We start from the raw sequence: 59,263 nt of genomic DNA, 5'->3' as shown, positions 1-59,263 counted from the left end.
CAGTTCATTACATTAAGTGACTCATGGGTCTGTTCTCTCCACAGCCTCCCTCCTTTTTATTAATCCCTCTAGCTGTAGCACCTCGCATAATCATTATTGCACCCACCATGACCTGTCTTCTCTTTCTTTTCCCTTCTATCCCCGTTATTACTCATACAAAGAGCCTAACTAACCACAGAGAATGGAACGATGTTACTAAACAGACTGTTATACAGAACAGCCTATAAGACACTGCAAACATTTGCAAAGCTTTGCTTAATGTCCAGCTTCTGTTGCACTCTCTCCATCTTAATGAAGGCCTGTTTTCTGGGGTTGTCAGAAATTGTTTTGATGAAATGAGAAATCACAAAGTGAACCTAAATGCTCACCACATTTAGATTTTCTCTGATTTTGCATTACGACAAATTGATGACAACTTAAATACAATGGATTATTAACGTCTTTATAAAGTAGAAACTAAATAAAGTGGTGTATTTAACATCAAATTTAAGTATAGGCCTATAATTCCCCCATTTGCACATGTAATATGCGTATGCAAGGTTACACAATTATTATCCCAAACTCCTAAATTGAAGTAAACCATTTTTTGGAGGTCCAAATGTCTGCATTCTTGCTACTGTAATTATGATTTACAATAAATAAATATAGAGCCTCTTCTTTAACATTATTTTCCCTCAGAATCTCAAACCCACAAATCTGTAATGATTAATTTTTTATTAATCAATATGGCAGAAGCTGGAGTCCAGCTTTAAATATTTTCCTTCATTTTCTTTCCTTGATTCCCATATTTTAATTAGCTCACTTGTGGTTCTATCTATGGGTTTGGAGACCATTAAGTCCAGCCCTGTGCAGACAGGGGGTGAGTTTAACTGAGGTCAGGGGGTTGCTGGGAGTTCTAGAAAGGCAGAGAGATGAAGAATAATGGATAAGAGCAGGGAGAAGGAGAGATTATCACTTTATCGTGTGTGGTGCAGTGTGTCAGAGTGTGAGGCCACTCAGGTCTGGTACCTGAATCAGGATGCTCCCTTCTTCTCCTCCTACTCTCAGATCATTCATCTGAAGCGCTCACGGAGAGTGAACAGCTCACAATAACCGGCTCTACATCAGCCTCTAGCTTATCTCATCTCGGCGGATCATCTCCTCCCCTCCCCACCAGCACCAGTGCCGACCCGTACTGACTGCTCTCTGCTGTATCATCTTGAATATCACACAAAACCCCGACACCTGGAGGAAAATGCCGCACTGTTTCACTTTGTTTGCTTCCAAGGAACCCTATCTGTCACATCTTGTCCAGCGGATCTTTGTTTGCGGACGACAGGCTGCGGCTGCGTGATGCTCGGGTGAATATGAAAGCTGTTATCTTTGTGTCTAATTTTTTTGTTTGTTTGGTTTTTTTTTTCTTTATCATCTTGTTATCAGCCATCAAACAGATACTTAGATAAAATTTCATGACGATGCTCGAAGATGGAAACGAAGCGCAGGGCTGTTTTTTTTGGTCTGTACACTTTTTTCCATTCGGAAACGGGGCTCTATGTTTTATTAAGCACTTCAATTCCTGTGTTTTTGTTCTGTCAGAGGGGCGTTACTACAGACACACAAAGGCAGCTGCATGCAGCCAGGGGGATGCAGCGTTTTCACATCTAAAGTAAAAATACATTAATGCTGGTTGAGAAATAGAGATTTTTTAAGAAAGAAAGGGGAGAGAAAAAGAAATGAAAGCAAGAGATCTCAGAAGAACACAGCAAACAACAGATGCCCTTTTGTTTGCTCATATCTGCTGTCACTTTGTTATTATCATTCTGGCTCATATCAAATAAAGTATTTCATTTAGAATAAATAAAGAGGATTAAAGCCACTGTGACATTTCTAAGCCTGTTGACTCTGGGGTTACATAAAAAAGAAAAGTAAAAAAGATTTCGAACAATTTTCTGCTGCATCCAGCCATAAATGACTTCTAAGTTATCATTGCATAACCTGAGAAAATATGGAGAATGAATGCTCAGAGAGAACCAACGGCCGTCGCTAGTTGTTATGCATTATTTATAAAGTTACCCCTGTGCTGCACCTCCCACTCAGCACCACTGTCAATGCTCCATCTCTGCTCTCTCTGTTCTCACCTTACACTCTTGCAGTCTGTCACAGCCAAACTGACTGAGCCAAACACGAGTGGAAGTATTCTGAAGGTTGTAAAAAGAACAACTGTTGCCCAGTTACTGAAGGATATTGAGACTGTGGGAGAGTTCATTCTCAACCGTGCCCTCAGGCTTTCGATTGCAGAGATTTGTTTTATGGATTGATGGATTGTTTGAGCTCTTGTAGCCCAGGGGTTAGAGAACGTCAGTGCATTTGTTTTGTACCACTGCATAGCCTTTCTAGAGGCAGGAATAGGAGCAAAAGAAATGTAAGAAGTGATGAACAAATGAAAGAAAGCAAATGTTAATTTGTTCAATAAACTTTTTCTCTGCTTTGAAATGTTAACAGCAGCATAAAGTAGATATTAAAACATTGTTGTAAGGACATGATTATCCTGTCTTAGTACACAGAGTTGCTTGTGTAGATTAGGTTACTGCGCTTTTCGGGCGTTATGTAATGGCAACTCTTCTGCAGCAGATTCTGTTGCTGTGTAACTTTCATCTCCTCTGCTCTCTGTTCACTCTGTTTTCCCCTTTTTCTCCCCAGCAGCAGCAGATGTGTAGAGCTACACAGATAATAGCAAAATGTTCTCAGTGACCACAGCCTGATGCTGAAATCCCTACATTCATGAGAAGGCAACAGGAAGGAGATTACTAAGGGATTAAATGCACGTGCACAAACAAGGGATACCACGGTTTCAGGATCTGACTTCCATCTAACTGTGGATGTTATTCTGAATGAACTTGTCTGACTGACTGAGACGCACACTGTGGTATCATGGAGGAAGAGGAGGAGCCAACAGAGGCTCATTGAATTTAAACCTCATGATCCCGCCTACTTTTGCCTGCTTCACCATCAAAAAGCTTTGATTGCTCACATCACAGACTGTAACAAACAGCAGTGTGAGCAGAAAGGGAGAGGAGGGCAGAGCTAAGCCTCTTCCTGGTGCTGTCCCATGATGTGCTGAGACTTTCAGAAGAATCCTCCTCATAGAGGGTTGTTTCTATGGATACCCCTGCCCTAGGTTGTATTAATAAGCCTCACTGATATTCTGGATATCAACAGGAAGAATTTTAAGAAACAGATTAAAATTTTGCTCATGCAGCAGACTACAGCATAAAACATCATCAACTGTTAAGAAGAAGATGTTGAAAGAGATCTGTTATTTTTAAATCCATGCAGTCTTTCCAGAACATGTTTAAACATAAGAATACAAGATCACTGATAAAAACCAAACATTAGATTTCTTTCTGTTATGAGATTTAGTTTTAGGCTCATGCATTTCTTCTCTTAAGTACATCAAATTACATTTTATTATTATTATTAGTTTTTTTTACATGTAATTTTCCTTTATTAGGTCAATATAAGCAACAGCTGTTCCATTCTAAACATTATTTTGGAAGAATATCCCCAAGTAGAGATACATAAAGAGGTGATGCATAAGGGGAGTTCCTCTTAGGCCAGAAGGAAATTATTTATTTAGTGATAAGTAATGAATATAGCTATAGATTTTGCAATTTTGTTGTAATGAACCCATTTAAAATTTTGTAAGAACACTTTCTGTAAGACTTTTAATAGCTTGAGCCTTAAGAAATATAAAATAGACATCTACATGCAGCAAGTATTCATCAAATCAGGTTTCTACTCGCCAGCAAGATGTAACATGCAAAAATAAAAAGCAAAAAACAAAAACAACCAAACAAACAAAAGAAAATAAAACATGATCAAATAAGAGCACATCCATCATCTGGTACCTGCACCTGGAAGCTATCTTTGTATCTGTCTTAGCCCACAATACTTCCAGACTCAGCAGTGATGACTAGTCAGGACACCCCTCTCCTTTTCCATGGCTTTGAACTCAGTGGTCACTTTGTTGACCCCCAGCCTCTTGGCACAGGTGTCACCGGTCTGGTCCTGTCAGCTTTGGACCAGCGAACTGGACAGCGTGTAGCAATTAAAAAGCTGGTGATGCGAGACACCGTGACAGTGAAACACGCCCTACGGGAGGTAAAAATCACCCGCCGGCTGCAACATGAGAATGTAGTACGGGTCCATGAGGTGTTAGCTCCATATGGAAGACCACTGTCGCAAGACCCAATCCAGCTCAGTGCTCTCTACATTGTTCAGGAGTGCATGGAGACTGATCTGGCTCGGCTGCTGGAACAAGGACCGCTACCTACTGGTAAGGAGAGAAGGATAAGTGAGAATAAGGAAAGATGGACTGAAATTTGGATTTAAGATTATATTCTGAAAAATGAAACCAGTGCTGAAGGGCCCTAAAACAATCAACAGGACAACATGAAAACAAAGTCAGATTATAAATAATTTTATGTGTTAAACCAGATTAACCAGATTATTTTAGTTTTCCTAATAAATTCATTATTTCAGTTGCTAATTTTAAGTAATCCAGCATAGAGTAATTGTTACGTCATAGTTTTTCACAGGGTTTAATTTAGAGTCAAATTTACACTAAGCTACGTATGTTTTAGGTTGGGTCTATCTCCCAGGAAACATTGGTAAGTCGCCTCCATGTTGTAGAAAAATGGCTGTAAAATGGGCCCCATATGTGACTGTCCACATGTCCCATACCAATTGCCCACATACTTGTGATGCAGGATTACACTGGGTGCTTCCCTATGCATTTGTTAAACCCAGATGGGCCCTAATTTTTTATGCTCGTTTTGAGTCTGTGCTAGCATTTAACATTAGTGTTCCAACTTGGACTCAAAAAGGGAGCCCAGCTGGAATCATGTGAGCTGTACTATATGGATCTTAGTGGGCCCCAGACAAGATGCATTATGTTGGACTCATGCCTGCTCAGGACTCATGTACTAGAGTATGACCCATGTGTGATCTACAGCTTGGACCTGACCAGTGCTGAAGTCCTTTATGTAAAATTGGCATGTTCAAAAACTACTAAGTGGGCATTGAGGTGGGATTGTTTTGTTAAACACTCCTTCTAAGGGTAGAAATCATTTTAAAACTTCCATTTCATTTTTAATTTATCAACACTTTGCAGGTGTGACACTTCCTTTGAAGCATTTGAAACTCTTGTCAGTTGTATCTATGGGCAAAAACATTTAGTATTTAAAAAAAAAAACTATGTAAAAATTTAATTAGATTCTTAAGATATGTAATTTCAGTCAGTAATTTATGAATCTGATCTCTCATGAGCTAAATGGATTTTTTTTAACTTTACTAAAGACATTTTTGATTGAACTTTTTGGTATTGTTTGTTTTTATCTTTTTTTTCTCTCTCTCTCTCTCTACAAGTCACATGTCCAAAAATGCTATTTTGTGGATGGTGTGACTATCATAGTATTTAGTGATTTAGGACTAAGTATTATAGACTAAGTGTTATTACAAGAGTAGATTAGCGTGTTCCCTCCAGATGTCTGATTTTTGCCCTTGAACAGGTCATGCCACTCTGCTGTTCTACCAGCTGCTGAGAGGACTGAAGTTCATCCACTCAGCTAATGTCCTGCACCGAGACCTGAAGCCTGCCAACATTTTTATCAACATGGACCAACTGCTGCTCAAGATTGGAGACTTTGGGCTGGCCAGAATAGTTGATGCTCATTATTCTCATAAGGTGAGACACACAAGGGCCCATAGTTCACAAATACATACACTCTGAGGACATTCATACTCATATGTATTCATATACACTCTTAATGTTAACTATTTAGCATGGACATCTTTTTCAGAGTGGTTTCCAAAGAGACTACTTTGTCTCTCTGAGCCTTTTGATGCTTCACTAGCTACACATTAAGTAAAGTCCAAGCGAGCACAACTAAAGTAAAGAGCTCATGCAGGAGAAATATATTTGGGTGATATTAACATAAATAACACGTCAGCCAATGGATGTCTGTTGGTACATGTGTAAATTAGCTGTTTTGGAGGCATGTAGTAAATGTAGCTTAATTGCTAGTGTTTTTTGACCAGGGGCCAGTAAATGCCTGTGATTATCCTTTGCATTATTCTTTTTGGTTTGAGCTCATGTTTCAAGTTGCATATTAATCTTAAGTTTCATTTTCAATATTTTTATTTGCATTGCTTTTGTCATGCTTTTTGAACACTGTCCTACAAAAATGAATACTATAAATATTCAACTCACCAGATATATTCAACTCACTCTCTTTTCTGCTTTGAAGCACTACATGCTGTTCTGCAGCTGTTGGATGAATCTAGGGAGAATAGTGTAATAGTTGTGAATTTTATCTCTACTTCATACAGGCAGAACTGTTATCAGGAGATAGACAGCAGCTTTTCAAGCCATGGCCACTGTGTGATTATTTGACAGCAGTGCATGAACCCTTGTCTTTGCATAGCAATAGATAACATACTGTTACAACACAACACTCCTATAGAAAATCAGTGGGGTGCACACTTCACGTTATAGAAGAATAAATAATCTCAGGTCTTCAGTTGCTTCTAAATTTGCTTCTATAAGGCACACAGAGTGTTTAAACAAAAAGAGTTTCAAAATCTCTCTCTAGAAGATCTGGTAGGAGAACAAAGTTACATTATTATTATTATTAATGGCTTCTCTAATTACATATCCCCATGTCTGATGTTGCTGACCTGAACCTTTTACAATGGGATTTCTCTCCAGCCCAAGCCCTGCAATTAACATCTTCCTGGTGTCAAGTTTTTGTGCTAATCAAACACTGTGATGAGGCTGTCCACTGTAGATGAAGGCCCCTGAGAGATTAACATGGCAATTTACTTTTCCACTCTTCTGCTTTATTATGCACAAAGATCCCACAGCAGTATTGTAACACTAGTAGGACTCGATGTGTGTGCATGTTTGTCTCTTTGTGTGCTTTTTTGGGTTTGTGCACGTGAAGAGGAGCTCTTGTGAAAGGCGATCTTTGTCAGGCCAGAGCACGAGACCGGAGATCAGTTGGGTGCAGACACAGGGGGTGCTTTTGGGAAGGGTGAGGAGGATATGGGTAGAGGAATATAGGAAGAGTAGGATATAAGGGAGGAGACAAGGAAAAGAAGAAATACTGTAAAAACAAAAAGGATTCAATAAGTTTGTGCGTTGCAGGAGAACAAAAACTAGGTTTAACTCTGTCACTCTGTATATATATATATATATATATATATATATATATATATATATATATATATATCCTTTGTTAGCTTATGAATTTGCCATTTGGAGTCTGTCCTGGGTGATGAGTCTGTTCACCAGCAGAGTATCAGTTTGTCATTGTTCATTTGCATAAAACTATTTTATCAGAGTCCTTTGTGTTTGCTTCCCTGTATGATGATATGTGTCTGAGATTATTGTGAACTATTTGTAAAGCAGTTTTGACAGCACAGCAGATGTCTGTAGTGAATTTGAGTACATCCTCTCTCTAACTCAGGAGTGACTTTCTCAGGATTCAGTGTCTCTTTTATGCTGGTTTCAAATAAGGCTTTTACTACACAGTTCAACTTAATAGCATTTTAATCAGGTTCAAGCTTGACAGCAGGATTGGCTAGTTAATATTTTGAGTTTTTACTGATGAATAATTATCCTAATTTTAAATAAAAAAAAAAAAAAAACTTCCCTTTTCCCTTTTCTTTATCTTTTGATGGTGCCTTTAATTGGGACATTTTTGATTCTGCAGTGCTGTGAAGGTTGTGAGACTGCAGTCACAAACATTACTCAGGTGAAGAGTGATAGCAGGACAAATCAGGGAAACAGTGTTAGGGAGAATGGGAGTTGTTTGTGTTGCTGTTTACAATCTACACCAGGAGGAACTTAGTGTTTCTCTGAGTGTGCATGTGTGATCGTCACTTGCTGAGACAGCAGTGAAGATGCCTGGAAATTATTCATGACCTGGATGAAGGACGAAGCAAAAAGACAGGTGAATAGAGGCAGAGTGTTTAAAGGGGCAAGAAAAGGAGGAGGGAAGAAACTAGTGAAAAGGCAAGTTTGGGAAGCATGTTGTAAAAAAAATAGACAATGTGAAATGTGGAAAAAAAGAGGAAAAGTAGGGGAAACAGTCACAGCTAACAAATACAGAGGGAAATGGAAGACAGAAAAAATGCAAAGATCTTTTTAACTCAGGGATTAGCTGTGACACAGAGTCTGAAAATTGTGTTAAGATAGTTTGAGAATACATCAACTGCTTTTGTAAAAAAAAAAAAAAAAAAAATCTTTAAAACATGAAACCACATCCTGAAAATTTACTAAGAACCATATACCAAGAATCAGAAAGAAAACTCCAAGCCTGATCAGCATAGAAAAGAGAGAAAGAAAGGTGGGTATGTGTTTGTCAGACTGTCACTGAGCACTCAGCATTAGTTTCTGCTCTGTTATCTGCTTGCAGACAGATGAGAACAGACAGTGAGCAGGGGGGGCATGGAGGGGAAAGAGAGGGTGTAAGTAAAGTGCAGTGAGGGCAGAATAAGCATGTAGAGATGGAATGATAAAAGGTGTAGATATGGGACCAGTTATGTAAGGGTACAGGAGAAAAGACCATAAGAAAAGAACAAAGGTGGGATAAGAGAGGAAGGTGTAACTTGAAAAAAAGTGAGAGTAGAAAGCTGAAAGAGCTGCTAAAATAACTTTAGAGCTTTTTTTATTCACAGCTACTCAGTAGTGCTGCACGACTATGGCAGTCATTTATCTAAGTGTTCTCTGAGACATGCAACTTCTACTAAAACAGCCCTGAGAAAACCCACAAAAGTACAAAAAAACAAGTTCTATATATTGGCACACTGCTAAGACCAATGTATGAGGGTTAGAAAGGAAACACTGGTGTGAGCACCCCACAATAAATTAATTTACAGAGTCATACCAATAGCCTGTTGATGAAGAAGCGGCGCTACCTTTTATTTTAAATAAACCTAAAAGACAGAGGAGGCAAAGACATTTCAGCTAATATGTAATATTTAAATCTACTTTGGGGCAGACTCTTGAGAGGAGCTATGCCCTTCTTAGTGTAATGTTAAGCTGGTGTTACAGGTGGCTTATGTAGGATAATTTAACGGGTGTGAAAAAGCTTACAGAGCAGTTTCTTACATCCATTTTGAGAGAGATAACTCATCATTATCAGTATAAATACAATGCTGTGTGTATGATGAGCTTTAAACAAGTAGTTTAGAAAAATGATAAAGGGTTGGCGAACGATGAAAAAGGAAATAGCTGGTTTTAGGGAAGGCAGGCAAAATCATTCAAATCAGAATGAGAGTGAATAGGAGTAGATTATTCACTTTTGTAACCAGAAAATGATTCAAATATTGGAATAGGTAAAATTAACAAGAATGGAATGACAACGAGAAATACGCCTGTCATCATGGAACAGTTTAAAGATAAATGGTAACAAACATGCTCTTAGTTGTCAAGAAATATAAACGTGTGAGATTCATGAGCATATTTTGTCTAACAGACTACACTCCTCTATTACCAGGACTGTAAATAGCCTGAGGTAGTAAATCTGGCTCAGGGGAGATATATGGCAAGGAACAGAAATATTGAATAGTAAATGTAGGTATTTTGAGATTTTTTTTAAGTTTGGAGAGTAAGAAGTGAAAATAATGTGGTGTGTGTTGATGGAGGCAATTGACAAAACACATTATCACCTACATGAATGCATTTGCTTGTGGCTGAGCTCTATGTGTAACATCATTGTCATTCACAAAGTAAATATGTGGAAAAGTAAGAAACAGAAGGTGCTGTGTGAGAGCAGCAGTACTCAGAAGATCCTAAAGTGTGTAATGTAGATACCACAGTAATTCTGTGTAGTTTAAATGTGCTACTGCTTTTCATAAATGGGCAGTTTTGGATGACCTGGAAATGAAAACAGGTTGTATCAGCACACAATTCAAATACTAGCATCTGTGTTGGTATTAGAGTTCATATGTCCATTACTGCATGTGGCAAGGGTGACTTGTACTTCCATAAAGTATTAAATAATTTAGAGTTGTTCATTTAAGACTGCTATCTAAATGGAATATTTTTATTTTATTTTTTTTTTAATGTAAATCAGCAACAATCAGCTACATTATGCTCATATTACAGGCCAACCTACAATAAGTGTTAAGAGGTTTGGCTGAAAGGTTCCTTTGCTGAGGAAGCTTTGTAGCTGCGTAAAATGACCTGGAAGTATCTGAGTAACAGCAATGATGAGAGCACATTTAAGTTCTCTAAATGCTTAGAAAAGGCGCTTCAACACCGAAGCATCCTTTATGAAAGAAAAGAGATAAGACTGGAGCTTCTAAAACAATACTCCAGAGCTCAGTGGCTAAATATGAAGAAAAGAGGGTGAGTGTGAGCAGCCTGTCACAACAATATCATTCACTTTTACCATTTTTCCTTTATCTCATGACATTTGCCATTAGGTTCAAAGAAATTATAAGAGGTTTTTTATGTGACTATTTGAGTTTAACCCAGGTCGTAAACTCAATTTGCCCCCACAACATTTAGTGCATTATTAAACGATTAAAATACACAGGAGGTCCTGGACTGTTGAGCACATAAGTAAGAATGACAAAACATCTTTATTTCAATAAAGCAGCTGGCCTCCTGAATTCCAAAACAATTAGAAACTGTCATTAAAATGAGCACTACTCCATATCTGTCTATTAACTTTCTGTATTTACTCCCTTCTGCTATTTTTCTCCATCTCACGTTCTTCTCCAGGGCTATCTGTCAGAGGGTTTGGTAACTAAGTGGTATTGTTCCCCCCGTCTGCTCCTGTCCCCCAACAATTACACCAAGGCCATAGATATGTGGGCTGCTGGCTGCATACTGGCTGAGATGCTTACTGGATCCACATTATTTGCAGGTACCTTTCAGTCTCTATACAAATACTGTCATAACTGTGTCCTCTTGAAATAATTTATCTCTGTTGTCTGATTATATTCCTTTATTGCTATGTAAAAGTGAAACATGAATAGATATACATCCTGCATAGTTGTGCAGCCAAGTTAACAGTGTTTTCAAACACATTCATGCGTATTTTGTGAAATTATGAATATTTTCTTGCTAGCAGAAATTCATAAAAGAAGCTTAAAGATTGCTTAAAGATTTCATCCACTAAGAGCAGAGGAGAGTTTTTCTTTCCTTCATGTGTCCTCCACCAAGACACTTTACTCTCTTACTGCAGGCTACTTCTTTGCCTGACCAGAATAACAATGATTATAAAGAAATCTTCTCTGTTTGAAGCAAATGTAGTTTCAACGGACAGACTGATTTTGACCTCCATCAGCCAACTACACCACAGGCAGGGCTCACATCAGAAACACGAAAGCGTCATCTGCTCCTCGGTGTTCCTGCAGACTTTCACACCTTAAGTGTCAGAGAACTGTTTGGTTTGCCCACAGAGGATAGTGGACATAGCATAGTCTTTGTTTACCAGAGAGGAGACAATGCCGTCTCAGCCATTATTGCTTGATTATTTAGTGGGCACTGTGTTGATATAGCACCACCTGCTGTTGTCCTGGACATATTTAAAGGGCAAACTCGCAATGTGTCACACAGGCAATAAAAAAAATTCTGTCAGTTGGAAACTTACACCTTTTAAATTAATTGGCCTAGAAATTCTAGTTCTAAAAAAAGCCTTTTGTTGATATAAAAAAATGTATTAATTCTTGTTTCTTTTCCCCCTTTTTCACCAGAGATGACCTTGATAGCATCGGATTTCTTTCCAGGTTTAGATTTTTTAGACCTCTAACAGTTACACTGGGTCTGGTCCAGGGGAGAATGTTTGTAGTTCTAAACGGGATGTAATTGTTGTAAGGATTACTCTCAAGTGGATCAAAGAGGCATTTTTATGATAATATAAAATGGCTGTTATGATATGTGGGTCCAACAGTGCAGTTTTAATTGAAAACTGTTTTAACAGTTTTATGGCACAGTATTTCAGCCTGTCTGGATCAACTAAACAGAATTTTCTAACCATGCTATTTCTTTCACCTGACGACTCGCATGCCCCAGTTATTTTTGTTTGACTTTTTCATTTTTTCTTTTTGGCTTATGTAACTGATCCGCTGTCTCCTCTCTGCTTGTCTCTGATTGGTTGGCTTTCTCTCCCAGGAGCTCATGAGCTGGAGCAGATGCAGCTGATTCTCAACACAGTGCCCGTGCTGAGAGATGAGGACAGGCAGGATCTGCTACAGGTGATGCCTCAGACAGTGCTGCCAGTCATATATAACTCCAATAACAATTTCAAGCATAGGCATTCCCCAGTCCCTCCATTGACCTCTGCTCTATGCTGTATGCCCAACTGGAATCTGTAGTAGTTTTTAATTTATAGAGGTATTTCAAGATGAACCAAAGTGCAATCTGACACAACACTGCCAAGTCTAAATAAAGATGAAAAATATCTTTGATCCAGATCGTGAATAATTACTTCTAAATTGGGAAATGTTCCACCTCTGAAAATCTGTCCATATTTTCTGTTGATTAATTCAGCTAGCAAAATAATAATAATAATTAAATAAAAATAAAAGACCAACCATATAACTGCCATGGTAGGACTAAAAATCTTATCTCATTTCTTTTACCCTGCTTTTACCAGGTGATGCCTTCATACGTCAGTCATGGATGGAGAGTCAAGAAACCCTTCTCTGAATTGCTTCCTGCTGTGGATGCTCAGGGTGAGCAGAGGGAATAATGTGCTAGGAAGATGTGGGAGGTCAAGCAGTCTAAAATAGAATATGAGGAGAAAGAAAGTGTGAGGAGGAAAATCACAGCTCATCTGAAGTGTGGCAGACAAAGAGATGATGAGATGAAAGAGATGATCCTGAAAACAGGAGGAGGAACAGGAACTTATTTTCATCTTATTGACATCTTCATATTGTTTCTTCTGCCAAAACCCTCTTTTCTTCTCTTCACAGCCGTAGATTTTCTTGAGCGTATCTTGACATTTAACCCCATGGATCGCCTCACGGCTGAAGCAGCACTGTCCCACGTTTTTCTCCAGCAGTACTCTTGTCCCGAGGATGAGCCCATCTCATCACATCCCTTCCGCATCGAGGATGAGCTGGACAGTCTCTTCAGTCAGAGCTTCAGTGACAGCGACAGTCAGGCCTCCAGTTTCCACTGGGACAGGTGTAGACTTAGTACTTTTTTAGTTTCTCTTGTATGTAAAAGTAAAGCTTTTTATTTCTATTGGCAAACACTCATCTATACCTTTAATCATTTTCAATTTACAAACTACATGCATTGACTTCAACACCAAGTTTTTAACTCTGATTTTAGGCTTATACTCAAATCTTTATACTATTATTTATTTATTTACTTTATATCTATTATACCTTTGTCAGGTATTATAATGGATAATTCTGTGACTGTAGTAATCCTAAACTTATAGTTATCAGATAAAACATAAGTACTAACCTTTCTAATCTCTAAACATTAGACAGGTAATAAATGCATGAGGGAACTGGGAAAATAAATCTAAATTCTGCTCTTCTGTAGGTATGAAAACAGTGTATCAACAGATATGTGCTGGCAACAGTCAGACGGGAGATGTCGCTGCATGCCCCCTGGCCATATTCAGTCTGACCTAGGAGACACCACAGAGGATGAGGAGGTGCAGAAGGACCCTCGTGCCAGTTCCAGCTCACTGACAGAGGAGGTTCAGGTTGGTTATGCTGACTTTTCTTCATTTTGATTGATTTGCACCCAGGTATAAACTTATTTCAGAGATATTGTAAACAGGGTGAGTGGGGGTAGGGGGGGTTGGTGGAGGTAACTTGGTTAAAAGGTGTATTAAAGCTGCTCATAGCTGAGGCCTGAGTGGGGCCTCTGTTAAACTGCAGCTTGTTAAAAACTTATGCATGAGCATAATAATGAGCTTTTTCGTCAATCTAATTTGTCACCTTCTCCCCCTTTTCTGTTTCATTCAGGTTGACCCCCGTAAGTATTCCCATAGCAGCTCAGCTGAACGCTTCCTGGAGAACTCTCACTCTTCTCTGGACAGAGTCTGTGGTTTGGGGCATGGGGACCTTGACTGTGGGCGCTCCTGTGATTACAAAGTGGGCTCTCCTTCGTATCTGGATAAAATTGCTTGGAGGGAGGGAAAACCTCAACATTACTCAGAGCCCAAGCTGATTCTGGATCTGTCTCACTGGAAACGTAACACAAGCAGCCTCCCCATGCCAACTGACCCCATTAGTGGACGCATGAAAGACCTGGAGGAGATGAAGAAGGAGGAAGATAAAGAGGAGGAAGAGGAAACAGGTGATTTATTCCAGGAAATCTCACGTTGGGTGGAGAGCACTCAGTCTCGTCTGCACTCACCAAGTCCCAGTCCTTCATTTGAGCAGTGCTCACCTTCCTGCTACACCTCCTCTCCCCCGCTTCCTCTCTCCCCTACTGACCTCCCAACACCAGTCTTCCACTACACAGAAGTCTCGCATCAGTCATGTGCTGAATATGATGGGGGCAGACTGAGCCCCTTTCTATCTATCACGTCTTCCTCCAACGCCCTTCCCTTTCTTTTTCCATCATCTCCCACTGCTCTTTTTCCTCCCCAGTCACCTCAAACAGTATCACCCCCCTCTGTGCCTGTTGTGTATCCACCAGAATGTCAACCCCTTTCCTCTACCTCCACCGTATCTCAGCCACTGAATGCTGACTCCTTGGAGTCTCTGCCTATCAAGCAAAAAGAGCGTTTGTTTGATCTGGACGTGTTTATTTCTCGAGCATTGAAACTGTGCCGACAAAATAAGGAGAAAGAAAATGGGACGAAAGGAAAAGATGGGGGGTGGGCGGAAGAAAGCAAGCCAAACATTAAACGACAGATACCTAGGCTTCCAGAACACAGGATTCCACCATCACAGACTCCAAATTCTTGAGGCTGAATTTCATCTGCAGGTTCAGCACAGCATAGCAATTATCATGGGTAGCACTTCCAAATGTTCATTGTGCAGTGAGAGGTATTTAATATGGCATTTGACTGTAGCAGCTTTTGTCTTTTTGCCACTATTGCAAAACCATCACTTAAACATCCACGAAGCGTTGTCGTGAGACGTTCTCAGGCAATAAGAGGTCATAAAGAAATTGGGTTAAGTATTAGAAAATATGTTTAATAACATTACAAATATTTTGTTTTGTGTTTATTTTGTTCAACGTAACCATATTTTTAAATAATAACTATTAATTTGGGTATTTATCTTTAGCTACAATTTGTCAAGTTAAAGATTGATCATAACATCCAGGCCATTGAAAAGAGCCACTTTATAGAGCTCACATGTCTGTTTGGATTTCCTTTGTTTTCTTTATGAGATCTTTTTTTTAATCTTCAAAATATCCAACAGTCTTCCAATGGTTATATTCACCAAATAATAAGAAATGACACAGGAAATGTTTTTTCCAGGCAACTCTGAATGTATTACCTAAAAAAAATAATGAGTCAAATTGTGACATGGTGGACCACAAGGAGTTTGTTTGCTGCTGCTGTAGCATCCCCACAATGACTTACTGCCTTTTCTCTTTGTGAACATGTAAACCTTTAGTAACATTAATTCTCAAGCATATATCACAAGATTATAATGAGGTTAAAATATTCTTGCATACATTTCTAAATACTAGGATATGTCATTGTTTATGAATTTAGCGTGACTTGTATTTAGTTTGAATGTGTAATTCTATTATAGTAATTCTTGGCTTTAGTCGAAGTGGTTTGTTGTCTGTCTGACACGTCAAACAACATCATCATCTGTTCTTTATTGAAACACACTGTTGACTCTGGTCTAGGCAACCACACCTCTGTTAGCATTTTGCTTAGCTATCGGTAGTTAAGTGTTAGCTACAGAGCACTAATACCAACAGCAGTAGCTTATATTTTGGGGAGTATAGATCGCTGGAAACTTAGACCCAAAACCTTTTAGTTCTGCCCTGTAACCACATTAATATTAAGGGATATAAATGTATTAAATCTCATTTCTGAATGCTTTTCAGTCCAGCATGCTAGATAATAGATGCGTACAGTGTGATATATAATATTTTGCCATCTGTTGTCTCTCAACAAAGTTTGCCAGACTGGGTAAAATAATTTATACAGTGTGAGTTGCAGGAAGTTAATAACAGATGAAAGCTGTTGGCTTTTTCCATGTATCCTGTCGAACAAGATAATCTGACATTCACTTTAGTTGTGGAGTGAAGAGGCTAGTGAGCATATTGAAATGGCTGAAATGGTGCCCATATGGGCTGTTTGCTGGACAGACACAGGATTCCACCAACAGGGAGTGCCAGAGGCACAGTTTTGAGATATATCACAACACACTGCCAGCAACACTGCAAAATAAGAATGCTTTACTGTCTTTCAGTTCATCACCTTATATGTTTTCATACCAGACCAACTTGTCTCGTATGAAACCATGCCAGACCAACAGTTTGCAAAAAGTCTCTTGTTCCTACTTTACATGATCCACACTTTCTGCACAGTCATTAAAGTTCTCTTTTAAATGTTTTGCAGCCATTGACTGTTAATGCACATGTAAAGTTACTTTAAAATGGTTGAATTCATCATAGCAACCTATTCCTACTCTGCACACTGGCCAGTGAGCACCACTTAAAGTTACTTCCAAAGGATACTTATGTGAGAAGCTCTAACAGTCTGAGTCAGCAAAGCCAGGTATTTGTTTATAATCCTAGTAAAGCACATGTAGTATCACAAGCACATTCACGAATACAGGATTTCCTTTTTGACACCTGGAATATTACAATCCTCCACAATAATTTTAGTCTCCCTGACATTATAGGCCAACTATACCTTTGCTGCTGAATTAGCACTCAGTGGAAGTAAAGTGCTTTGTATTTGAGCCAGAGCAACTGGTCTATTAACAGAAATAGACTAAAGGTGTAATGCAGTCTAGCTAATTAAAAAGATTTTTCTTTGACACAAGCTTAATGATCACATTTGCAGTACAGTTTCTTCTGCAGGTAACCTATAGCAATAACAACATTACCAAGTAATACAAACACACTGTAATACATGTGATTACTGAGCCGTAGTTAATTATCTTCATTCTGTGAAGCAATGTTGAAAATGTGCCTCAGTACACCTCAATGCTTCCAGCTTGCCCTCTTTTCGCATTGCCCTCTTTTTGCATGACTTTCCAGATATCACTTTTTTTCTGTGGCTTCTTGTTTCATTTGTAATCTACATGTGCTTCAAGAGGAGTTGGTCAACTTTTTAATTTTAAAAACTTTTGTGATGTTTTAATGCTGACTTGATAAGTCATAATATCTCCTTTTGGAAATGTCTGCTTTTGTTGGAAAAAAAACAAAACAAAAAAACACCGATAATAAAAACTTAACCTGTTTAAGTGTAATCTGATACCAGATTGAGATCTATCTATCTGTCTGTCTGTATGTCTGTTTGTCTACCTAGCTAGCTATCACTAAGTTTAGCTAGCTAGCTAAAAGTACAAAAGGTCAAGAAAATTTGCATTGGCTGGTTATTTCTTTGGTGTAAATGCTTTTTGGCAGTAAGCCAAATACTGCTTGAAATTTTGTTTGCATTAAATTATGTCACATTTTGTGGAAAAAAGGATGAGCAGCAGAGTTGAATATGAGCACAGTATCATGAAAAACTTGCCAAATCTGCCTTGCCAATGCTAATTCTGAAATTGACTCTTGTTTTGAGCTTCTGGTTCCTCAGGTGCTGGCAATCATGTGCCTAATTAATGCCTGATTAGCAGCACCTGTAACCACGGACCATGCTTCATATGGCAATGTTATCGAGCAATTTCAAGCTACAATTTCACAAAACCTAGTTGCAGCATTATTTCGAGTGAGCTCTACCATCTCCAAAGTGAAGACCGAATACCTTATATCGAGGGATGTCAAAGATGTCACGGGCCATGATTACCCTTCACCATCAGGTCCATCTGCACTAGTGTCAGCAACGTGCACTGGAACGTGGATGTGTGGAGGAATGTAATGTTCCTTGATAAGTCAAAATATAAGGAGTGTGGAGTAGACATGGAGATACAATGCTGACTGCAACACCAATACAGTACATTGACAGAGGAATTATGATGGTGTGGGGGTGGCACCTCATTCACTGGAAAAAAGTAAGGATTATCATCATTGGAGGCAATCTCAATGCATCAGGATGAGATTCCGCAATCAGTGGCAACTCCATTTCTCCACACTCATTTTCTCTATACTCATATTTCTCCACACTCAGGACTGCAGCTCTGACTTCAACCCCATTGAACATTTGAGGGAGCAACTGAGGAGTGATGCTCATGCCAGAGTGACCAACACAACCACATTTGCTGACTTGTGACAATTGCTGGTGGAAGAATAGAATGCCATCCCACACCAGCATGACCAAGCTGGTAATCAGAATAATGAGGCAACAGGCAGCTGTGGCTGTGTATGGTTCTTCGACATACTACTGTGGCCCCTGTTTAAGTGGATAAATTGTTAAATTACCATCTTGTTTCTTCAGACTCCAATCAACTAATCCAATCAACAACACTATTTAAGAGTCAATAGCCGAATAAGCTTTGGTATTGGCAGAGTACATTAGTCAAGACGGTCTCGGGTGAAATCCACATAATTAGTGGTACTCCTAATCCACAAATGCCTTCCAACTTTACAAAGGTTAAGCATAGTTTAAAAAAACAAAAAACAAAAGTAAAACATAATTGACCAAACTCACATTTCCTTAAATTTTGTGCTCAGTTTATCTAAAATAGCTAGCTAACTAAAGTTAGTTTTTTCTTTTTCTTCTTCTTTATCGCTATTGTCAAATATAATTGTAAAAGAAAGTACAGTAAGCTTCCGTTCGTAATTTGTTTACCGTAATAACGGGTAACGAGCCTCTCTCTAATATTCCTGCGCATGTTGCAATCTTTACGGTAACCAAGAGAACATCCCGGCATGTGATTGGATGAGCAGCTAACTCCTTCTAAAGGGTTGCCTCGTCTCGTCGTCTCGCCACTGTCAGTCCATCGGCTGCGTTTGTTTCTGTATTCAGAAGACAGACCAAAAGAGTCGTACCGTAGCAGTTAAACGGTGGACATCAAAAGACGTATCCTGGATAATCAGTAAACTGTCAAGAGGAAGGAAAAGCTGTAATACTACTCTCAAGAGCAGGTAATTCCAGCCGCTATTCTCGAAAGAATAGAAAGTCCGTGTAACGGGAGAACTTCCCGTTACTGGGCCAAGAATAGCAGTGGGTCTGAATGAAAGACAACAGGAAGCACGAAGCTAAAGCAGCAAAAGTATTTACTCTAAGATGCTGCGTGAGTTTAACAGGTGCAAAAACTTAGCTTTTCTGTTGCTGACATGAAACCTGGAACGGATGGTGTTAGAATAACGTTAGCTTTGCCAGTTGTTAGCTTATAGCACTTAGCTATATATGATAGTGATTTTTATTTGAGATTGTCAGTCTTATTAATTTACCACTGAATTTAACTAGTATTTTTATTTCCTTACTACAGATTCTTAGGCGTAAACTTACTTGTGTGTCAGTTAATAAGTTAACTGGTCAATAACATTCTTTCCCTTCAGTTCCTTCCAATAACAGGGTGATTGTGCAAACAGTAGCTTAAGATATCAGTTTTATTTATAGCACACAGTAAAAATAAATCTGTTAGGGAAAATAAATGGATGAATGAATGAAATAAAGTTTTATTGTCTGCTGCTTATTGCTGTAAAACCACGATTTATTTGTTCATACTAATAACTGACTCCAATAGATAGGTCTTATATGAATACATCTGTCAAGTGAAAGAAGAAAATACACCTCATTCAAACCACACCCAGCTCTGCAAAAACACAAAGGTTACACATTAAAGCATGTATATGGGTGTGACTTACTAAGGTGCACAATGTGAGTATGGATGTACTGCTTTTGGTTAGTAATTTCCGGCATGAAGTTTTATTACTACACTGTGACTGTTTAAATCAGTAAAGTAATAATTTGTTTTGTCACAGCAGTTTAGAGAGCAGCACACCGTATGGTGTATAGTGTGTCCTCTGAATATGTTCAGCTTTGGGGCTGAATGAAGGAACGTGATTGTTGCTGCCACACTGAAAGACTGGATTTTGTTCTTTTTCCACCTGGGCTCAGCTGCATGTTTATGTAGATCATATGATTCATATACCGTAAAGATATAAAGTTAGAATTTTTTTTTCTTTGGCAATGACGGTTGGCTGTAATTTGTTGTTATGAATCCGTCTTTTATGTCGAAACACTATTTGTTCTATTAATTATGCATGCTTTGGTCAATATATTCTGATAAACTAAGCATAAACGGCTTTGCTATATCGTTTATATGTTGCGTACAGGTTCAGCTGCATTTCACCTTGGTTTTTGCATACATTTTTTTTACTTAATTCAGTGGTATTTAATCCATCTGACCTTATTGGTACTGATTCAGGATTTACAACACAACATTTTATTTATATGTAATTTGGTTATGCAAGTGGGTTATAAAGCTGGATTTACACTGCCATTAAAATGGTGATTTTAATTGTCTTTGACTGACAAAGAGTGTTAGAGTTCCTTTAGCTGGCCTCTTTCTGCACACAACACAACCTAATGCAATTTTGGCCACTAATCACAAGTCACATGCATGACATAGTCCTTGGATGACGACACTATTCCAGGTCACCAAACTGCAGCTGAATGTATGAAGGGTCCTCTTGTAAACTATGTGCACATGGTTGCAATGGTTGTTTTGGCGCTATTTTATCTCCTGAACTCTCCAAATAGGATAAATGCTTTACACAATCATCTTAGCCCTACAGATGCTTGGAAAGATTTCTATTTGTTATTGGTATAATTCTTGTTTCCAGCATGTGATGCGTGTTATTCTGCTGTCTTATACATCTATTGTGTGTTGGTCGATGCCCCTGGGATTAATCTTTTTTTAGGTCTTCTGTGGTGCTCATAAAAAAAAGGATTATGGCAATCTTTAAAAGCTTTGATTCTTAGATCTCTGAATTGCTTTTGGCCACACGCAGATTAACAACTGCCACTGCTGTCAGCATTTGTAATCCTCAAGCGAAGGACTGTTTATGCACGCTGCAAGCATTCTTCAGTGTTCATGTCAACAGAATGGCAGTCTTTATTGCTAATAGCTATTAAAATGCAAGAAAGATCAATATGGTCATATAATCCTAAGCTTTGGTAGCTATGTACTTCAGGCTTGTTTAACTACCTGCTAACACCCATTAAGACAAAATAAAATAGAATTGGCCTTGCTCATGCTAGTAATCTTTTTTATTTGTTTATCTTTTTTAAGATACAGTATATGCATAAAAATATACAAAACCTTTAAGAAATTAAGCACTTCTCTGTTAATGTTAGATACTGCTCTCTACACGAATACACAACCAGAAAATGCAAATAACCACACATTTAAAACAGTTGGTGTATTGATATACATTATCTTCTTTACCACAGCAGATTACCACCAGTGGATCATCCAGACCAGTGACTGTCTACCATGTTGTCCAGGTTAAGGACAACCTGTTCCCTAAGGCCCTGCATCTCTGTTTACAGATGGGCTCACACCAAAGAAAAGGGCAAGCCCCTCATGCTCAACCCTCGCACCAATAAGGTAGGCAGATTGCAGACATTGTCTTCACGTGTCAGCATTTATTAAGAAATGGTGAAGTTGTAGCTTATAAACACCCTTAAATTTGTCACCCTGTTTGGTGAAGATCCATGTAGAATGTGTCAGTGTCTGAAGTTAACCCAACTGAGAAAAAACTCAGATATTGGCTTCATGTAGTCTAGCAAGTGGATAGCTTCTTTCTGTGTAAGGTTTGTGCTTAACAAGAGTTATGAAGTATCCCTTGTCGACCTTTAAATGTTGAGGAGCCCCATATAAATTTGAGAATAGCAGGGAATTCTTGTTTGCTGGACTGGAATTCAGGTTGGTCAGGACAGGTCAGTGCTCCGCAAGATAAATCAAATGAACTGCATTTTTAAAATGCCTTGCAAATGTAAAGATTATAAGCACATTAAGGAAAAAAACCAGCAAGTGTACTTCTTAATTCTTGTTTGGGGGAGTAAGTACAATGTTAGTTAAATACATGATATCAGAAAAAAGAAAAGAAAAAAATATATTGTATTTCTCTGATTTAAACCAGACTCAAAGATGTTGGCCAACTGAAAGGGAACTTTAGTGGATTTATCAAAGTTCAGTAACACACCCAGACAATGTAGTCAGAGGTGGGATGTTTCTGCATAAACATGTTAAGTTGGATTTAATGATTACATGTACATGTTATCACTCACTCCACAATTGTGTTATTAAAGTAGCATTGTAGGTTGTTTGGGACCTACAAGAACACCTTAGAACTCTATACTGTTGGAAAACACTGTTTTTGCTATTTCTGTGTATTAAACACATAGAAATTAAATTTCTATGTGTATTAAATTGTTTGATGTTTCATAAAAAAAATTGTTTTCATAAATATTATTTAAAATAGTTGAATAGTGCTTTGAAGCTTGGATTGTAATGGTTTCCTGCAAGGATCTCCAGTGACTTAAACCTATAGTTGACATTTGTAATGGGAAACTTTAGCTGCTTAAGGTGACATGATATCTCATTCTGTAAGCTGTGCATATTTTGCCCAGATTAGACGTGTGTTAAAAATAGACATGCCAGCGTACCTATACACTAGTCACAGGCCAGCTGCCAACTAATCCCATCGTTTGGTTGAACGAAGTGAGTTTTGATGTTACCTGTTGGTTTATAGTGAAGCTGTTTTGCAGGCTTAAGACTGATAAGTTGTTATGCTTACCAGTTAGCCAAACTGCAATCCAGTGAAGTATAGGCTAAAAAAAACACACAATAAAGTTCTTAAAGGTTCTTAAACCAGATATTTGAACAAATCAGTAAAAAAAACTTGGAGCCTTAGTTCTGCTTGCCATTCTTCTAATACTTACTTTCTCCCCTAATAACCAGTAATACAACCAGTCATACTGAAATGCTTAATAGCAAACCAGAATGAACTTATTCCTTCTCCTTTAATTAAGTCTTTAATTAAAATAAAGGACAAAAGGAACAAGTACAAATTTGCACAGGGAAAGAAGAGAAACCCTGAGTGATTATAGAAGGTTTTATAGCATTCAGGACACTAAAAGGAACTAAAACTGTGTGAAAGAGTGAAAGCAGAAGAGTTTATGTGGATATTGGAACTCCAAATACATTTTTATTTAGTTCTGTTTTTGTTTTTTGTTTTTTTGCTAAGTAATTTGAAAAAACACTTTTTAAACACTCAGGAATGTGGTGATCTTTATAACGTTTCAGGGCATTTAAAGTCACTGTGATGATCTAAAAACACTTGAAACCCAAGCTTGATATCACATGTGTACAGTACTTTTGCATGACGTTGGAAGGAAATGGGTGGCAGAGCGGGGAGAAGTAAAATGCTCCATCAGCGTGACTCAGCTTTTTGTCAGGGTGCCCCCAGCATTCATCATGCTCACAAAATAATCAGTCCTTTTTCCAGTGATAGCTTCCATATGTTGCACCCATACTTCATTCAAACATGTTCTGTAACTCAACATGCGCACACAAGCCCTCCTACCTTACAGAAACATGAAAACATTTCTCTCCTCCTACATTTTTCTTTTCAAATGAGGTTTTCCAGCACACAGTGTTCCTCATCGTCTCCTTTAAAGCTACTCCCACTTTTACTCCGCTGCAGAATTACTTTCATCTGGTTTCTTTCATGCCACTCAGCAGTCATTGCCTGCTGTAAGGAGTCAATGTGTCAAACCTAACTAAAATGTGGTGCGCCCCCTAGTGACAAAACCACACATTACTCTGCGTGAAAAGTGTCTGCAGCAGGGATGAAGGAAATTACTTGAGTGATTTTTCTTTCTTGAAGACATATAATCCTTTTTTGTTTTTATGTTAAATTTATTTAAAATGTCTGTGCTAAAATGTAAAAAAAGACATAGGGGGGCAGTACTGTTTTCATTTTAAATTTACAAAGTCTCCTAGCTTTTATGCAAATGAGGCTGCAAGCTGGTTTAGATCAGTGTTTGCTCAGTTAATTTGATTCAGCTTGAATTCTGTTTTGTTTTTTTTCTTTTTTATTTCTTTTCTTTGTTTCTAATTCTGACATATTGGTTGGTATAAACATTCTTATCATCCTACTATTCATTATAATCTTTCTTTTTCTATTTCATTGTTTCTTGACAGGGTATGGCCTTCACACTACAAGAGCGACAGATTTTAGGGATACATGGTCTCCTGCCTCCCAAAGTGGAAAGTCAGGATATTCAGGCAATGCGCTTTCAGAAAAATCTAAAGAAGATGACTGATCCCCTGGAGAAGTAAGATGTTTAAATTAAACCATTAGAAATATTCATGTGTTTATATTCCTTTACTTTTTACTTATCCCCCCCTCCCCTTTCTGCACAGATACATTTACCTGATGGGCATCCAGGAAAGGAATGAGAGGCTTTTTTATAGAGTGCTGATGGAAGACATTGAAGAATTGATGCCAATTGTCTACACTCCTACTGTAGGCCTGGCCTGTACACAGTATGGACACATATTTAGGAGACCAAAGTAAGTAACAATTAAAGCTACTAAGAATCCACTACAGAATAAAGTAAATGAATAACTCCAATGACCTTTTCTTTTTGTTTTTAAACTCTTGTACCTTTCAATTCAGCTTTTGGTTACAGAGATGCTTTACTGATAACACTCTTAGGAATTCATATTTAAGAAGAAAAGGAAAGTTATTAATGCAGAATGTTAAATATTATTTTAGAAAAGCATTTTCTTCTCTTTTTTGTTGTACAGTTACTGATAAATTTCCTAACCTGTGATTTTGTTTTTCTCATCAGAGGTTTGTTCATCTCCATTCTGGACAGAGGACATATTCGCTCAGTCTTGGACAACTGGCCAGAGACTAGTGTTGCTGTGAGTAACTGAAAAGATTTATTACAGTAAAATTTTTTGATTTAATACTCATTAAAGTAATAAGAGACGCTTACAGACATTTGTCTCCCTTAAATGCACAGACTAGAGATTTTAAATATTAAACAGCAATGTCGAAATAGCCACCTATTGATAAAGTAACCTGTGATCATGCCAACACACTGGCTTTATTAGTGTGATTATACAAGAATCACTAGCATGTTTCTGGAAGGCTTCTTGTCTGCATCTACAATTGATAGCGGTTGAGTTGTGTCACTCACAGACACATCCTTTTAAAAATTTAATGTGGAGTCATGCCACTAATGGGCCTCTTTTCCTCCTCTCTTTCTTTTTATGTAGGCAGTAGTAGTAACTGATGGAGAGCGTATTTTAGGCTTAGGGGACCTGGGTGTTTATGGAATGGGCATACCTGTGGGAAAACTTTGCCTGTACACTGCCTGTGCTGGCATCAGACCTGAGAAATGCCTTCCTGTGGTGATAGATGTTGGAACAGACAATGAGGTGGGCCATTTATGAAAATGTACTCTATGCGTACTGTACAATGTGTGCTTTAGCTCAAAAAGGAGAAATGAAACTGTTGTTTTTCCTTATCCATCAATCAGACTCTCCTTAAAGATCCGCTGTACATGGGCCTGTATCAGAGGCGGGACCGCTCTCAAGCGTATGATGACCTGATTGATGAGTTCATGGAAGCTGTGGTGGAGAAATATGGGCAGGATACGCTGATCCAGTTTGAGGACTTTGGGAACCATAATGCATTCCGCTTCCTCAGGAGGTACAGGGAGAAATACTGTACCTTCAATGATGACATCCAAGGTTCATACAGACACACGCTCATGGGACTTCTAATGTTGAATACATTTTAATTGCAACTGACATACAGTCTGACCTTTTTACATGATTTTTGTCTTTAGTTATTTCACTTTCCAATAGTAGATTATCAGATTTAACTAAAAGTTCATTACAACAAATTTATATCTTGCGTTTCATTATTATTTAAAAAAAAATTCAGTGAACGTGCAGAGGTGTTAGCTTTAAGTTATCTTTTTTCTGCAGTCATTGTCAACTGGTGTGAATGACGAAAGAGAAATTATTTGTGAATATTATGTTGTCTTCAAGTCAGAACGTCCTCAGTTTACTATTCTGTTCCTTGCATGTTTCCAGGCACTGCATCTGTAGCTCTTGCTGGTCTGTTGGCAGCTCAGAGAGCCATTGGTAAACCTATCACTGAACACAGAGTGCTTTTCCTTGGAGCTGGAGAGGTGAGCTGACATTTATCCCATTTAAAGCCAAATGTCAATTACTTATCCTTAGATTATGCATTGCCTGTCGCTGTTTGCTGCTTTTCATTTAAGTTAGGTATGCTCCATATATTGAAATGTGAAAACAAGCTCATTTGTAAAAATCCATGCTGCCCTCTAGTGGCCAGAACTTGCATTACTGCTCAGATAAAATGGTTCAACATAATCAAAACAAAAAATGTGTTTATTAGAAATCTGTGTTATAAGAAAGTAACAGTTTAAGTTTTTCATGCTAAATGCTTGCAAGGCTGCCCTTGGTATTGCCAATCTAATTGTAATGGCCATGATGGAGACGGGGATGAGTCAAACTGAGGCCAGAGAAAAGATCTGGATGTATGATGCCCATGGTTTACTTGTTAAGGTTAGTGTGTGTGACTCAGGCTCATGGTGTATACACAGCTTAACCACGGATGAATATTAATTGCTTCTAATGTATTTTATTTCAGGATAGACAACATAAAATGGACAGTAACCAGGAGGCGTTTGTCCATGACAGTCCAGGGGATGTGCAGAGCTTTCTGGATGCTGTCAACACAATCAAACCCACAGCTATCATTGGTGATAAAGATTTCTTTCTCTTTTTTTAATTTTACTGTAGCCTTATTGCACTGCAAGGAGTTTAAATGTTTTAGCAACATCCAGAAAGGGAATAAAACTTGTTTAATATTCTTTCATTTATTATGTTGTTTATGTATTTCAGATCAGCTTAATTAATTGAGATTCTTTCCATAATTATATAATTATTGTTTTCAAACAGTCAATCATAAAGATTGTTTTTATTTTCCTGTCAGTGCTCAGTGTTCTTAAATTTCAGACTTGGGATAAACAGTAACAATAAAACTTTCTTTGTTTTTTATTTCAGGTGTGGCTGGAGCTGGACGTCTGTTTACCCATGATGTCATCAAGGCCATGGCAAGCCTGAATGAACGACCAGTCATCTTTGCCCTGAGTAACCCAACCAATAAAGCGGAGTGCACAGCAGAGGATGCCTACACTTTAACTGATGTACACATTTTTCTCCTTTCTATCACTTCATTTTTTAATTGATTTTGAAATCAGGCATGGAGGCTAAGTCTAAGTCTACTGTTTCTGTGTCTCACAGGGTCGATGCCTTTTTGCTAGTGGCAGTCCATTTGGCCCTGTTACACTGAGTGATGGTCGTGTTTTTACACCAGGACAAGGAAACAACGCTTATATCTTTCCAGGTGACGGGAAAAAAGATATTTAGAATTTAAATGAATTAATAATTAGCTGTGAATGAAGACCAGACCCTTTTGAAGATAAAGACTGTAAATATGTTACTTCATCAACAAATAAAAATGTGGTGTTTGCACAGTGTTGAGCTATTATAGAAAATCTCTGGATGGAAACAAATCTCCTTTTTTCATGTTTCAGGTGTGGCCCTGGCTGTGGTCCTGAGCGGAGTGAGACATATAAGTGACACAGTGTTCTTAGAGGCTGCCAAGGTCTGAAAAACCCCCAAACTATATCTCCATCCCTTCTTTAGACTTGCTTAAATTCTTCTTACCCCTCACCCTATCCATCCATTTTCTTGCAGACTCTGTCATGTTTGCAAATGCTCATTTTAATCTTCTTTAACCCTTTGATGTCTCCTGTTTCCTCTATGTCTCTTTCTAGACTCTGGCTAACAGATGGAGAGCTTTTAAAAGACTTTCTTCCACCTTTTGCTGAACTGCCTTTTACTTAACACTAGTCATATCAATTAATGATCAGTTGTTCATTTTCAATATTTTAAAAGCTGTTGTATGCATGTTGCTACTTAAGTGTCAGTGGTTGTGGGTTTTTTTTTGTTGTTGTTTGTTAGTTTTGGGTTTTTTCTTGTTGTAAGCCACCATTTTGGGCGGGAGAAATTTATCTTTATTTTAAAAGATTTTCATATTCTTTCAGACACTTGCTGAGCAGCTCACAGACAAAGAGCTTGAAGAGGGAAGACTCTATCCTCCTCTCTCCAACATCAGAGAGGTCTCTGTCCAGATGGCTATCAAGGTGAGTCTCCTGAAATAAGGTAGTTTCTCTGTTGATGTTGTTTAATACTGCAACATACTGCAAGCTTAATACTATGGCTCATTATTTTGTCTGTTCAGGTTAGCTCAGATCTCAACATTTTTGCCTGATCAATTCTATGGCAGAGCCCAATTTCTTTTTTAAGACATCACAAACACTGCTAACCAATCAGATTTGGTCGTGGCTGCCTTGATGTTTATCTGTATAGTGCATATGGAAAGTTGCCAGACCCTTTTAAATTTCCTACATTTTGTTGTGGTCCAGGCTCGTCTTTATGTGGATTAGGTAAAGAGATGCTCAGTAACATATCAAGTACAATTTATGAAGTAGGATGCACCAAAAATCTAATGCAAATGTCACAACAAAAAAATGTTTATTAGTCATAGTCTGGCTTTTTCTTCTGAACTGCAGGTGATGGAGTATGTCTATGCTAAAGGCATGGCGTTCCGCTACCCTGAGCCCATGGACAAGAATGGCTTTGTACGTGCTACTGTGTGGAACACCAGCTATGACTCCTTCCTTCCAGACACATATGACTGGCCAGGTGTGAGCTTTAGTCCCAAGACTAACAAGAAGTAGAACAGACCTTCACTGTGCCTATTGTTGTTGTGGCCGCCTTTTTCTTTGTTTTTTTCCATCTGAATTTTTCCCACTTAGATAATCCCAGCTGCTTTAGTGCAAACTATAAAACAGGTCTGCAGTGCCGTGTTTATAATTCTGCATCACTGCATTTTCACTAAAGTGCTCTTTTTGGATCTGTAAAAATTACAGTGGAAAACAACAAAGTTAGGAGACCATTTGAGGAATAATAACCGTTCTTTACTTACATTACAGTTCAATGTTCTATACATCAGCTATGCAAACCTGCACAGAACTGGTAGGTTACATGATGGTGGAAAAGGGCAGTGTGGTTTCTGGTTTCAGTTGAGAAATTATGGGATGCCATTTTTTCATACAGGTTTGTCTGTATGTCATACTTTGGCTTTATTAGAAAATGCTATACATAATACTGTCTTTAAAAAAAATTTATAGAGATTTGATTAGATATTTCTGACATAGCTGTAATGTGTTGTCATTGTTTACAACCTGGATGCATACATACCTTTAGTTTGCTCAGACTTTATTTTACTTTTCTTGTCCCCATCTTGACTACATTAATCTCCTTCAAAACTTCTTAACTTGATGCACACATTTTCTCATGGACAATGGACAATGGACATTGCCCTTTTTCCACTTGCAGAGGCTTAAATAGCTTTGCCTTTATCTTCAGATAAAAAAAGTGAAAGAACAATGTAACTCCTGAAGCAAATTAACTGAGTGTTTATAAACAAAGATTTGATAAAGGGAAATATTTCAATTTTCATATTTATTAACATATAATGGTTAACCTGTAGCTAGGTAATGCTTTGATGCGCACTCCCGTGTTTTTTTTTATTTTTTTATTTTTTTGGCATGTGTGGTTTTTGTGATACACCTTATTTTCTTTGAATTAATATTTGCATCAACTCTCCTTTATTTAATTATAAAATTCAGAATCCATCTCAGTGTACCTTTTTGTTTAGGATAGTATTAGATAATATCTAATGTCAAGATATTAGATAATTAATTTCTGTTTATGCACTTTTGGTAATACACTCCCCTGATTATTTATGGTGTTTTGTTGAAAGCATCTGTATTGTCCTAGTGGTGCCTGTGTTTAAATCCTAAGAAAGAGCTATACAACAAAATGGCAAACCAGGCTTATAGTATTTAGTCTATTTGTAATCTACCATTAAATTTAGAAAGAGTCCTATTATATATTTTAACACATGGATGGGTGAAAGCTATTCCCTGTAGTAAAGCTGCTCCAACTCTCTTTAAAGATAGAAAGTATAGCTTTTGCTGCTTATTGCCCTGCAGAGGAAGGTTACACATCTTTAAATTAGCATTGTCCTCACTTTCTTCTGGTGGCAAAAATTTCTGCTTATTCATATAGTTAAAACTAAACATGAAACATATCCTGTAAAATTCAAGAACTGAGATATTCAAAATTTGTATATGGGACACAATTGTGTACACACACTCCTATAGAAATATATTTGATGAAGAAAGAGCTGATGATTTATTAGCCTGTTTTTTTTCTTCTTATATAGTATTGGCTGTATTATGTATTGGTGTTCTGATAATAAGGATATTCATAGCCACAGTGTAAAGATTAACCTCAGGACCTTGTATCAAGACCCTCTGAACACATTTATTAAAGTGCCTGAAAAACATTCATTGTTCATATCACTCCACGTTCCTTGAAGAAGACCTCTGAACATGTGGCAGTCAGTGCAGCTGTACGACACAACAGCCCTGTAAAAATAAAAATGGAGTGTTTAAATTGTGTAACTTGTAGTATTCACCGTGCAGCTTTTTTTTTCTGTGCACCATCAGATTGTGACTGTTTGATGTGCTGTCGAAGGCAAATTTATAGTTCTGTGTTTAAAAAGATGTCAATGTACAAAGTACAAAAGATGTACAATGTCTTCACTGTTATTGTTTCAGTCTTGTGTTATCTTGCCAGAGCAATGGTGATTTTTTTTTTTTTTTACTGAAATGTGCATCCATCATTAATTAAATTCTGTGTCCCTAAAGTCTATTTCAGAACTTTATTTTTGGTACACATTTGTTTGCAAAGAAGAGTATGTTGGTGCTGCTTTATTATACCAGATGTGTTCAAACTGCAAAATAAAAACAATTTTATATTGGCTCTGTTCCTGAGATCTGCTTTCATGCTATTTGGTTGTGCATGTAATGTACACAAAGTATTGGGCCCACAAGTTGGTGCTTTATGAGTTCGACTAGAGAGGTATTTTATTAATGGAAAAGGTGGAGCAAATTTTTTATTTAGTTTTAGTTTGCTTGAAATGGTCTTCGGTTTTAGCTCCCGGCAGGATCCCCTCAGTGTCCCTTGTGATCCAATCACGACACGTACGTCAGCCCCGTCGCTCATGTAGCGTCATCAGCATGTGACGAGTGTTTACGGGAAGCATGATACGTACACCGCAGTGAAAGATAGTTTTAGATCAGTTTGTTGTAACTTTGGGAGAATGGCCATGGACATGACATTTCTCGGGACCGGCTCGGCTTATCCGTCTCCGCACCGCGGTGCCTCGGCTCTGGTGCTGCGCGCGGACGGCGAGTGCTGGCTGTTCGATTGCGGAGAGGGAACACAGACTCAACTCATGAAGAGTCAGCTCAGAGCCGGTGAGCCACTTCAGTTCACTACTGGAATGACTTTGTCACATCTACTATGACTACAAATTCTAGACTTTACTTTTTAACTGCATGTGAAGGATAAATTAATCCACTAAAATGAACATGTTAGGATATTCAGGGCACCAACAAGGTACCTTCACCGTGACACTTATGTAAATCGGCATGTCATGATGTTCACAGGTCGAATCACCAAGATTTTCATCTCCCACTTGCATGGAGACCATTTGTTCGGCTTGCCTGGTCTCCTTTGCACTGTGAGTCTCAACACCAACGCGGACCTCCAACAGAAACCAAATTGCGTGGACATCTACGGACCCCGGGGTCTTCGCCACTTTCTTAGGGTGACACTTGGCCTCACTGGTTCACAGCTTCTATTCCCATATGCAGGCAGGTCCAAAGGAAACAGACCATGATTTAATTGCACACAAGTGGAAGCTTGAAAACAGATGTGATGCAGGAGTTTGAACACAGACAGGCACTGTGATAACGGATTGGATGATTGCACTCTCCTACAGTAGTAAGGAAACAATACATATTGTCCATAATTCCACTTTATCAATTTTCCACATTAAGAGACCTCAGTAGTATATGGCAGCTTTACACCTCTTCCAGCTGTGGGTCACTCTACTATTAACAGCCTACCCAAGTTGATGCCACAAGTGTACAGTTGGGTTGAGGTCTGGACTCACAGCAGGCCACCCCAAAATTTTGGAGGTACTCTTTGATGATCCTTTTTCTGGGTGGGAGAGTGTTGTCATCCTGGAGGATGAAGCTAGGTCTGAGACTCTGGAGAAATGGGGTAGCTGCTGTCTCCAGACTCTTAATCTGATATGTCTGTCTGTCAATCAGGTGCCAGTCATACATCTGTTAGTAACGCACACCTAGTAGCACTTGAAACTTAAAACAAGTGAGTACCAGCAGAAGATTTTGGCACATTTTCTAGGGCACTTCACACGTGTTTAGCTGTGTTGTTTTATTCCACAAAAGAAATATACATACAAGCTATACCCCGTTGTAAAAGTGACTATTCAGGCTCTCCAACAATGTACTGATTTCCTTCATTTCTGTTCTGAGTTTTTATGCTATCAAAGAATCACCATGTAAAGCTTGTTTTGTTGTTGTAGTTCATGAGCTGGAGCCCACACCTGACCAGTGTCCAGAGGAGGGATGGCTCAACCTGGAGGTAGTTCACTTTGATGTTCCACAGTAATAAAAGGTCCCACGTTGTCTCTTGTTAGTCATTTTGCTGTGCAATATGGCTTATCTACAGTGTTAATAAAACATTCCGATATAAGCTTGTAAAAAACATACACACATACATGTGGTGTATGTTTAATTGTTTTAATTGTACAGTTCTATTAAATATGTCTATCTCACATCAGGTGACAGCAGAGCGTGGTCCTCCCCACCCGCAGGAGCAGCCAGGCAGGACTATCTCTTTTGATGTCTCCAGTGATTGTTATTTCCTCTTTGAAGACAAGAAGTTTGCTGTGAAGGGCTTCCGATTGGTTCATCGCATCCCTTCCTTTGGTTTTTGCATTCAGGAGCATGATCGACCTGGAAGACTAAAAACAGAGCTACTGAAGGAATTGGGTAAAATTAATGGAGACCAAACACATATATTTCTTTCCCACATGATACCACATGTTTCAGAAAGCAAATGTGTGTCCAGTTATTCAGCATGACAGTACATAAACAGTTTCATGTGTAAACTGAAGGAGTACTTTACTGGTACTGACAAAATCTTGAATTAAGATATTCACCTGTTTGTCTTCGTTTTATCTGAGATTTTTTAACGTTGCATTTAAACGAATTGTAATTCTGCTGATAAATTATTTGAAGGTAGGCACAGTGTCCTGTAAACAGTGCACGTGACAGTGACTTGTTTCATTTTGTGAATTTTAGGCCTTAAACCAGGACCTCTCTATGGCCGTCTCAAAGCTGGGGAACCTGTAACTCTTGAAAGTGGACGTGTGGTTCTGCCTACTGAGGTGCTGGAAGAAGCTATTCCAGGGAGGAAACTCTGCATTTTAGGGGACTGCAGCTCAGTGCTTGGGGAAGGGCCGCTAAAGCTGTGCAATGGGGCAGACATTCTGGTTCATGAGGCCACCCTTGGGAACGAGCATCGAGAAAAAGCAGTGGACCACGGACACAGCACACCTGAAATGGCAGCGGCCGTGGCTCAGGCTTGTTGTACTCGCAGGCTTGTTTTGCATCACTTCAGTCAGCGGTACAAACCCAGCACTTTGCAGAAGGAGGGAGATGAGGACAACATGTCAGAGCTCAAGAGACAGGCTGAAGATGCTCTACAGGACAGTGGTGTAGAAGTGACTCTGGCTGAGGATTTTATGACTCTGGCTATCCCTCTCAGAAGACCAAGGTGATTCATAACCAGTTTAGTTTTGAATTCTTGTTTGGAGTTTTTGACCATGTCACTCAACATCACAGTCATTCTGTCAACAGCAAATATTCATGTTTAAACTTCTCTTTATTTGGGCCAGTTTTAAGACTTGAGGTGTGCTTTAAATTTGAGCTAGGCAACAGTTCAAATATCAATATCATTCATAAAAAGTAGGCACCACCACCATCTGCTTCAGTTGCAGATTTACTATTGCTTTGTGCCTGGTACAATCATTGTTTTAACATTAAGAAGATCCTGTGGATATTTACTGTTGATATTTTTGGCTGCTGCATTGAGGATGCACAGGTGTTGGGTAACACCAGGAGGAGGAGAAAGTGCAAAAGACAAGATTCTACATTACGGTAAATTTGTTTTTAATGCCAAAAAACTGTCAGAATCCACCATGATATTCTTAACTTCTGGAAGACATATAAGACAACCTAGAAACTCAATTTTAATGTAGTTAATCTTAAACATCTGCACTATAAGATGTAATTCTTATCAGTCTTGTTTGATCAGAACCAAAGAGATAATCATAAGTATTTGAACTGAATCTGTAATCAGATTCATGTGTGACTGTTCTGAGTTGTAACAAAAAATAAAAAGGCTGTGCCTGTATTCTTGGTAGAAATATACTGATAATCAGCTAGTTTGCATATTTGTGAGACCTGTGGTAGACTGGTGGTTATTATCAAAACGAACTGAGCAGTTTCAGAACCACACCTGCTGGACACTACGATAGGCACCGTCTTTAGATTTCTGACTTCATGCTAATTTGCCCAGCTGAGTAAATCTATCCATTTGTTTACTTGAAAGCCAAACAAGAAGCAGGGAACAATAACATGCACGCTGAGATCTTTTCAACAATCAGCACTTCCTGGGTGTAGTGACATAATTCAGATCCCCGAGGAAATTGTCCTGCTAAATTGTGGAAATGAGATTTTTTTTTTTTTGTCACTTTAACACAAACTGTAGTCACATTCCCGAACTCCTTCTTTCACCCAGTTTTTTGCATCTTCTGTGGAATCAACACCAGGAGATCACTGTTGAACCTTTTCCAGAGCTTTATTTCTGGATCTGTACACAAGGTATTAAAGTACAACAGAAAATACAAAATAATGTTTAAGAAAAAAAAAAAAAAAACAAACAAAAAAAACAGCAATGTTTATGTACAATTCTTATAAACAATAAAGATAGCTTCTTGAACATTTCTCATAATGAAGTTTTTGATTGTCTATATTTCTGAATATACATTTTTAAGTTTTGTAGGTTTTTATTCACAAAGATGTTTTTGTTTTCAAAGGACTTGTTTTCTTTTTCAAAACCACAACTGCTATATTTTTTTCTTTTAAACTTCAAAACACAATACAAAATATAAAATAAATTTGTTTAGTGCTTTCTTGCACACACAAGTCTCATAACATATCAATAAAATATCACATTTTCGAGTTCACAGGGTGGTGAAAACCTACTTATACTACTTAATGGCCTTTACATTCTGACAGTTTTCTTAGTCTTTATACAAACCACAGGTGAAATAAATATCACTGCACTGCTAAAGCTAGAAGAGCTTGGAGGACCTACTGCATTATGCACATTGCATTAAAAGAATCTAGCTCTCCACATATTTAGAGCAGCAGCCATCCCTTTACCATCAAGACAAATAGACGACATGTAAAAAAAAATCCAAGGAAAGAAAAATGAGTGTCTTTTACACATGGCTGCAAGTCTCAAATGCAAAAAAAGAGGAAATAAAATTAAAATTGCAACACTGAGTATATCAATACGTCTTCAGGTAAAGCCGTTTTTCAGTGGTACACTTGAAACAGGCACAGCTGGCATGCGTGGTTTCAGCTGTGTCCTGGTGTTTGGGTATCATGACTTTCCAAAGAGAAAATGAAGTTTAAACACCAAGTCAAACAAGTAAAATGCAAAAAACCCAAAATGTCTATACATATCTACAAATTATTGCCTTTCTGACAAGGATTCAAATTAAAACCTTTGTATCAACACAGATTCACAAGTGTAAGAGGTCAGGAATAGACTTTTTAAAGGCTATTTGCTAAATATTTACATGAAATGCAGAAGTGAAAATCCTCTTTGATGCTGGGCTGGGAAACTTATACGTAATGATGGTTAGTGGGCATGAATTCTCTCTGTACACACACACACACATTATGATAAAAACACAACTTTTATGGTCATGACAAAAATGATGTACCCCTGAAACGAACTAAATATTCATAGCACAATGCATAGATAAATTAAGTAAACACTACTACTGCATCCAATTAACTGACGCTGACTGGCTAAACATTTAACATTTCAGACTTATAGACTTCAGTCAAGCGAATACAGCTCCATTTCTGCTACTAGACTCCCAAGAAATTGTCAACCAGATATTAAAAGGCATCTCTAGTCAGTACAGGCTAGGTAGAGGTTCAATACAAAATCAGAGAAGCTTTAAATAAACGTAATACTGCTAGTAGGTTTACAAAAGCTTGCTTAATCTGAAAATGGCGCTACTTAGTTTAGGGAGCTATTCTACCATTTTTACAATAACTAGAACATTTACCGTAAAAATCTGCCTAAGAGAAGCATGAGTGATAGCGTGAACTCAAAAGGATTAAATGAAATCGTATTAAAGTATAGTCAATAAATACAAACTTTACTGTGCCAGTGTGTAGATGGCTATTACCCCAACCAAAATGTTTGCATTGCTATATTGCTGTTAGTTTGCTGATTTCCTCCTAGAAGAGTTCAAAACAAGGTTCAAGGTGCCTGCAAATGTATTCTTCAACTCCTGTTTAAATGTAGAACAGGGAAAGAAAAGATTTGTGTTTGAGAACACAGAAGTAGAAAAAAAAAAAAAAAAAAAAACTACTGCAACATACACACTTTCCAGTTTGGCCAACTCGAATTGAAGTACACATGCAAACAAATGGTGGGGGGAAAAAAAAATCCAAACGGCAGGCTTCTGCAGCTAAAGCCACAACTCTTTGTGGACTCTAAGCTGTTTCCATGTTAGTGTTGCTAATACAACATGTACCCAGGTATTTTTGGGGGATCATAATAAAATCCTCTACACATATCTGGTTACTGACCAGTAACTGTAAACCAAACACCATTTACCAAAAAAAAAGAAAAAAATTAAATAAAGTACCACTTTAAACAACAAAGACAGGCAACGAAATGCTAACACTAGAGGCAGAAAACTAAACGTGTTTTGGCAGCTGAAAAGAATGTCAGGATAGCAGACTGTAGCTTCGATGATGACGATGTAAATGTGAGGGAGGAAGATTCACAACACTCCTACTGCAGCTTCTGGGCCCCACTGTACATGGACGTTACACATTTCAAAAACACAAACAAAAAATAAAATAAATGGCTATATAAACTCTTGAGAGAAATCAAGATTTTAGTTCTATATGATAGACATCACTGATGTCATAGTACACAAAAAGAAAACAAAAGTATATTCATATACATATATATATATAGATATATATCTATATATATCAAATAAAATTTAAACATATCAGATTTTCCAGTGAGGTCAGTCTTATTTACAAGAAGGAAAAAGGGTTTCAAACGGGAAGAACAGAAAAGGAATATGAGGAAGATCACTCTGACTGAAGTGCTGCAGTGTGTTGTGTGTGATGCCGTGCATGTGCTCCCAGAAACCCATTGGGCTCGCCGCTGCCTGCTAAGCTCCCAAAGTCTGTAACAGACACAGCCATTTTTGCACCGGTGATTCGGTGGTGGTGCGTTGTTGTCCGCCGTGCTTCAAAGTCCACTCCGAGGTTACCAACAGACACATCATTGATAAAGGAGTCAGGCAGTGCCATCTTGAGTCTCTTGGAAGGTCGCTCACAGTCTTTACCGACGCATACACCTCCAAGTTGGCCCAGGTCTGAGTGATAGAAGCCGGCATCAAGCATGTTGAGGCAGTCAGGATCTGCGCCGTTTGAGGGGAACCCTAGGGTTTCATCGTGATTCAGGGATCCACGATGGAGACTGTCCAGTGGAGGAAAGCTGTAGGAGTCCAGGCAACTAACCTCTGCAGGGGTGCATACTGTAGCTACAGTGTTGCTCAAAGCTGAAAGGAGACAGAAGTGTGAGCACAGAAAAACTAAGATGTGGGATAAAAGGAAAAAAAAAAGGCACCGAAATGAGTGAAATCCTGAAAACATTAGTTCTGTGCAATGATTACTCATTATTTCTGCTACTTTAGAAAAAAAGCCTTCTAACTTACCTGTGAGGTCGCTGGCAGTAATGGAGTTAAGCAGACTGAGCTGCTGTTCTGTGGTGGTCTCCATTCTTCCTCCTCCACCTGTTCCTGAACAAACAGAGGAGGAGCTGTCCACTGCTAGTCCCTCTGCTTCGTCCACCAGCCTGTCCATCAGGTCACTGTTTTAAAGAAACATCTCAGTGGCTTTGTTTCTTCTACATCCAGTAAACTTTACATTTTATTCCCCCCAGAGTGTTTTGTTAGAACAGTAAAAATGCAAAGTCACGTAAACATGAAAAGAACAGTTTCCTGCCACTTACGTGACACCAGGATAGCTGCTGAATTTCTTCTTCCCAAACCGATTTTGCTGCACAAAGAAGTCAAAGCGCTCGGACTTTTTCCACATGTAATAAAACGCCACACATTCGGCTACTGTTCGTGTCGTAACCTGAAACCAAAAAAAAGGTATTTAGATAATTAAAAGATAAAGGAGTTACACATTTGTTTGGCCAAGTAATGCTTGTATGCTTTTGTAAAAAAAAAAAACAGAAAAGACTCACTTTGTGTTTCTGAATGAGGTGAAAATTTTTGTCATACATCTGCAGAGCATGTTCAAAGTTCTTGCATTCCTCTTCTGACCACGGAGGTGATTTCTCTGAAATTAAAGAAAAAGAAAATACAATGAACACATGATCCATCTGAAAACCTAAGGTTAGCTTCACCAGGGAAAGTCTGTTAAAAAAAACTTATTAATAACCATCTGTTCCTTTTCACAACAAATAAATGTTTTGCTATGACTAAAATCACATAAATGAACATTTTTATATATTTGAAGAAAAGCCATCAACTGATCAGAACAACATAAAACCAAGGGTAAGGTGTAAGGCTTTAAAAAGCATGATATTTGGATGTTTGGTACTCAGTTACTGCAAACAAATTGCTACTACAGTAAATAGTCACAACAATCAAAACCAGTGTTTCCCCTACCATTATATGTAATAATATATTACTAGGGCTGTCAAATAATTAAAAATTTTAATCAGATTAATCACAGCATACAAATTAATGCATCATGTATAATCATGATTAATCACCATTCGCAACTATGAATGAAATCTGTCCGTTTCTACTGTATTGTATCAACAGAAAGAGCAAGACAATGCTCACTGTGGTTTTCTTCACTTTTTTTTTTTACATTAGATTATCACTTTAGTTGTAATAGTCACTTCAATATTACATGAAATCAAGACCTTAAAAAAATGTATATCTCATTTGTGCCAACCTTTTCCTTGTCAGTGCTCCTGGTTAGGCCCCCTTCAAAATGTTTCTAGACCCTTCCTTGCATTTCTGAAGTATAAATCCTTTCTACGACCTGCCAGCTATTTTGTTAGTGAAGGGTCCTGCTTGGATTTGTATTTTAGAACCTGTTTATAATTTCTCTCATGACATTCATGGCCCCTAAATGATCAAACCTGTGTCTCTAACATCTACACAGCACCAACGATTTAAAGATGTCTCCTTCCTTCCTTTTGCTGTTTCACTGTTACTAGATATTTGAACCTGATTCATCTTCATAGATGTGTGCATGGCTGATGACTAGTAGATTTTACAGCTGTGTCACTAGCAAACCTTATTAATAGTGAAACGTTATAGGAAATAAAGGCAAACAATATTTAACTATAATTGGCTGCTGTTATCAACGTTTATAATTCTTCAGCTTCACATAGTGACGTCTGATTGACATGAGGCTGATAGTTTAGTATTGTTAGCGCGTTGAAAACAATCCTTTTTGGTAAATATGTGGCGTGTGATCCACGGACCGCTAGTTTAATTTTTTTCAGACAAATAAACGCAACAATAGAGACGGTACTAGCCACAGAAAAGCCAACCAGCTAATCACTGATAGCCGTCATGATTCACAACAAGAGAGGGAGGGGGAGAAGTGGAGGCTGCGCTGGACAGAGACGACAGCACAGTAACGTTTGTGCAAAACTACGTATAAAGTCTGTCTCTTTTTTTTTTTAATGTGTAAAAAGTGCGAATGTTGAATCTTCTCACCATTAATGAGTAGATGTTAAAGCATCCTCATCTCCCACTGGTGTGACACCCTTAAATCCATGCATAGAGCCAGTCGTCTCACCTTTTTCCATCTTGCCTCTAGACACCTCTATGGCTAGTTCACACACTGCAGGCTTAAGTGACCCAAATCCGATTTTTTCAAATGCGACCCAGGCCACTTAGATATGTGGTCCTAACTCCCATACGTATCGCATCTTTTGCCATGCAACCTCAATCTGAATGGCCAGGTTGTATTAATCCAACCCACACGTCTTCCACAACATTGTTTATAAAGTCCATATCTGTAAAGGCTCTCGCATCACTCTTCCACCACTCCTGGCTGCGACTCGGTACCTACATGTTTCTCTATACAGACGTTGCTGCCACTGCTCCACAAAATGCCATGGCCACAAATCTGGCTCTCCTCTTTTGTCATCTCCTCCTTAAAACGATGCCACTGAAAATGTGCTGGCTACGGTTGGACAATAACTAAAAATGCAACATATGCTCCGCTGTTACCGCAAACACAAAGACGTCAAAGAAAGGTTCATTCTGGAGATCACATACAAGTCGCATTTAATTGGAAATGTGAGCAGACTCTCAAAAAAAAACAAAAAAAAAACGGATTTCACCAAAAAATCCAAATTGAGCATCATGCCCTGCAGTGTGAACCTAGCCTATGTCTGTCATTAATAAAAGATGCTGCGCAAGCTTTAAATTAAAAATTTTAACACAATTAATTACATAAATTAGTTACCGCCGTTAATGCGTTATTTTTGACAGCCTTAATTATTACATATATTAATAGGGCTTTTTTTTTTTTTTTTTTTTACACCAGAGTGGTGACGATAAGACAGTCATGCCCGTTGCAGGCATGAAGACAGTTCTGTGAAATGGGACACACTGTCAGTGGAGTATGTTATGAGGAATATTAAAGCTTAAAAATTTATCCAATATCTAAGGTTGTAGGTTTCATCAATGCCAATACATCATCTATTATTTGTACTTTAAGAATGCTTAGAGAAACTCAAATGTTAATTACACTCTTCTGCAGGACATTTAAAAAATTTAAACTTTTTCTGTCCTGTCCTTCTTGGCACAAAATTTACATCAATAATGGAAAATTTGTCCATAAGATTTTTAAAAAATGTGGCTTGACTTCACAGCTGAGCATACATCAAAATATATTTAAATTATATGACATTATCTCAATATTTGTCACACTGTAAGGCATTTTGCAAATGTATTTATATTTCACATTTTATATACAAGGCAACCCAAAACGCAAATGTACTTCTAAACCTATTTGATACATTACATTGACAAATACACATGTGCTTACATGTGCTTTGCTGTAATGGTAGAGTTTTTTCTTGTGGAAATTTGTTGATTTTAATGTTGCAGAGATTTGGATGCTAGATGGTGGATGATGAGTCAAAACTAGTTATGATGTAGGGGAAATTATTTTACTATCAAGTGTCTTTATTTCAGCACAAGGACAGTTATGCGAAATATGTTACTATAACAATGGTGATGACACACAAATCTACATAACCATTTCCTGAGGAGATTATTGTCCAATCCAAACACTGATCAAATGCATTGATTAAATTAAAGATTGGATGTGCCAGAATTTTCTTCAATTATTATTATCAAAAATTGACTGTTATCACTTAAAGAGCATATCAGACTGAGAGAAAATTAGATTAAATATCATATTCTAGCCAGAAAATTAATACAGTGTGACTTAAAAATGTGAAACAAGATTAAGATTTTGGTAGATACAGAGCCAGAGAAAAATTCTGAGACAGCTTAAGATCAAGCTAGATAAATGTGATCATAATTACTGTAATCCTATTACGTTTGATCTATAAAATATGTGCATATAAATAAGTTATAAAAAAACTTTGGTATTATTTATGTGGCCAAATTTCCCCTAACACAACTGAATGTGCAACTGGAATGTCTCAAATAGTTTTAAAGTACTCTTGTAATAGAATTACATTACAGATCCGATAACATCGCCACTAAATCTGGAGTAAATCAATAAAATTACCACGTTTATCACACTATTAAACTTTTCTACAACTATAAAGACTTTACAGACTCATCTTATTAATTTATTCATTCACTGTTCTGTGCGGTAACAGTGATCATGTGGACCAGGTTTGGTATAAAGTGCACAATTTAGATTTCAAGTTTTGCTACTACAATATTTTACCATTAAATATGACAAGGCTGGTAAGAAGGTGGTACCTGTTATCAGGGTGTGAAGATTTCTTAAACTACTAAACATGACTATGCATTATAGCAAAAGTGGAATCTACTTACCTTTTGAGGACTTTACACGGCTGCAGTGTCTCTCTAGTGCTTCACGGGTGTTGTAGTTGCATTTGACAAGCTCTTGTAAAGCCTAAATTGAAAATGCAGAATGGTCACATATGTATAGTATTGGTTAAAATGCATTATGCATGTGAAAGAAGCATAACTTAAAAACATCCAAGATAATTTGCTAACATCACATTTATCAAAATGAATTACATTTTTTCCCCCTTTCTTTACAGGACTGAGGATTTACCTGCTCATTGTCTCGAACATGCATGCCTGGCTTGTCATATCCTGTCTTTTCATCTGTTGTCCTTGACAAAACGTCAGACAGGAAACTTCTTACTTTGCTTTCTGACAGAACACCTGGGCTCCATAGTAGTTCATCGTCTTCTTCATATGCTGCATATCAAAGTGAATAATAAAAAAAAAAGATTAGTCACTATCTCTAGATAATCCTGTATTTGCTGAAAATACGGCAACACAACCTGCAGCTGCATCAAAGGATAAATTAGGTATGGATGCTGAAAACCAAAAGAAGCAGTCACCTTTCTCTCCATCTTTGTAGTGACAGAGGCAAGAAGGAACATCTGCTTGGTACTCTGTTCCCACCATGATTTCCTATTACCAACAACAACGAATGAGATGGAACAAAGCATGTTTGAAGCCAAAAACAAATACGTTCTGATAAAATGTCAAGCAAATGAACATGAAGTAAACTTAACCATTCTTTTAATGTGACTAATAATGAAATACATCATTTACTTTTCTGGAGTCCTCTGGGCTTGGGCCATCTTCATCACACTCCGACTCTTTATCACCATCAGAAATAGCATTGGCTTAAAAAGGTAAAAAACAAAAACAAATAGTTAAATAAATATTTGGTTGTGCTGAATTCTAAGAGCAATAAAGCTGGTTAAATTACAGCCTTCTAAACTGATGTTAGTTTTAGTACAAGCAGGATCCTAAGTCTCTCAGGTCATGTCGTACATTGCCAAAAATATGTTTCAGTCCTTTTAATTATCAATTTAGGTCTGTCAAAGCAGCAGCAATGCATTCAGTCATTCAAACATTGGTTGTTTTAATATTATATTCTTCACAAAACTTCATTTAAAGTTTATTCATTCAGCTTAAAAGCCAGCGTGCACAACCAACACAGATGAAAAAGAAGAAATTGAAACAAAAATGTCACTCGGGACTTGTTTGATTGGGCTGTCATCCTTTAACGTTACGAAAAAGCACCACGATGCTCATTCACAACATGACTCCATCACATTTTGTCATTCTCAGATTTATGGACAGCACGGTAAGTCTGAAAGGGGTCGAAAATCCCAATCAGATTGTGAGAGCGAAATATTTTCTGTACCCTGTGAATAGATAATTATCAGCTACATTGTTATAAATTATCGATAGGTTTTATCTTTTTTTATGCAGATCTGATCTAATGTAATACTTTGTACTCAAATATTACTTTTTGTAAATATTCTTATTCAGTTCATTGTCACTTTACAGAGTAAACTTTAGACGTGTGAAAAGGTACAGAAAATATGTAATTTTGATAGAATTTATGATCTCTCACTTACATCTAAGTGTTCTTGGGAAGAAATCTGTGGCCTCATGTGAGGTAACTGAGGGGGTCAGATCATCAGCTGAAGACTGGGTCTCTTCCTCATAATCTCCAGACAATAGGTCCTTAGCTATTTCCTCCTGAGAAGAAAAAATATTTTACATTTACCAATTTCAAATAAAAAATTTGTTTTCACAAATCTATTCCTTAACTACCACCTAACAGCTGATACTTACCTTGTCCAAAGTCATGTCAGGTAGCTCATCAGTCAAGTCTCCAGAAGAACTGTCTATACTGGAACCAGCTGAGGCCTCGTAGCGATATATAGCCAAAAGTTCTTCCAAAGGCATGTTCCCTTCCTAATAACAAAAGGAAAGGCCAAAATGAATTATTAATTATTTTCACTGTTATCTCAATCACAGCAACATGTCCACATACAAAAATAAAATTACAGATTGATCTTTATTTACATTTGTACAGGTGTTAAGTGATATTGAGTGATTTGTTTAGTCACTGTCATATAAATAGCTAAATTTAAATGCTATCATACCTGTATATAAACTAAACCGGTCTTTTTTTTCTTTTAGAAGTAAATAAAACAACTTCTCATTATGCTAATGTGGTCATATCAGCAAATAATACATTTTTTTACAATAGCTTTTTATTCCACAAGCAATAACTTCCGTATTTTCAGTCCGATTGTTTAAAAACTAAAAATCAACTAAGGTTCTCCTGTTAAGGTTGCATTAGCCTTTTATAGATTCAGTTAATTAATCAATGTTTCTTAAGATTAGTCACAATTTGACTCTTTTGCAAATGGCACAAGATCAAAACACACACATTCATCTTTTTATTCCCTTCTTACCTTTTCCAGATCCGCAAGTTCAGAGCTGAAATTCCTTCCACCTTCAAGAGATTCCTCCTCTTCTAGAGTCCTCTCGTCATCATACTCATGAACTAGCATTTCTGCTGTTGGGTCAAAGTCATGGTCCTCTGACGATAAAGAGCCAACTGAATGAGAGAGAAGGAAAAATCTCACTGATCTCAAACATGAACTTTTTTTTTTCTCTAGAAACTAAATATTTCTACTTTTTTCTAGCAGTAATTAAAGCATTACACCCCCCCCCCCCCAAGACAATTTTCATGTAAACATAATACAAATATATACAAAATAAATAGCTTTTTTATACAATATATATATATATATATATATATTTATATAGCACAGAAACTGTAGACATAAATACTTGATTTATGTAATTACCTGGACTTGAACTCCCTAAGGAAGCCTAAAAATAATGAAACAGAGCAAAATGAAGAATAAGTGATTTCAAATCAAGAACAATAAGAAAAAAAACTGTCTATATAAAAAATTAAAAAATAAATGTAGGAAAACACTAAATCTGAACGCCCAAATCCTCTGATTAATCAGATTTTATAAGCAGACTACAACAAGAATATAAACTGTATTGACATTTCAGAGCTATTATAGCATACTTCATTTGTTACAAGTTTTTTACCATGTCAAACATGGGCAGTTGCTTATAATTGATTTGAGTGTCAAACATTCAGGAAACAAATTCCTCAAAACAGAATGTCTAAGCCTGTGTAAAACCCACATAGCACCACATTTTAAAACAGCTATCAAACAAGTGCTAAACGATCAAAAACGCTTAAAATCGCAATCAGGTCACACAATCCATTTGGCTACACACTATATTACATCGTTAACGTTACCTGGCATAGGTGGCTAATTTAGTATTAGCCGCGTTGCAAACCAAGTAAACTTATTAGCGATTTTTTTACGTTAACAATTACTTCAAAATGTTTTCGTGACAACATAGAAAAATCTGAGTTGTATATTCAGAGGAACATCAAAATGTACAGTGTCGGCTCCTGAAACAGTTTGCTAGCTATCAAGCTAATACTAGAGCCCAATGTTAAAGCTGTGCATCGCGAAATGTAAACACTAATTTCGTATACACGGTGCTGTAATCGATGGAGTGGAATGATCTTTTGTATTTAGGTGTCGCCATTTTAGACTATAAAGAAGAAAATAAATTCCATTCATCCAAAACACGATACAATCTGCTATTTCCTTTCAACAGCGGGCTAACGTTTAATTTACGTATCAATTTACACAGCCGCTACAGCGGAGCAGCTGAGAGCGAAGGCGCAGAGGCCTCGTAGTGAAGGATCAGTTTAGAATTCAAGCATATTTTAGAGGATAAAAGCTGACAATTACAGCACCAAACACGCTATACAGATAGCAAAAGCTCTTGTCTCTTCAATCGATAATATAAAAATGAAAAATACAATTCACAAATGTAAAAAATATCGATTAAAGATCGTTTGCTTCTCCCCTGTTTTCCCTCTTACCTCCGCCATATTGGTACTTTTAGCTAATGGGCTCGTTCTAGCGCAGTACCCGGATCAGCGCTCTGAGCCAATCACAGGTCCAGGTGACCGCTGTAGTCGTGACGCCGCTCAAACCCACCGCTGCTCAGGCTAACGGTAATCATTTATACATCATAAACGTACGCAATGAAAATTTACAAATAAAGATACACAACCACAAATCAAATGAAAAGGTCTGACATATATATAAATACATTTTCACATATTCCTGCCTAAACATACCAATGTCATACTGTCACCCTTGTTAATAACCCACCAAAAGGGAGTTTGCTAGAACATTCATCCAGCTAATTTCCTGTTCTTCATAAAACATATTGTAGTTATTGCATCTCTAATAGTTAATAAGTATTTTTTTCGGGCAGCTTAAGAACTGCTTACTGTGGCCTTAAGAGTGTTCAAATTAAATTATCTAGTTTTTTCATTCTATAATGACTATTGATAGCAGGTGTTTTTTATGTCCATGCTACAAAAATATTAATAATTAACACACATTCACAAACTACAAACTGTATTTAAAATGAAAGAACATTAGAAATAATAAGATTAGTATTTTATGATGCTTATAGTCTGGCTGCTTGTTTTGTTTTTCACACACAGGATATTAATTAAATGAACCAAAAGGACAGAAGCAAAGCAAAATATGATATAATCCAAAATGAGACATAGACAATAAGAAAGATACAGGCTATGAAGAACCACAAAGCAGACTGAATGTCACTGCAAAGAGACACAGAATGTCCAGGGCATAAAGCACAACAATTTAAATATAAGAAATTACTACAAATAGTTGCATAAAGTGCCACTTTAAGACACAACTGACCATGAACCAATACATATTATGACATATTATCACAAATACACCCACAATAAGCCAACATGAGAAAGTGTAAGACAGAACAACCATAATGAGATGTAAAATGAATCACAGAAGTTAAAATGAGACAGCTAACAAGTCTGTGAAAATGTGCAAAACAACCACACAACAACAACTGTTCCATGGAAGCTCAGCCATGCCTGCAAATATTGTTTTTTTACACTGTGAATTATTCACAAGTGAATTATTCTCTTATCTCAAGATTACAAAGCTCCTCTTCATATGAGAAGGTTTTTTTCTTTTTTTTTTTTTTTTTTTACCTTGAGAAATCAGCCTTTTGATCGCAAGATCAAATGTTTTGTTTTCACAAGATCACGGAATAATTAAGGTGAGGTTGAAAATGAGTGGTGAGCTCTTAATTTTATTGATAATTGTTTCAATTGGTCAGTATCAATAACAGTAAGTTAAAGAAAGCACATGCTGCCCATTATTTTCTTTACTGCATTATTCTATTCTGACACTTTGTAAGATATTGATGTTATTCTTTTATTTATTTATTGTTCTGTCTATTTTTACTCATGCTTTTTTATACTGTATATTACCTGACATTATGCTATTTCATGCTTCATGTAATGTCTTATGCTTCATATCATGTGTTCTGCTACTTATGTCTTATATCTTTTATTGCAATTTTGTACAGCACTTTGGTTCACTGCAATTGTTATTAAAGTGCCAACAAATAAAGTTGGATTGGACTGGTTTCACTTCCTGGCAACGGCTTTCCTGAACTATTTATTTATCAAATAAATACCTCCGTGTTTTTATGAAAGTTAAAAAAACAAACCATTTTTATTGAAAAACTGTTGAAGAAATAAACATAGCCCTTCCAGGTTTTTATACTTTTCCGGGGTTTATTATTATACATGTAAAGTTACAACTAATGCATTATGACTTCATGACCTAATTTTTATATAAACGTAAAAATAAATAAACTTTTATCTAATGTGTGAACTCTGTTAGTGGTCTTAAAATCAAAACAGTAACAGATGCTTTTTGAAATACTGATAATGCAGGGCACTTGTCCTGCAGCACAGAGAGAGGATCTCAGTATAACTGCATTCTGTTTGCTGCTGTCTATTTCTTACTGAAAAGCTGCTTAAATTATCATTTTCTGTGGCCATGCTAATTCCCATCAACAGTGGTGAGAAATAACTAAAAAATCCATGTTAAAAAAAACAATCTAAACTCTTTTTTTCTACAAGAATGGAAAATATCAGATGAATCACAGTGTCTGTATTCTGATTAAACATACACATTTAAAACAACTTTTTAACGTGCAGCCCACTAGGGGGCAAGAGCACTGTATATGAAGAATGAGATGCACTCAAAATTTTTCATATTTTCTTTCCTTTATTTCTTTACTTTTTTTTACTGGGAGACTTTTTTCATCCAGTTAGTTCACAGAAAATAACACATAAATTTAACTAGACAGGTAGCAGGCTATATAAGTAAATACTGGCACAGTTTCACTACACAGAACCCATATTTCCAAAGATTGTAATATGATTTCTAGCAGAGATCCTACTTATATGGGCACATTAAATCTATATTAGAATCTAAACATTTGTTATATATATATATATATATATATATATATATATATATATATATATATATATATATATATATATATATATATATATATATATATATATATATGCAGAAGCAGTTTTGCTATTAATAAATATACAGCAGGTTTTTCTTGCAAAAACTGATCCTAGCTTTCTAACAGACGGTTACCAAATGTTATTTTAATAAATTAATGCTGTGATGTGGTGGTGACTCTTCAATTCACCAAAACAAAGAGCCTTGAGTTATTATTTGCTATGCTGTCTAATTTCTGTTGCTTTCACCTTTTCTTTTTTTTTTGTTTGTTTGTAATCACCTCTGTCTGGAAAACAGAATCCCCCATAATGTGTAGGCGCAGCTATGTGGGCCACATTAATGGACTCTGCGAACAAATGAGTCACTGTTTCAGACACTTCTCTTTACAGCCACATGTGAGTCAACTTTGGCCATAATAACAAGTCCAAGTTTAACAAGAAAGAGTCAAACAACTTTTGATGCATATTCTTTACAGATGTTGAAGTGCTGCCTCTACAGAAGTTTTTTTCTCTGCTGCTGATTCCTCCACTACATTTCGGCACTGTGTGCAGTCAGTAAAGCTAAATAAAAGCAACACTTCTTTCCTCTGTGGCCAATTTACAATTAATCATTTGAAAGACCTTTCAGTGCCAACTTTTACAGAACAATGTATTCAGGAAAATGTGGGTTCCTACCTAATGAGTGAAATTGCCAGGTCAACAAGTTATCCTCTGACGTAGGTTGTGGAGAGGCGGGACACAAAGGGGTCACGTTCCATTGTTATAGTGCAAAACGGAAACGGCTGATTACCAGTGGCTCACACCTACACTGGTTTTTACAATTGTCGAGCATCTCCGCACTCAGCTGATGAGCAATATACATTGTAATCCTAATAATTTTATAACGATCATTAATCTTTTTTTTAGGCTAATGACATATCCGCTGCACATTAACTTCACAATTTTATGCAAAACATAACAGCCGTATTGTTTAATGAGTGGAACTTAAAGCTGTAAGACACTGAAAGATATTTATAAGAAAGAAATAAGGCAATTTTTAACCCAGCATTCCTGCACAAGGAAATGAAAACTGAAGCAGGATATCTAGAAAAAATTCACTGGCCTGGATGCTAAAGGATGCAAATGTGTTGTATTACTTACAAGATGAGGATGTGTTTCCAATTTTGAATAAAATATCCACTGAGAATTAGCAGTGTTGGTTTAATGAAAAATCTAGGGAAACCTCAGGGAGGAAAGATTAAACTACTACATGCATCATATGTTATGCTCATAATGTTGTCTCTTTAAGTCCGGTGAGCATAATTACATTATGACTGGGTACTTTACATGAACAGTTGGAGATTTCCTGGGCAACGTCCTCTTTAAGTGTACACCACCAGGTGGCAACATGTGACAGCTTTGGGCTCCTCATGACTCAGCTACTGCACCTTACATTTTCTCTGTCCTCTTAAACTCCATCCTTATTCAGGCTGCAACAATGAACACTGACTGCTCACTGTTATTGATATTCTTCAGTGAATCATGTAAAACTCCAACATGTGCAGAGACACAGCTTTATGTGTTTTCACTTTCAGTATTTATCTTCATGTAAACAGCAGCAGCTGCAGAGCAATCTCTCCTGCGCCAACAAACCTTTCTGAAGGGCTTAGTCATTTTGAAGTTTATATTATTTATCAGAAGTATAAACAAACTGTTGCAGTTTCTGTAGCATATTGCAATTTCCATGAAATCATGTTTGCAAATGGAAATAGATGCAAGTAAACAGTTTATAAAGAATATAGTTGTTGTCCTAGTAGGCTGTGAGAATAAACCAAGTTTTAGGTTGACATTGTTGGTGCACAACGCAAATAAGCTACTTTGTCAAATGGGTATTTCACTGAATGCCCAACAGCTGCTGCAGTCAATCTATATATTCATCCAACAGTGAAAATCAAGGATGGGAATGCTTGACATGCCTTTAAATATGGAACAGCTGATAAACCAAATCCCTGTACATTTATTTAAAATAGCCTTTTAGAAATGAAACTAACGTAAACACATTTAAATGTTAGATCTTAACAAAACTAGTTTAACAATAATCTTAACTTGAAGTAATATTTTATTTTGCATTCAATTATATTTTTGTACAGTGATATTTAATGTCATGACTTTGTGCTTTACACATAATATGAAAAAACTGTGAGCCAGGCCTTTGTACTGGCTTACTAGGCACAAAACATCTGGGTTGGTAATTAGTCCTTTGAGGCAAAAGTAAGCCATTGTGGTTGGAATACAACATTTTAAAGTCTCTAAGAGATAGTTGATGATGTTTTCCCCCTCAATCTCATATTTATCTCTAAAAAAAAGCATAAATTAGGATTTGTCTATATACAAAAAGAGAAATGCTTAGCAATTTTTCTAATTCTAGTCTCTGAAGAGGTTTTTCAAGGGTACATTAGTAAAAGCGGGCACATATATAAAGGCTATTACAGTAAGAGCTGCAGAGGAACTGTCTTTTTTCATGAAGGTGGGTCAATGGAAAAAGATTTTCAAGTACTTTTAGCAGCACATCTCAACAAATTTGTATCAGAGACATAGACATATTATAAAACAAAGGCCACACTGGGCACAAAATTGATTGAGGCTGCCCATTTGACATATCATGGATTAACTCAGCTTAACTGAAAATGGCTATATGAAAAAACCATGTAGATATTATTTGTGGGTGTATTATCAAAATGTTCTGCAAAATAACAACTTCAACAGGTTAGAATATGAACATGATTAAAGCTCTTGTTATTGACTGTCCTGCTTTATTACTGTTATTATCATTATTCACAAGAAATCAGTAAACCAAAGAAAATTTGGGAACACTGGGACATTTCATTCCCTGCTAAGTGTACTAACCCAGACGGTGGAACACTTTAGAGATTTTCCATTAAATTGACCCTTACAACAATGACATTAGTTTAATGCAGTCATTTTGAGCTGATACACGAACTTCTTCAGGCTGTGAGCCATCTGTTATGTCTCCTCAGGTGATGCTAAGGTTGGTGAGTTCACGCATGCAGCAGCCAGTAGTCTGTGTATTAGCAGTGCTCCTTCTCTGGCTGGCCCCTTGCTGTGCTCTACAGCTCAGCAGAGTCCATCTTTCAACGGGTGACTTGACGAAACAATGAAATATTGTTTGAATGCACATATATATTCATCCTATCATGTCCTATCAGCTATTGCCTGAACAAAAAGTTAAAGGACCTTTAATTACAGCCCCCCACTGGCTTTGCTCCCCGTTCTACTTTTAGAAACTCCAGGGAAAAAACAAACTTGAGGGATTAAATGATAGAATGAAGTGCTTCAGTAGCTCGGTCTGCTTAGTGCTAGAAGTGCAAAGTTAGTGTGATGAGTTGCAGATGTTGTTTAGCTCTTAAACACTTGGCAGTTTGGCCTATCCTCTGCTCATTTTTGGAAATGCTTGGAACACTTCAATGTGGAGTAACAGTGTGTGGGCAATTCAGTTTCCTCTCTTTCTGTTGTCAGACGCAGTATCTACATGTGTAGGTGTTTGTATATACTGGTAACCTGCGTCATGCTGTGCGCTCACGTTTCGCATTAGATTACTTCTCTGAATGACTCGATTTCAGGAGCAGCTGTGGAAATGCCCATATTTGTAAAGGCAATATATGTATTATTTCTAAAGGTCTTCCATAAACTTAAAATGACATAACTATAAACTTCAACACCACAAACAAAATGTGTACTGTAAAGATTGTGTTTAACAGTTAAAAAAATAGCAGGGTCCAAGAGCATGATGTCTCTTTCCTTACATCTTCCCCTTTATAACATCTTTTTTTTCAGATGCATCTGTTAACATGGAGGTGTATAGCTTAAAACTGCCTCAACATTGGCATCACTTGACAGAACATCTTTCCACTGCAGTAATGGTGAAGGTTTTAAACAGTTTAGACAGGATGTTGTGCTTCAATGCTCCTTTAATTTGAGTCTGTGAAGAATATGCAAAGTGATGAGCAACGCACCAAATGTGAAGGATAGAGGAAACAGCTGTGTTGTCATGGATAAGAGGCTCCTCATGACGAGACATGTGGGTGATTCTGTCTCCATGGTAACCTAAGATTCGAACAGTTTGTGAAAGAAAAGAACAGAGGTTGTACAGGCTGAAAACTTGGGGAATTTTCTTTTCTTTCTCTCTTTTTGAGTACACATTAATTCACATATCACACATGCACTTCTTACAGGGACCTCCCCATTGTATAGTTGCCTTAATACAAAGGGAAGCTGTCACTCTTAGCCACCTACACAGTGGCTCCAAAAATTAATCAAAAGAAGAAGAGACTACAGTTTCATACAATGGTTAGGCCATCAATACTAAAAGAGTTGTGTTGTGGTGCTGACACTTCTTCAATTGAGGAGACAAGTGTAATGGCTTGAATTATGAACTACCAGAGAATAACTGCAGTGGATGATTGTGATCAATTAAGACAGTTTTTGTTGAACCATTTCATTTATGCCTGTGATAACCACAGACAAAACCAATATTTCTGGATTACAGAAAGCAAAAGTCATGTGGGCACATGGTCCATGGATGAATACTTGTCCATGGACTGAATGTGAAAACTGTAAAGATTGCCTTGATGAAAAAGAAAAAACATTTAACTCATTGCACGTCTTTTTTATTACAAATATTCAAAAGTCTGCTAATCAATGCCTTTACATTCACAAAGAGGTAAATTATGGTGTTACATTATATATTTAGCTATTTAATCATATTTAAATGTTGTTTGGTTTGTATTGTTTTGCTTTCATTAGCATTAGGATAAAAAAAAATACACAAAAAGTGTGTATGTCTAAAAAAAAAAAAAAAAAAAAAAATCTGCTGTACTTTACAAGCTCACCTGCCAGCAGCAGTCAAAGAAATTTAGCATCTGCTCTGGGAAGCTAATGAGCCAGGTGTGTGCCTCAGGTGGAGTGAAAAATAATAATAATTTGCACATGAAGAATGGTGAGAAAAATGTGGACAAGTGATACTGACCCTGCACATTTTGACCTCTTCTTACTTTATTTCTTCGTCACAATGTACTGTTCACCCTGAACTGGCCCCTGATGTAACTAATATAAAAACCCAACACACACCACTTTTGAAAGCTTGTTAAGTTTAGCATGTTCCATGAAGAGCTCACTATGTACATAAGTAACTAAAACGAAATGTTTTGTTGTGACTCATTTCTATTGCAAAAAAACTGGAAGATCGGCAGACCTGCAAGAAAGGTTCATTTACATCAGCACCACTGAGTCATTGCTATGAGACTAAAATCTGCTCACTAATAAATCATATCTCCTTCTGTGCTCACGATAAGGATTAAGAAGGCTTTATGTATTTCAGAACTCATCCACATCTCTTGTTGATAGAGCTCAAGGTTTTTGTTAAGTTTGGCCTGATAGTTGTGGATCTGTAACTAATAAAATTCAATAATACTTTTTAGGAGGAAGCTTGAAAAAAATGAAAGGTGCTGAAGTAGTTAAGAGGTTGATTCACTGCCAGTTTACTATAAAACATGACTATTATAAACTCACTGCAATAATTTAACAAACTATTTGTGTTTCCACTTTACACACTGCGTTCAAAGCCATGAGAGCAATAGATAAGGAAAAGGCTAGTTATCTAACAAGGATGTTATGTGATTCTTATAACAGCTCCATAAAGTAAGTTTAGGATGGAGTTATGCCAGCTGAAGTTGGAAAAGAACACAAAGACTTAATTTTAGCCCTGCTATTAGTTCTGGTGGGCTACAAGTTTTGATGCGCAGCCATTTTACTTTGGTTCTGCTTTTAATTTATAATGAAAGCCACACAGTGAGAGGACCCAGTCTTAAAAATAAACTTAAATGTTCTCATCATAAAAAACTAAAATGATGTTTTTGAAAGTTAAAATTGTATATCTATATAAACTGAGCTGAATTTATTTAATTATGTATTCTTTACATTTCCAAATCTTATCTTGACATTAAAACATTCCATGATGTAGGTGGCTGTTTCATCTTCCTCTTTTCTTTGAGTAGGAGGCATGTTATGCAAAAGCAGCACAGCTGGATCCACAGGTGTGTATCTGGAAGAAAAGGCACATTTGAATTTTGGTAGGGGACAAACATATTTCTGCATTTAATGAGTTAATCCCCAGGTGTCTTAGAACATCCCATTTTCCGTTTCATTATTTCACTTGAAAAGATGTTGCAGCTGCTATCTGGTCATTTTACAGGGATATATATCTATGCTTTCTTGCCAGCTTTAAAAGGACTTTGAAATTGGGTTTCACATTTAGTGAAAACAACAAAGAGAAAAAATAGTTTGAAGAGATTTGAGTTTTTTTTGTGTTTTTTTTTTTTTTTTTTTTGTGGCAAATCTAGAAAAATTAAATGATACCAATTAGATGTATCTGTCTTAACAAGTAGTAAATCATTGATAACTATGCAGAATATTTGATGTTAAACACACTATTCAAAATGTGTGACCACCCCCTGAGTTTTCTAATCCTGCATTTATCACACCTCTATATTTATGGGTGTTATCAGGAGACTGTAGGTGGCTGGAATGGAAAAGGAAACAAAAGCAAATGGAACTCTCTGGTGGAGCAGCACAAAGTTTCTACATTACGTACTAGCTCAGTTTTCCAAGCTGTGTAACTTGTATAACTTGGCCTACATATTTCAATTGTTCAAATTTCCTCACTGCCTCCATGTCTTGGTGTTCTTCATCACTTAAGCAGCGCTGGGAAGAAAGATGTATATTCATGCATCTATTCATTTTCTATACCCACTTATTCCACTGTAGGGTTGCAGAGGGCTGGAGCCTATCTCAGCAGTTACTAGATGGCTAAGGTCGGGGACACCCCGGACAGGTTCCCAGTCCATTGTAGGGTATAGATGTAGAATTATCAATAAAAATCCTTCCCAGTTACTGTTAATGTCAAGTGGCTAGAAAAAATGGTGCAGATATAGGAAAGACAGTTCCTTCAAAAGATACAAAACAGGCACAAGGCAAACAGCTAAATCCCAATGATACTAAATATAGTTCTGAGAAACATCCTGAAAACAAAGCCACAACTATAAACTTCCATCCTCTGTGCTATTCTGATCAGTTTTGAAACGTGAGAATGCTCATGACACAAGTCTCTTTGGCAAAGAGCCCAAATTCTGTGTGACACAAAGTGTCATTGAAAGAAAACTGTAAGCACATGCAAATGACTGTCTTCCGCTTGATTCATTCTTTTGTTTAATGTTATTAGTTTAATTTGTTAAAGACTATTTCAAGTTAAATCTGTATATACTAGTAAAGGATGACTTAGAGAAAATGGCAGAATGTATGCAACCTTATCTATTATCTATAAATCTTCAAATTAAATGTAATTACTTTTTAATGTCATGTGATGTTTTTAGATTTTTGGGGGGAAAAGGGTTTTGCTTTTTTTTTTTTTTTTTTTTTTTTTAAAGAAGGTGTTCCAACATATGGTTATTAACCAGTAATGGGACGTGCTCAGCTTACCTCTCCACTTTCTGATTCACAAGCACCTCACCCCCTAACCTGGGTGGTGGCTGACTTTCACAGCATTGTTTCAGGCCTCCCATATTCCACCATTTTGCTTCCTGTGCAGAAAAGGAAGTCCTGCCTGCAGCTGTTCCCAGGGCTATGAACCAGAGAGCTTATGCAGGCATAAGCACATACACATGCTTAAACATACACAACAGAAAACACACATCCTCTTCCTTTGTGTTTCCCTTCAGCCTGAGTCCAGGATGCCCCTCTCTGATGTGAAGATGACCCCTGGGGATGATAAGATGAAGCCAGAAGCATGTATGCTTTCCTTTTCAATACAAAATGAGAGCTTTTGCGTAAGTTGTACGTGAGCAAGTTAGCTCAAGAGGTGTTGCAACTGACACATAATTTTGCGCAAGCTCCAACAAGAGAAATAATATAACTGACCACATAATGATTAGTCAAATTTAGATATTTTATTTATCAATTCAGCAACATGTGCACATTTTTTCATTTCTCTCAGTCTATAGCAAATCATGATGGCAATTTAACAACCATGGGAAAATGTTAAATGACCTTGTCTGCACTGAAAGGTTGATACGCTTGATGCATGTTGAAATAGTTCATGAAAATGGAAGGTTTTTTGTGACATTAGCAGCTTCATCATGAATAATGCACAAGTTCTTATCTACAGTGGCTATTGTTTTGGTGCAGATAATCCCTTTGCTATTAACAAATTTGACATTAACTTAATAATCATGCCATCAGCAAACACTCTGGATGAGGACATGCAGCACACATGCTGAAGAGATTCATCTTTCAAAATTATGCTTAATTTTGGTGTCAGAGATGTCTAAGCAAAAGGCAGATGCCACTGCAGCTGTTAGTGAAGCTGTTTGCACCCTGTTGTAATCACTCATGCAACAAATATCTCAGCAATAAATCTGCTGGAAAAGCTCATTGTGTGCCAAAGCTTTGTGGAAATGTTTCCTATGACTTAATGCCCCATTAATAATAGAACTGGTTCTCTCTTGGCCCCAATTTTTCCAATGTAACCAGTGAAACGGTTATCTATGAAACGGTTGAGTGGGAGGTAAGGAAATACCCTGGGCATCTTGTTTATGTATTCAGTTGAATGTATACCTTCTTCTTTACATAAAGGCAATTCAATCTGCAGTCCATTTGCAGTCAGATATAAAGGAGAAGAATAAAAGATCTGGAGGAAACCCTTGAAAATATTCAATAAACATGACACAGTTTGTAATGGATTTATGTAATTTTAACAATATCCATGTGGAGTTTCAGTGAGCGTTTTGGAATCAGTCAACACTGGTATTATTCTTGTGTAACATGCTTTCTATGACTCGCAGCATAAGAAAAAGTAGTAGATAATACATTTTAAACCACATTTGAAGTGCTTATTTTAACATCCATTAAGTTTCCCTGTTTCTCTCTGCCCAAATCAGTTTTCTTTAAAAACTGACAAAGTGCAACAGTCATATATTATTCATCCATTATTCTTAAAAGAAAAAGCTCTCTTTACTAAAATGACATAATTCAGTGGTAACCATGATGCTTTGTTTTCTTGCAAAGTACATAACTGCATAGTACATTTTTTAAATTGACCAGCCATCACTGGCAGTTTAAGATGGTGACTAATGTAATGAAATGACTTTTAAATTGCTATTCACTTATCTGTTTCTGAGTAAAAGCATGTCTTGTGGTATTCAATAATCCGAAAACACAACCTCAATACAATCTCAAAGAAGACGTTCTTGAAAGAAATAGTTTGAACTATAAAGCTGACTCAGACGATGTATTTGAATCTCTCACATTCCTTTAATTAATTTGACTTCCATACTCCATCTTTTTCACACTCATCCTTATGTTTCCTTTAAAGAGGGATGCCTCTCACACTTTGTTCTCTCTGAGGGTTCCACCCTTTCCTTTCATTAGACCCTTGACCCAGTTGAGATCAGCTGTAAAATCCGGGCTGGGTGTGAAGTTTGCACATTTAGTCCTGATCCCATCTAGCTGTGGAGTACAAATGAGCACATATGCTCAGTATGGATGTGTGCTTGTACTTGTTTTTGTGTGTATTCAGATATTTGTGTGTAAAAGATTGACACAAAAGAAAATAACTACAGTATTTCATGCAAATTCTTTCTGACACAAAGCAGCATTTTTTTATGCTGTTATTAGTATCTAAAATCCTTCACAAAGCTAAACCTTAGTCCAAAAATTAACCTTAGAGCTATACTTCTTGGGTTTTTTTCTGTATTACTTATATTGTCCAACAACCAGGACATGATGTGGGGTCACTCAGACTGCTGGCCAAGACATTCTTGGAGAAAATCTGAATTTCACAACTTCATATTGTAGACCGTTTGTGTATAAGATATTTCAGTTAATATAAGGACAATGTGGAGGAGTTTTCTTTTTCATGGTCTCTAAAGATGGCTGGAAAGGTTTTATAGTTGCAATAACAACAGTTGAGCACGGGGGGCACCATCTGCCCACACAGGCCAGCTAAATCTGTGGATCTGCTTGTGACTCACTAAGTTAAAAGGAACAGCTTTCTGACTAAGGTGAGAGAGGAGGAGGAGGAGTGTGAAATGTTGCTCGGATCAGGCAGAGAGAGGAGAGGATATGCTGCTCTACACCAAGTGAGCTAG

At 37.3% G+C, this 59,263-nt stretch overlaps 4 protein-coding genes across 7 annotated transcripts; 3 read left to right on the top strand and 1 right to left on the bottom strand.

The window, feature by feature from the left end:
- Positions 1-1,008: 1,008 nt before the first annotated feature.
- On the top strand, positions 1,009-17,423 carry mapk4 (mitogen-activated protein kinase 4). 2 transcript variants are annotated; one of them, XM_042000444.1, is made up of 9 exons: positions 1,009-1,340; positions 2,683-4,315; positions 5,550-5,725; positions 10,775-10,919; positions 12,170-12,252; positions 12,654-12,732; positions 12,973-13,186; positions 13,556-13,721; positions 13,987-17,423. In XM_042000444.1, the coding sequence occupies exons 2-9, from the start codon at positions 3,949-3,951 to the stop codon at positions 14,935-14,937; spliced, it is 2,181 nt and encodes a 726-aa protein (XP_041856378.1). In that variant the 5' UTR covers positions 1,009-1,340; positions 2,683-3,948; the 3' UTR covers positions 14,938-17,423. The 2 variants fall into 2 exon arrangements, with proteins under 2 accessions (XP_041856378.1, XP_041856377.1); XM_042000443.1 differs by having other exon boundaries at positions 2,680-4,315.
- A 1,581-nt stretch (positions 17,424-19,004) lies between these two features.
- me2 (malic enzyme 2, NAD(+)-dependent, mitochondrial) lies at positions 19,005-30,070 on the top strand. 3 transcript variants are annotated; one of them, XM_041998798.1, is made up of 16 exons: positions 19,005-19,195; positions 21,516-21,669; positions 24,271-24,404; positions 24,493-24,642; positions 24,924-24,999; positions 25,357-25,518; positions 25,620-25,833; positions 26,182-26,279; positions 26,566-26,679; positions 26,765-26,876; positions 27,181-27,323; positions 27,421-27,523; positions 27,714-27,784; positions 28,227-28,325; positions 28,755-29,084; positions 29,115-30,070. In XM_041998798.1, exons 2-15 carry the CDS (start codon positions 21,556-21,558, stop codon positions 28,920-28,922), a joined length of 1,758 nt encoding a protein of 585 aa, XP_041854732.1. In that variant the 5' UTR covers positions 19,005-19,195; positions 21,516-21,555; the 3' UTR covers positions 28,923-29,084; positions 29,115-30,070. The 3 variants fall into 3 exon arrangements, with proteins under 3 accessions (XP_041854732.1, XP_041854731.1, XP_041854733.1); XM_041998797.1 differs by having other exon boundaries at positions 19,006-19,195; positions 21,513-21,669; XM_041998799.1 differs by lacking the exons at positions 28,755-29,084; positions 29,115-30,070 and having other exon boundaries at positions 19,006-19,195; positions 21,513-21,669; positions 27,714-28,324.
- A 1,228-nt stretch (positions 30,071-31,298) lies between these two features.
- Positions 31,299-35,193, top strand: elac1 (elaC ribonuclease Z 1). Its single transcript, XM_041998801.1, has 5 exons — positions 31,299-31,574; positions 31,767-31,973; positions 32,711-32,769; positions 32,969-33,179; positions 33,492-35,193. Exons 1-5 carry the CDS (start codon positions 31,418-31,420, stop codon positions 33,968-33,970), a joined length of 1,113 nt encoding a protein of 370 aa, XP_041854735.1. The 5' UTR covers positions 31,299-31,417; the 3' UTR covers positions 33,971-35,193.
- Positions 35,037-46,591, bottom strand: mier3b (mesoderm induction early response 1, family member 3 b). The gene is made up of 13 exons (XM_041998800.1): positions 46,548-46,591; positions 45,433-45,457; positions 45,034-45,179; positions 44,405-44,527; positions 44,185-44,308; positions 43,367-43,440; positions 43,150-43,222; positions 42,855-43,003; positions 42,608-42,689; positions 38,779-38,873; positions 38,539-38,666; positions 38,243-38,397; positions 35,037-38,086 (listed from the first exon to the last, which is right to left on the bottom strand). The coding sequence occupies exons 1-13, from the start codon at positions 46,554-46,556 to the stop codon at positions 37,611-37,613; spliced, it is 1,659 nt and encodes a 552-aa protein (XP_041854734.1). The 5' UTR covers positions 46,557-46,591; the 3' UTR covers positions 35,037-37,610.
- Between the last annotated feature and the right edge of the window lie 12,672 nt (positions 46,592-59,263).

The sequence above is a fragment of the Melanotaenia boesemani genome, chromosome 11 (genome assembly GCF_017639745.1).
Source record: "Melanotaenia boesemani isolate fMelBoe1 chromosome 11, fMelBoe1.pri, whole genome shotgun sequence".
Classification (NCBI taxonomy): domain Eukaryota; kingdom Metazoa; phylum Chordata; class Actinopteri; order Atheriniformes; family Melanotaeniidae; genus Melanotaenia; species Melanotaenia boesemani.
This window is presented reverse-complemented; position numbering and strand designations above follow the sequence as displayed.

Bases quoted from the DNA above. Each gene is read 5' to 3' on its own strand.
- mapk4 (XM_042000444.1), top strand. From the start codon at position 3,949: ATGACTAGTCAGGACACCCCTCTCCTTTTCCATGGCTTTGAACTCAGT. The intron at 4,316-5,549 runs GTAAGGAGAGAA...GCCCTTGAACAG, and splicing joins ACAAGGACCGCTACCTACTG to GTCATGCCACTCTGCTGTTC. The intron at 5,726-10,774 runs GTGAGACACACA...GTTCTTCTCCAG, and splicing joins ATGCTCATTATTCTCATAAG to GGCTATCTGTCAGAGGGTTT.
- me2 (XM_041998798.1), top strand. From the start codon at position 21,556: ATGTTGTCCAGGTTAAGGACAACCTGTTCCCTAAGGCCCTGCATCTCT. The intron at 24,643-24,923 runs GTAAGTAACAAT...TTTTCTCATCAG, and splicing joins CACATATTTAGGAGACCAAA to AGGTTTGTTCATCTCCATTC. The intron at 25,519-25,619 runs GTGGGCCATTTA...TCCATCAATCAG, and splicing joins ATGTTGGAACAGACAATGAG to ACTCTCCTTAAAGATCCGCT.
- elac1 (XM_041998801.1), top strand. From the start codon at position 31,418: ATGGCCATGGACATGACATTTCTCGGGACCGGCTCGGCTTATCCGTCT. The intron at 31,575-31,766 runs GTGAGCCACTTC...TGATGTTCACAG, and splicing joins GAAGAGTCAGCTCAGAGCCG to GTCGAATCACCAAGATTTTC. The intron at 33,180-33,491 runs GTAAAATTAATG...TGTGAATTTTAG, and splicing joins AGAGCTACTGAAGGAATTGG to GCCTTAAACCAGGACCTCTC.
- mier3b (XM_041998800.1), bottom strand. The intron at 44,309-44,404 runs GTAAGTATCAGC...TTTTCTTCTCAG, and splicing joins CTGACATGACTTTGGACAAG to GAGGAAATAGCTAAGGACCT. The intron at 38,874-42,607 runs GTAAGTAGATTC...CTTTAATTTCAG, and splicing joins CCGTGTAAAGTCCTCAAAAG to AGAAATCACCTCCGTGGTCA.